A 61,242-nucleotide genomic window follows, 5' to 3' on the forward strand; every position below is an offset into this window, starting at 1 on the left:
ATAAAAAACAACTCTATTACTTGAAGTGCTTCACAATGCCACATTGCTTTACTCTGGTCCTCTGTTGTCTTGAGTGTTATGAAAAAGGAGCTTGTTGCAGTGAGGTTGGATTCCTGTGCAAGCACCACTTGTGGAGAAAAAGATACAGATCAGGCAAAACTCTCAAGTCAGACTATGAAGAACATGAGTGGCTGGTCCATGGAGCTCATTAGCCTGCCTGAGTGTTGTCAATAATAGAGGCAAACAGAGCAGGGGAGGGATATGGTGAAACTCAAGCCCAACACTGCGACACGGCAATTTTGTGATGTTGTAGTTTTGTGTTGGTGCATGGAATAAATTGAAATTATGTGTGTAAAGAATGAAAATAATTTTAATGAGAATGGTCCAAATGAATCTAGAGGCATAATTAAACTCATATACAATGTCAAAAACAAGTAATTAATGCTGTTCTGCACTAGTTCGTGACTCCTTTCCTATTGAAACATATGCAATCTCTCTCTGTGCTTTACCTCATAGAATCATTTTGATTCAAAAAGACCTTTATCATCATCATGTTCAACCATTAACTTAACACTGCTGTGTACACATTTAAATCATGTCCCTAAGCACCATATCTATGCGTTTTTTAAACACCTCCAGGGATGGTGACTCAACCACTTCCCTGGGTAGCCTGTTGCAATGCCTAACAACCCTTCCTGTGAAAAATTTTTTCCTAATATCCAATCTAAACCTTCCCTGGTGCAACTTGAGGCCATTTCCTCTTGTCCTATCACTTGTTACTTGGGAGAAGAGACCAACACATTCCATGCTACAACCTCCTTTCAGGTAGCTGTAGACAGCGATAAGGTCTCCCTTCAGCCTCCTTTTCTCCAGGCTAAATAGCCCCAGTTCCCTCAGCTGCTCCTCATCAGACTTGTACTCCAGACCCTTCACCAGCATCGTTGCCCTTCTCTGAACTCTCTCCAGCACCTCAATGTCTTTCTTGTAGTGAAGGGCCCAAAAATGAACATAGGATTTGAGGTGCGGCCTCACCAGCACCAAATACAGTGAACCAATCACTTCCCAAGTCCTGCTAGTCACACTATTTCTGATATGAGCCAGAATGTTTTTTGGCCACCTGAGCACGCTGCTGGCTCATATTCAGCTGGTTGTTGATAACACCCTGAGGCCCTTTTCTGCCAGCCAGCTTTCCAACCATTCTTCCTCAATATAGAATAATGGTGGAGCTGTTATTCTAGTAATGCCCTGTGGCGACCTTAAGTGATCAGGGTCCTGGCCTTTGCACAAACACTATCAGAAGATAATACTTTCCACCTATCAATCTACACAATAGTTCTTTTACTGAAACAGTAGACCATATAGCAGGAGATAAAGCAAGTACCAGAATCAGTTGTGAAGAAAACAATCCAATTTTCTGGGCTGTGACTTGCTGGGAGGCCTTCTTCAACAGCAAGAATGACAAAGCAACTCTCCTTGAGTCGCCATCAAGATTTTTCAACACAGGCAAACAAAATCATTGTTGAGAACAACCACCTGCTGGCCACAGGGTAGGCCAAACCTTGGCCTCTTTGTATTAAGCCTTTGAAAGTCTGATCTCACTTTTCCTGAATCAACTTTATTTTACCCTGTATGTACTGCAGCTCCTGACAGACTGGAGCACCATTTGCAAAATGTTGCCAGTACCCTTGGTCAGAGATCCAGCCAGATTTAAGGGGATGATCACTAGAAGTGGAGCTTCAGGAGGCCAAATGTCCCATTGGAGAAGGACATTCAGGAGTCATCTCCAGGAGCTGGGCTGCCCTGCACTGTGGTGCTGCTCAGCCACCCAGCACCATGCAGGGTGGTCTCCACAGAGGTGATGGCAGGTGCCACCACAGCTGTTTGCAGCACTGGGATGATGGAGGATTGCAATGCCTGTAAGCCTGTGGAAATCAGACATGCTTTTTATCAAAACAATGCAGACAACACAGCTGCACTGAAGACTCTTGGTCATTAACATCTATAGTTACTGTCATTATATGCTTGCACAGAAGTATATGCCATCTTCTGTAGTCCACGACTGAAAACTTAAGGGTTTATTTATCGATGAATTGAAAATGCTATAATCCTTCACTCCCTTTAGAAAAGAGACTGGACAGAGAGACTGGTTTTCTCTTGGAGCACCTGGAAACAGGAAACACTGGCTGTTGCGTGTCCTAGATGGCAAGTGATGTTCTACTATCACTTCCATACTTCCTATCAGTGTTAGCAGTGGAGGAAGGAAGACATTTGCTGGCATGGGAATTCTACAAAAAATCACCAGAATATTAAAGACAGTACAAGGAAGAGTTATGAAGACTGCCATTTTTTACTATTCTAGGGGGCTTATCAAGAAATATCACAGAAACCACTGAGTAAAGGCGGAATGTCCATACCTTCTCTTCACTGAGAGGGAGGGGACCAGGGTGGTTAGCACAAACCCAGCAGTGGCACCAGGCAGGGAAGCGATGAAAAAGTCTTGGCCCCAGGTTTGCTGTAGTTCTCTCATTTGATTTCCCTCCTCTACCATTTCCCTTCATCTGGCACCCTACTTGCTCTTCAGTTAGACATGGAATGGCTTGTTATTTCCAGGCTATAATGACAAAAAAATGTATTTCACTTAATCACACTTCTAAAAGCACCTCGTTGCTTTGCTGAACTGCATACGCTGAGGATGTCTTGCTGTTGTAGCTAATCCCCTGCACAGCACAAACAGCTCGGGCCAGCTGGTCAGTGCTCATAACTACCTAACATTTATTCTGTCTAATTCCCAAAGTGAAAGCAACTTCGCAGTTAGTGCAGGTCTCTACCAGTTCATTTATAGCAGAATAGCTCATCTAAGTGCTAATAGAAGAAGTCTTTGATTACCAATGTATTCATCGAAATTTAAACTCCAATAGAGGTAATTAATTCCTTGTCCACTACAGACAAAATGATATGGTACTAGAGATAGGAAATGCATGGAAGAATATTTTCATTAAAAACTGAATATATCCATTTACCAATTTTAATTAGAGTGGCATCATTTGCATTGCTATAGTTAAAGGCCTATTGGTATTTCTGGTATAAATAGGCTGCCCTTTATCGTAACTTCTCAGTATGCATTTGCACTGAGATAGAACATGACAGAATGTATTAGCTTGTTTTTAAAATGTTTTTTTTTTAAATGTTAATTTAAAACATTTTCAATATAAGTACAAACTTGAACCCAGCTCTGAAAGGAATTAAATGTCCTTACCCTAGAGTTGTGTTGTATTAGAAAATCCTTTTAGCATTAACCAAATGAGTTTCCTGTCCTGAAAATCATTTTCTGAATTTTCAGGTTTTTTTCCTACTCTCTGCATTAGGATAAGGCCAAGACCCTGCCCAAGTTATTAAGAACAACAAACACCAGCAGAAAAATAAGCTTTGCCTTAAACTAGCTTGGGAATGCCAGCATTACACACCCATCTTTTGACAAATTCAGGAAAATCTTACCTCCAGTCTTTTGCACTCTGTATGGGTCACTAAGATATTGGGGGCTCATTTTTCACAGCTTCTAGCACTGGTGTGTCCCTCCATTACCCTTGATGTCTTCCCTAACAATCCTCACAGGGTCTCACCTCTAGCTTTGTACAGAAATTTTGCCTGTGAACTTAGAAATTTTCCCAGTTCATTGGCATTTGCCACCAGCTGTAGTGCCAGCTCCTCTCTGCTTCATCACACTCCTCTGCCCACCCTTGCAGGTGGTTATGTCTGCTTTTGGGGGAAATACCTCTCTCGAAGTGACCTTCAAAGGGATAAAAAAAAATTCCTTCCCATCCCACCAGACTTGTGCCTCATCTTTTTTACTTGAGGGGTGAGCATGTTAAGAGGAAAGATGCCTGCTTTGCTTATAACTGTGATTGTGAAATGATCAACAATACCTTTGTAGCATCACATTAAGGCAAAGACAAGAGAGGAGTGTGCTCAAATATGAATGAATAAATAAATAGCTAGGTACACAGGTAAATAAATATTCTATGCACACATTCCAAGAATCTTTTTTTTTTTCCTTCTGACTGTTGCGTGGGTATCTGTAAAATACTAATTGTTACAGCTTTTAAAGCAAAGTCTCCTCTAGACACCTGACTATGAATGCTACTAAGGTTGTTTATAACTCTGTTTGTCTGAATGTGTACGTTAGTTAATAGAAATAGACTCATGTCATGAACTGTGCTGTGTGAAAGAGCTGGTTGTGGGTGATTTTTGGAGGTCAGTTAGAAAAAGGAAATTCATCAGGGGATATAAAGAGCAGGTTCCAATTTCGCTCACTCTGAACTCACACAAATATTCACTAAATATGTGCCAAAGACCCTTATGTAGCCTGTCAGCATGGAAAAACTGTCCAGATGTGTTTCTCCATGGGAAGTGCAAGGATTCCCTCAAGTAAGGACACCCCATGCCTGTCCCATCCCAACAGACGGGATGAATTAACTCTGAACGTGACACACGCCCTGACTCAACAGATGAGATCAGGTGTGAGTTAACTCCGGGTAATTCTGCGTGGCAACGCGAAGTGAATGACAGACAATCACTCCAGGGGTCCAATTATGAATTCACTAAAAGCACATGGTGGTATACAAATCACAGCAATCAGTGACTTGGCAAAAGCATGTTATAGTACCACAAAACTTATCAATACATTGACAGCAAAAACCCTTCTAAAAACAGTGGATTGGCAACAATTAGTAAACTGTAATGCAAAACTTAACAAGACTTTAGCAGCAGAACTTAAAATGATATTACTTTATATGTTTAAGCAAAAGGAAGAGAGAGAAGAGGACAACTAAGATACCAGAAAGAGAAAGAGACAGAGAGGGAGAGTAAGATATCACCACTCCACAGGTACATCGGTCTCGCGATGACCACCAGAGGGGGAGACATGCTGAAGATTTACACACCGCCAACCTGTATCGTACGTGAAGTTGTTTTATAACCCAGTTCGTTTACATGCAAGATAGGAGAAGGCGATTCGTCTCCTCCCTCTGCTCGCTCTTCATGTTAATTAGGAAGACTCTTCTGGAAATGGGTCTGGGGTCTTCAAACTAGGGGAAAATTCACAGTATTGACCAGAAGTGAGTTGTCTTGCCCGTCAGGGGTAGCTGTTGGTTCGTGGTTTCTTCTGGTAGTTGGTTGTCCAACAAATGGTTCACCTCTATCATCCCAATTAGGCCATGAGGCCTTTCACAGCAACACCGTTAATTGCCCTTATCTTCCAAGGCCTCCGCCTTCATGGCCATAAAACTTCCGGAAAGATAAGATGAGGTGTCATCTATCTCTTCCTCCCAACGTAACAAAAAACAGACATTTAAGGCATAACATGGTCCTTTGTTCTGCTAAGGATGTGGGGAGTGCTTCAAGGTTGTCACAATGCCCACCACCTGTGGCTGCTCCTCTTTGTCAGCAGGCAACCACTTTCTGTTGTTCTGCCAAACACCTCCCCACACAACACACCTGTGCTCCTCTGAGAGACTCTGCTCGCTATCTGCCCCTTTGCCTTCCCAGTTCTGAACCTCATCCTCAGGTGGGCATGGTGCTGAAAGGGAGACCCCCACCCACCCCAGCTTGCAGATAAGGAGGGCCCAAGCTCACCAGGCTCAGGTGCTGCTCATGATTTGTGGTTCCCCTCCTTCCTGCCTCCCGTGGACTGACTCAGGGACCAAGGTCCTCCCAAAATAGTATCTTAACCCACTGCTCACCAGTCCCCAAGAAATGTTGTACCTGTTGTTCACGAGGCAATTAAAGCCAGGCAAGAAACGCCTCTCTTTGTTGAAAAGATCCCTCCTATGTTGCCATGGATATGATGAGCTGTTTCTAAACTCCTTTTTTCCCTTCACAACATACAATCTCTACTATGATTTTTACATTTTGTTCTATTTTAAATATAATTTCTCAAATAAATTACCTTTCTGCTTGTCTCTTGTGACCACCAAACTGCCCTGCGATACAGTCACTCCTCAGTCACTTTCTACCCATTTTTCCAACCAAATCAGCACCGAAAAGGCAAGGAGAAGGAAAAGCTGATTTGGCTGAGTTATTTACTCGTTTCTTGTTTCTTTGAGGGATGTTTTATGCCACAACAACAGAGCTGAAATGAATGTGGTGAAAATAATCAATTTTTAACCATGTTCCCACACACAAGCTCAAGAGATCCAGAACTTGGTCAGTGCTAGAGAAAATTATCCACGTTAACTCTGCGACTTATTTATTCATCAGCTGTGCTTGTTTACATAATGTATAAAAGCAAAAAAAATTTTGGGAATAATAAAAAAAATTCAGGTAAGAAAATGAAGCCTGAACTGCTAGTATCTAATAAGAAGTCATTGTGTGGGGGGTTGTTCCTACTTTTTTGCTAACTGTGATGGCTATGTACCCACAGAACTCCTCCATAGACCTCTCCTTGGCCTAAAAATGCCATGCTAAGTACACCCTTTTCCCTCTGCTATTTGTTCTTGAGTGTCTCCTTTCTCTGACAACACCTCCTTTTGGGGCATGCAAAATGAAACATCTGTGGCTGGATCTGAAGGCCAAGTGCACCTGCATGAGTGTCAGAGTGGCCCAAGACAACAGCAAAGTCACTCACTTCTTCCTCTATTCTGCAACAGTGCTCCCTGAAATGTTCTGTTTTGCTCTCACCCGTGGACTTACTCCATTTACACTCTGGCTTTAAGATGCACTACAGCCATAGTGGTGAACACCTTTGTCCATGATGAAAGAACCAATCTACTCACTGTTTTTGAAGAAAGGAAGGTTAAGCCAGACTCCCTAGGCTGTTGCTACCTGATGGGGCAGGGAGAGAAGGTAAGCATGTTTTTGTGATAGCTCTGTCAGCAACAGAGAAGATGAAGAGAGGAAGAGAAGTGTATCTTATTTTGGAAATAATTTGTGCTTTTGTAGCCTGTCCACTGCTGTCTGTTCGCCCTGGAGCTTTGATACCACAAGGCAGCAGCCCAGCAAGGCAGCCTTGCTGCTTTCCATGCAGGAGGTGGCCTCCAGAGGACACCTTTGGGGAATGGGACCACTGGGCTGGTGGAGGTTGTTCAGCTCCACACCAACATCCAGGAGGTGGGAAGTCCAGTCTGAGCTGTCTGTATCCTCAGGGGACTTGAACCTCACAGTTGGTTTTGATGGGAAATATACCCAGTGTGTGTCTGAAACCTCATCTGGGACCGTCCTCCCGAGCAAAGCTGTGTTGACACAGCATGGATGCAGGCACTGCAGGGACAGGGGAGGAAGCAAGTAAGTGATGGTCTGTACCTCTAGTTCTGCCAGGCAGCCAGTCCCATCAGAAAGAGCCACCTCCAGTGCTTTTACACTTTCCACTTAAGTATCATCAGATCAAAATACACAAATAACACTGCAAAGAGAAGGACTGAGCCTGCTTAGTTCCTGGTTAACAAATCCCCCCAAAATAGCACGTGATTTAAGATATAAGTACTGTGATTTTGGTTCAGCTATCATGCAAAGCTAAGATAACTGTAAGTGGCATTTCTATAATGAAAATCTGAACAAAGTGCAGAGAATAGGGTTTTTTTAGTTAAAAATGCATCTCTAACTTAAAAGGAAGTAGCTGGTTACTGTGCTTTGTGCAGTGCTATTTGCAGGATCATTAAATCTCCCCTGAAACCTCGCTATTGGAAACTGGATTTAGCCAGAGCCCATTACTAGCCCAGACGGCTGTACAAAATTGCCTGCTTTATTTGTACAATGATGCCTAAAATGTTTTGACTTGGGTGCCTCAAATCAAGCATCTCTCTATTTACATACCTGAATTAGAGTACATTTGTTATTCATGGCTTGCTTACCTGCAATAGATAGATTGGGTTATTCATACGACCCATCCCACCCCATCTCAGAGGAATTTATTATAATTAAATAGTCCTCATTTCCTAGCAGCACACTGAACTTTCTATAATGTAACCCATTCCAGAGGTTTTGGCACTTCTACTGAGCTATCTCAGTCAGCACCTAAATATGTGAAAAGCAGTAGCATGAGGTGGGTTTAAAAAAATCTTTTATACATTTATCTAAATTTCATCAGTTGCTCTTCATGTTTTCTATAAAAATTCAATATTGGAATCACTTTGTGGGGTTAGCAGAGGGTCAAGTTATGAGTTTGCTGAGGATTTGCCTCACTCTGCATGTAAAGAGGAGAGTAAAGGAAAATGTAAAGTACTGGAAGTACTTAAAACATATTTCAGAGATGAAGGTAGTTGATTTCTTTTTCTAATTTTTTCCCTATTATAGTTAGTCATCACTTCGCACTTGGTCTGCTTAGGTCCTTTTGTAGGTAAAGACATTTTTGTCGTGCACCAAAGAATTAGGAAGTTTTGAGAAATGATTACATGCTTTTCTAAAGATGGGATTTTATCTCCTCCAGTTTCTGGGGTCCCTGCTCTCCTGCAGGTCCCCAAGAGCTCAGCTGAGCTATGGTGGTGGTCACCAGGACACCTTTTCTCCATGCCAGCTCTCACATTACACATGGCTAAACAACGCACACTGCCGGGGGGAACACACCTTGGGAGCCTTGGAGGACAGAGCAAAGGAAGCTTTGCAGCAATGGGTGCCCCTACAGTGATGTTTCTGGGATCTGCAAGTTCCCTTCTTTCTCCCAGGCTGGAAAAAAATGCTTCCCAAGGCTTCATATTACTTCCCTGACCCATGATGTCTTGCAGTGGGAAATGCATATGATGGTCATAGAGTCATTGCAACTTGCTATTGCTAAGGGTTTTGTGGCTCTGTTCCCAGACACTTCTCTCTCTCTCTGGGTCTTATTTCTACAAGTCCTGTTTTCCAGGACTGGGGACGACTTCCATTTCCTCACAGATGGACAATTCTGCCCAAATTACCTCCTCCCCATCAGTACTGATTTTGCAACATCCATACCCAAATCTGGTATTTCTGAGACAGTTAATGTAGGCAAGCTTAGTTTTACATGCAGTTACTAGTGTAGTGACCAAGGTGCTGCAGGTCTTGCAAAGCTGTGCTCCAAAAGAATCCCCAGCACTCCTCTCCACTTATCTGTGAATTTTGGCCATTTCTCCCCTAACTCCACCTCAACCACCTACAAAACCCAGCTGTACCCTGTGGCACCGTCTGTGACTTTTGTCAGCTGCCTGCACTGATATCTGTTTCGTCTGGTGATTTCCCATGTCATGCCCAGCAATGTCCACTGTGCTGTTCACTCAGCCCATCTTCTGATCAGGACAGAGCCGGGGTTCAGTGTCTGTCCACAACCCCAGGAGAGCAGAAGGGCGGTTTTGCCCCAGAGGAGGAACCAGCCTTCCTGCTGGGGCAGGACAGTGAAGCTTAGAGGGGGAAGGAGAAAAGAGGCCACATTTTCCAGAAAAACACAGTTGCTCCAAAAAAATGAGTGACACCTGCCCTTCGTTTTCCAAAGCTGCCAACAGCTGTGTGCACATCAGGAGCAATGCTGGGCTGTGACACAAAACCACACACTCAGGGCAGTCCTTTCTCTTCTTGATCAAGAAGGTGCTACTGTTAATGAGCTACTGAGTGTCCCATAGAGGTGTCGGTAGGAGAGGAGGTTTATTCTTCTCTGTTTGCAGCTGCACACCACTGAAACAAAAAGTGTGGGTCTATAAATATTGTGTAATTGAATCTTCCTCTGTGTGCTGTATCCTGCCAGTGGCACTGTCTTTTCTCTCAGCCACATATCTTTCAGCACTTGCTGCCATGATTCCACATTAATACCTCCGCCTGCTGCTGGAATGTGCACTCACATCAGCAGCTCCTTCCAGCAGTAGCACTATTAAAAATAATGAAATGTCAGGTTGTGCTACTGTACATCTTGATCCATTATGGAAATGTGCTGCAGGAGTCAGTCCTCCATTCAGCCTTTGGAGGGATAAGATTCAGATAAAGACATTTATGATCTTAAATAGCACCTTGGTCCCTGTCCATCGCTCACCTTTGTCCGAGCAGTGCTTTTCCTGAAGGATGTACGGGGCAACATTTAAGTGGAAGAGGCATTGAACAAATCTTGTTTTTCTGACAGCTTTTCTGTAAGAAGACAGAACCTCAGTTATTTTTATCCACCAGAAGTGTGTGAATTAAAATGAAGTGAAAGGACCTTGGAACCTCCAAAAGGAGCAGACTGGCACAGGATTTCAGGAGACTGGGATAAACAGATCTAATAATGTAGGAAATAAAAAAGTAGCAGATGCAGTACAGTAAGTTTCAAATACTGTTAGCTACGCTGTCAGAGAGACCCATAATATTCTGTCATTACTGATTTCTACTCGGGATAGAGGGAGGTGTTGGGGGGCAACAAGTAAACGGTGCAGAAGATGCAAGCAACATAGAGAGCTGTGTGGAAGATACTGGTAACTGGAATTGTTCATGCAACAAACGGTCTTGAATTCCCTCAAAACAGCTTAGCCTGATTGCACAGATAAATTCATTTCCATCTATATCATTCCTCTCACTGGGAATTCTCCACCTGCTTCCTCTAAGTAATCACAGGCCAAATGAGATGAGCCTAAAGGAATACAGACTAGACAAAGAAAACACTGCTTGGTAGTGATGGGTTGTGCAATATCTCTAGAATTACATGCAGAAATGTCCTACCCATCTCATTTGATATGAGCCTGTGCTGGTATTATGAAGGAAAGAAACCTGCTCCTTCCTCTGATCCCAAAGTGCCTCTTGTGACAATGACACATTGTATCGCTCACCTGCATGTTGTACGGAATACTCTCAGGTGTGTGCGCGCACACACACACACACACAAGTGGATAATATGACCTAGTAATGGCGTATAAAAGCATTTGGCATATAAATGGAATATACAGTGGCACATAAAGTTGTTTCTGAGCGTTCTGGGATTCCAGAGAGAACCGTCTTCAGATGCTTCTGTAGTTCTAGGACATGATGCCCTGCCCATGTGGGGTAGACCCATTGCCCATTTGCTCTTCCTGTGTGTGTACAAGAAAAGTGTCAGAGTAAGAATTGCCCTGCATATAGTCTCTCTGTTTTCCCAAGCCACAGCTGTGAGTAAAACAGAGTGATCAAATGAGGGCCATGAGAAGGAAGCAAAGCTGTCAAGCCATCAGTGATTTGACTGAGCAACCACCCTCAGCATCTGGGATGCACCTGGTAGCCCATGCAGATAATTGGGCAGCCATCAGCAACAAATACCGTGCAAAGCAAATGTGCCATGTATGCTTGAGAAACACATGACCCATAAAAAACACCATTCCTAACAGCAGTGTACCTAAGCTGGGCTCTGTCATGTCAGAAAGTTTACAAAGAGAGAGTGTCAACTCTGCTGGATGGAGCAGTGCCATCAAGAGGAACTGCAGACTCGAAGTACATAATTGGCTTCTTCCTTATCCAGTGGTGGTGAGATTATTTATCTGACTGGTCATCACTGTAAGCATGTGAAGGATTTCATTGCTTAATTGTTAGCAGCCGTTTTCCTAAAACACATTCTCAAAACCACTGCGTACCTCCTTGGCCCATAAATTTTTCTGTCTTGTTAGACCCTAATGCATCTTTGACTGTTGGTGATAAAAACCTGCCATTTAGTGAACCTCTTACTGGGCATTGGCACCTTTACTATGTTCTGGATAATGCTAAACGTTACTCAAGCATTTGTCGAAGGATAGAAATAGAACAGAGGATGGCTGAGCAGAGATGCTCTCTACACCACTTGCTCCAAGGGTATGATCCACTGCCCATTAGACTGGGCAAGTTTTCTTATCGGTTTCAAGAGGCTTTGGGTGTAACTAAAAATCATGTTATAAAAGTGTCCCAAAAAGACTTAAAATTAATCCAGTAGAGGCGATTATATGGAGTGTCAGACTGTAACAAAATTCTAGCTGAGTGTCATCTTCATTTCCTCTTTTAAGCCCATACTGAGATACATCCCTATTAAGGGATCGTGTAATTCCCACCTCTATCACCCGGTTCAACATCACCACTTAACCATTTGACATTGGCAATGGCAGTGTTTTCAAACAACGTCCCAAATCAGTGACCCATCCCCACTGCATTCAGGCTAAGAACCTGCAATATGCCCAGCTAACAGCTGAAGTTACAGTGGCAATACCAGAGCACACTGTGTCGTAAAATTTGCAGTCATCACAGGCACATCCCCTGCAGGTGGGATAGGTATCGTTAAAGAACTGCTGTGGGGTGTAGCCAAAATGAGTCAAAGTTTAGGGCAATTCTTCGGAAAAAAGAAAAAAGAAAGAAAAAAAAAAAGTTACAGAATGTCTCTATTCTGGAGGATTTGACGAACTATAGCTCTTACCTACAAATAACTTCAGGCATGGATTGCCTTGGGTGCTCAGTGTGAAACTGATTTTGTTTTTCACAACTTCAATGGATTTTTTTCCTTTCTGTGTAAGTTCTCTGTGTTCACATTTTGAATCATAACAGAACACAATTATTTGCTCGACGTCTCCACAAATGTTTTTTATTAAGATGAGAAGATACAGACTTTGGAGGTTTCAAGCCACTGTTTTGGCTATTCCTTATCTACTAAGATGAAAGTCATTTAGAAGCATTTCTTTGTGTTTTGTCAGAATAGCCCTAAATTACAGGGGGAAAAAAAAAGGCAGAAAAATTATCCAGTCACTGTACAATATGGACTAAATTGCATACTTCAGCACACTCCTGTTTTAGCAGAGAAATTCTGAGTGTGCTTCAGAATTACTGACTGCTCTACTAGAATCTCCTCGTACATACAAAGCCATGGAATAAATTTGGTATGGATTTTGAATGAATTTTTAATAAACCTAGAGTTTAAATATTGACTGTTTTCAGTTTAAGAGGAATCAATATTCCAGGAACAGATAATCATCCTAAGGTACAGAGTTTGTAAGAGACATCCTGTTCAATTCACTTTGTTGCCACAAAAAATGTGGGCTATGTTTCAGGTTGCATTTTCATTCATTGGTTATTTGTAGCAAAATTTAAAAATACAATGTTATGCTACTATAGTTAAAGCAATTCAAAAATTAAATTTAGGTGTCATTTAAATAAGAAGTATATAGTCCTCTGTCTACAATACTCTATGTTGTGTGTTTTCTCACATTTTAATCAACACTAGGGGCTTTTATCAAGTCCAGAAAAGGGTCCCCAAAAATTGCTGCAGCAACAATCGGTATGCCCTTGAAAATCCAAGCTAGAAGTGCATTTTTGTGGAGTTTTTAAGCCCCTTAAATGTATTTACACACTTTTTTACATCTTTTTTTCCAAATGCATATACCAGGAAAACATGTATAATGGTTCATCAACTTCCATCTCTTCTAGAAAGCCCTCTGCACCCCCTGTGGTGGCCATATCAACGGAGCCTGCACTGTCCAGTGCACGGATGGTCAGCATGAAGGAGGCACAAGCCCATATGCACACTTTATCACCATCCTGGGTCTAGCATACCCCAAACTTCATTTCCTAGAGGTTTACTGAGCATTGCAGATCTGCTCAAACCCATAGTTCTGCTGTATCTTGAGCCCAAATTTAACTTCTTTGTGAACACAGCTTCTGCAGTCAACATGCAGCATCTTCACACAGCAACTTTGGGTGGACAGAGCCCACTGCTCCGTGAAAGGACAACAGGGGTCTTCAGGTACCGGACAGTGTCTGGCAAGGAGATACTGCAGCACCGTTGTCCCACTGAAACTGGGGTGAGATGTGATGTGAGAGACACCTTGCAGAAACCACATCTCAGTAGGTGCAATTCAGGGGAGTTTAAACTCATATGCTGTAGAGCACAATACAACCAGGTTGGTTGTGATCAAGCAAAAAAAACTGTGCAAACATCAGCCTTAGTGGAGCATTGATGGGGATATATCATATTAAGACTTTTCTAGAGCATTAGCCAAAGCAGATCCCATACGAATGGTGAGCAGTAAATGAACTGCTTGCTCAAGAATGAGCTGCCGAGGCTGGGGGCATGCTACAAGATAAATGAGCCTGCAAAATAACTGAGAGAGAATGACGGAGTAAGGCTGACATTTGCTGAGCATTTACCAGTGCCACTGATAGAGATGGAAAGAGAATACCCAGAGTCTAGTAAAAGCATACACTAATACATAATTATTTTGACCACTGTACAAATAAACAAAACACGAACAGGCTTTGCCCCAGCATAGCAGATCCAGAAGGCGCTGTGCCCATCCCCTGCCACATGCATTAACGCTTTGCCAGTTAGATGTGAGTATGTTACAGCTGTGCCCTCTGGGCGCTGCTCCCAGCCAAACCTTTGCTCTGAGCTGACACCACAGTTGCTTTGGTTAAAGCAAGACAGTGCTGACAGCACTGGGCAGCACATCTCAGCTCCAAGGCATCCCAGGCTGCAGCACTGACATGTGGACAAGCAAGGACCACAGAACAACAGCAAACTAATGACCAATTGCTGAGGAATACAATCCTGCCAAGATTTGAATTTCAGCAGCTTTTATTAGGACAGCATTTTTTTAGAAGGGCAGCTCTGCTTTTCCCTGCAGAATTAGCATCTGTTTATACTTCAGGGCCCTAGAACTACTTATGACCAGGGACCACCCATGGAAAACATAAGCCTGAGAGTACTTCTGAGAAGCTCAAACATAAGAATACACAGTATTTACACTGATATTTTTGATGTCATCTGTCAGCTCCTAACTGCAGTGGTTGATGCGAATAAAATGGGGATGCTGTTTTGTTGATTTGCTTATGAGTAGTAATTGCAGAACAGTAGATTCCTGGGCACTGACCGCACAATGGATCACTTTTTCATAGACAGCAAAAAAGGATTATCTCCTTAGGAAGGTAAGGGAGTGGCATCCAGATATCAGGAAAGAGGCAGCTTTGAGAGAAGGACTGTAGTGAGTCCGGTGAGTGGCTTGCACAGCATCTCATCATAGCCAGCATAAGGTACTTCAGAGAGGGCTGCAAGAGTCCTTAATATGAGTTTTGAATCACTCTGCTGCTGAAGGAGAACCTATTTGAGTGCAGGCAGGAGTGGATCTGGAGTCTGCTGTTTTTGAGCACACAGCCATGGTATAGAGATGGGTAGGTGGGTGGGAGCAACCTGTAGCAAAAGGGCACCTCTGGAACCTATTTGAACAACATTTTTTCCCCCTTCCTAGATTAGCATCATCCTGCTGCACTGGGATTAGCCTGTCTGATCAGCACTGCCTTTATTTGCCAGAAAACTGCAAAGCACCTTGGATTTGCCCCTAGCTAGGATTTTACAGGATATGTCGAAAAGTCTCAAGAGGTCCTCAGTCTCTACTAGGTCATGACTACCAGAATTACTAAAAAGAACTGAGATCCATTTCACCTCACTGTACATATCTAAATGTTAACCATCTCCATCTAAACAATTCATCCTGGGCTCCTTTTAGACTCAGTGGAGAGAAATGGACACCTGCAAAAGGCAACTCGTTTCATTTTCACATAGATGGCTAAGATGAATGAGATGAGTTGCCTCCAGGAGGTGTCTATTTCCCTCCATTTACTGCATAGAGAGCCTTAGGTGACAAGCTTGCACTCAGATGATTAACTTACAATGTCAAAAGCTAAAGGCAGATGAATCCCTCGTGCAATGCATTAACATTTGAGCATCCAGCCCTGCAGACAGAAGGGAGGGGGCTACAGAACACACTTCTGACAGTCACTCTGGTGGCTTCTCCTAGCTCTGCAGAGACTTACCTGGTGACATATCCAATGACTTCCTAGGAAAGAAAGAGTAAAATGAATGCAAAGAAGACTGAAGATGAGAAATGCAATACATTAAAGAAAGGGAAGAAAAATGTGTGCAGATAACAGCCAGCCTACAATTCCCTGATGGATTTTTCCTGCCCAAAGCAGCATGGCTCACTATGATCATTGACATCTGAATGATCCAGAACTAAAGCAAGGGAGATTGTAGTAAGCCCATAACAAGATGGCATCACACTGTCTTCCTCTTGCATCTGAAGTTTTGCTGTGACAGAAGTCTGACTGACTGAGCAAATGCATGCACACATGCCTGAATGCATATGAAATCTTCCTGTGCAAAAGGCAAGTTCTTTTTCATGGTGAGACATATGTAACTATCTGAAAGGGAACAACTCAACATGCTCTCCACCACCACCTACAAATGTGCCCAGGACAAGACAGAGAAGGTCTGAGGAGCATTGCTGGGATACTCCAAAAGATGGTCCACTTATGGTGATACCTCCCTGCCATGCAAGATGAATACTTATTCCCATCACCATTTTGCGGGAATGAAGAGTCCTTTTATCACCATTCAATGATGGGCATATCTTAAAATCTTAACCCAACTCTCTTGAGCGCCAGCTTAGTGCCATAATTACTGACTAATCCTGCCTCTGTAGCCTGTCACAAGAACAGTTTTTGGCAGTCATTCCAGCTCCTTTCACAGTCACATGCAATTAATTTTATTATTAAAAAATCTAAAGAATAATGGGATTTAATTGACTTAATGTGAAGCTTTCTGGGCTGTCACTCCACCCAGCTTCTGATCAACTTGTATTCACTCAGCTGTGAGTGACTGATGTTTGTGCCTTTCATTAAGAGCCCATTGTCTCAGTTTAAATCCTTCCTTCCATGCTTAATATTTGCATAATGTTGCTTTTATCTTTGGAATCTGTATTTTCATTGTCAGGTACCCTGGATGGAGGGCTATCCATGTGAATGTGATTGCTGCAGCCACCTCCTGTTCCTGGAAGCCTGTTTTACCTGTAGCTGCAGTATGTTAGGGGAGGATGGATGATATACAGAGTCACTGCCTGGGACACACACCAGAACGGAGTTAGACAGCAAGTTGTTTTATTCAGTCATGCACATGTCTAAATAAATACTATATCTTACAGTTTTTATTTGTCCAACCATCATGATGATGGCCCCACTGATGATTATGCCCCTCTTATGCCTGACACTGTATGAACCCATAGCAGCCTTCCTAACTCCTCTAATCCCCAAACAATAGTAGGAGATGGCAGAAACTCTACAGAGAGTTCAAGACAGAAATTTTCTTCAGTACTGTTGACCATAAAAATGCTTAAGAATCTCATTCCTTTGTTGTTCAAAATTTGAGGAAAGTATTAACACATGATTCATAAAATTTGGAGATTTTTGCTCTTCTTGGTCTGTGCCGTCTCCCACTCTCATTTTTACCATGGAGCCCTCCAGCAGTCTTTGACACATTTCACTGGAAAGCAGCAGGACAGATTATCTCTTTCTTTTCTCTGTTCCTTCAGCAATGCAGGAGAGACAGGAACTGAGACTTAGGGGATTTTTAAACTAGCAACACACCACATTAAAACAAAAGTTTCTAAAGCTGTGAAAAATAATGTAATTTCTGATTACAGACAACTTCCTTAGACAAGGCAGAAGTTCTTTTACTTCCACTCTTCACTTCTTGCTTTTCTTGTATCTCATGCATCCATCCTTCTTTAGAAAAGCAGAAAGCTTTCAAGACTCTCCTGTGGCATTTTTATCCAAATTGTTTGATATGTGGGGAAGCTTCCATCCTATCAGTTTTGGCAGAGAACATAGCATCAAAGCTGTGTTTAACAAAGTAGGCATTGCTGGTAGAAACTATGTCATTGTTGGAGTGAAAAGATATTTCATTTTGAGTCATCAATAGCATCTAAACTCTCTGTATGATACTCCTATATGTTATGTACCACTCTTGCAGGGTATACAATGCAGAACAGAGTGACTTTAGTTCCTGTGTCTGCAGCCAGCATGGATGCAACGTTACAATCACAAAACAAGCTCGCACACCCACATGGGCTGCACTACAGACCCTCCTGGTCCAGGAGCTCATCTCCAGCATCGCTCAGCAAGGGGTGTTCAGGGACGGGCTGCGAGGAGAGGGCGAGCCCCAAGCAGGCTCGCCCGGTTTCCAGAGAGTCCCTGAAGCCGAGACCAGTGGGTACCAGCCCTCGAAGAGCTATGCCCGCGGACACACCTTTCCATCCGACTGCCCGCGTCGGGGAGGCCTGAGCTCCGCCCGGCAACGGGGTGACCCAGCACCGCAGCCGGGCTGCACGCAGGGCTGCAGGGTCCCGCCGCCTCCCGCCCCCGCAGGGGAAGGGCAGCCCCTCCAGCACGGCTCCAGCCTCCGCGCACCTGAGGAGCGGGAAGAGACAAGAATCGTGCCTGGGCACCGGCGGCAGCAGCCGCGCCACGGCGGCGGGACAGGGGCCGGGCTCGGGCTCCCCACGCCGCTACCCGGGGCCGGCGGTGCCCGGCGGCGGGCGGCGGTGCCCCCTGGCGGGCGCGGCGGGGCGGGGCGGGGGCGGCGCCGTCTCCCCGCCGGAGCGGAGCCGCCGCATCCTCCCCTCGGCCCGGCCCCGCCGTCTCCCCCCGCCCAGGGGGGCGGGAAAGGCAGCGGGCGCTGCCCGCAGCCGCGGCGCTCCCCGAAGTGGCTGTGCATGGCGTGTCCCCACCCGCTCCGCTGCCACCGATAAATCCCAGTGCCGGGGGGCAGCGCGGCACTTGGCGGCTGTCACGCTGTGGGGAGGCGGCGGGGCTCTGCCTGGCTTCCCCCGCCCGGGGGCAGCGACCCCCGTCCAGGGGGCAACAGGAGCCGTAGGCACTGGAGCCCAGGTGAGTGTCTGGGGCTGGTGGCCGGAGGGAGATGACCATGCGGAGGTCCCCGGGAGCCGCGGGAGGAAGCGAGGTGCCTCTGCTGTCACCGCCCGCTGCTGCCCCGAGGGGACGGGCGGCAGGGGGAAGCCCGCTCCCGGAGCGGCAGGAGGGCCAGCAGGCTGCCGCCGTTAGAGTTACTGCTTAGTTTTCCTCCGCGAGCTTAAGACGGTTCCCGTCGGCGCCCCGGAGGTGTCCCTGCGGGCTGCGGGGCTCCTGCCGGGGTGGCGGGGGTAGTGGTGCCGGTGGGAAGCCCGGAGCGAGGGTGGGCGGCGGGCATCCCTGCCCTGCGCGGCTTCCCCGCGGCAACCAGCGCTCCTGTGGTACCGGGCAGCAACGGGGCTCTCCCGGGCTCTCGGGGCATCCCCGCGCATTGTTCGAGATGCTGTGAGGTCGTCTCGGAAGTACCTCGCCCTTTCTTGCAGTGGGTAGAAAGGGCAGGTCTCTGCGCTCTGCTTTCCCACGCCCGGATGGGATTTGAGTGGCTGCATGATGCACAGGGCGTGAAAATAGTTCTCAGGACGGTACGAGGTAGATTATGCTTCTCACTTCAGGACTGGACCTCTGGGGGAATTAAACATAGCTGTTGGAGTATCCACGTACCTGTTAGTCCCTGTGACCCAAAATGTGCATCAGGCAGAATAGAAATCTTTCCTTGGTCACAGATGGGGGGTGGTCCTTGAACGTATGTAGAAAAAGATGGTGGGGCAGATAATGAAGCTAGTTCATTTTATTGTTTATCACCAATCTTATACTCAAAGTCCATGATTTGGATCCACACTCCCTCTAAATAATGAGCTATTAAAAGCATATGGCATTTCATCTGTGTTTAGATATTTTCTGGTGGCTTGGAATTTTACCAAAACACTCCTGAAATTTTCAGTTTTAGAAGAACAAAGCTAGAATTGGCATGTGATCATGCATTCAAAAAAAACCTGGAGCTCTAAATTAAAAAAAAAAAAAAATCTGCAACTCTGATGATACAGAACTGCACTACTTTCCCATAGAGAAACATGTTAAGTATGGCTTCCACCCAGCAAAGTGCTTGTCTAATTCAAGTGGAGGCTTAGGTACCATGAGCTTCAGTGGAATTACTCAGCAGCTGAAGGCAAGGCTGAAGGCAAACGTGCTTCTGTGCTTTCCCAAGCCAGGGTTTAAGTGCCACTCTCAGAAGCATTCAGTTGTGTGAACCATGTTCATCCAAAAGTTCAAGGCAGGCTGAATCAGGGAAATCATGGGCTGAACATCATCGCCAGCCTCCCAGCACAAGAACTAGGAAATCACCAATGCTATGGATTTTTCCTGTGATCTTTAGGAGATCTGTAAGTAGGGAGTGAGCTGTTCCTGGCTTTGTCTTGAAATACACATCGCAGCCTCATGAGAGCCAGCAACCTTCCATGATGGTAGGCTGGTTTCAGCCTATGCCTACCTTTGCATCTCAGTCGTCTCTCAATCTTTTGAGGCCCAGGAGGGCAGCTTTTACACGATCTACCTAATTAAAAGAAAAAACAAATAAACAAACAAACAAAAACCACACCAAAAAATGCAAACAAAAAACCAAACCAAAACAAAACCAACACCACAGACTCTCTTATTTGCTAAAATTATGATCTGCAATTAATTTACAAGCACCAGGAACACAGATGAATGTCAGGCACCAGATATACAGATAATTGTCAGGAACCAGAGCACTTTCCATCATAAAAATGAGAATGTTATATAATTAAGATGTCCAAAGAATAGCATTTATTTCTAAATAGCTTGGTTCTTCTGCAAGGTATTCTTTGAAAATTAGAGAAAATTATGCTTAACAGTTCCCTGTTTTTCCTCTGCTGACAAAGTCCTGTGCATGCTGAAATCATCTGTTTCCTCAGGCATCTTCCCCGCCTTTCAGGATGCAGACAAGCATTTGTACCTAAGAGCTCCAAAAAAAAGTTAAGACACACTTTTGCTTATAATGTTATTTAACAACTTCAGGAGCATCTAGGCAGAGGCACTGTTGGTTTAGCAGCTCTAAGCTTTAGCCTGTTGCTGTTGGTTATGTGACTTAAAGCTTTCTTGGGTTTCTTTTCTCCTGTAAAAACCACCAGCTTCACCAAGTGGCCACCTAAAGACACTGAATGTCAGCTTTAAACCTGATGTTCCACTGATCCAGGTATTTCTGCCAAAATCTAGGTGCCCCTTGCTGGCAATTGCGTGAGTATGTAAAAGAGGAACCTGACAGTAGCACCTCTTCTGATTGAGGGGTTTGGATTTATCAGAACCTCCCTACAGGGGTAATATGTTTAAAGCATAAGGATGTCTTCCAGGACACAAAGGGAGCAGTCTTGTATATCAAAAAGTGAGAAAAAGACCTCAAAGCAAACAGTGAGAAAAGCCATAAATCACCTCGAAGCTATTTGAAGAATCATTGGTCAAACACAGGGAAGACACCATGATAGAGAAAAAGGTCACCAGGCCAAACTCATCTCCATCTAATTACATTAAGTCTGTCAAACTAAATCCTGGCATAACTTGACCGAAAACATCATTCTGGTTCTTCATTCTGGTGTATTAAAATGGCTGGCACGTATTCTCCACACACTCAAGAATGTAAATATGGCTGATTATGAGCACCCCTCATAAAATCAACAACTTTGACCTGTGTAAAGTTAACCACGCACCCAAGGTTTTACTTCTGCAAACAGCTGGTGGATTGGCCCTTCTGAACCTTTTTACATAGCTAATTTGGTGTTCTTGACAGTCCTGGCAGTACCAGAAATGCTCTCTGTGAAGGACATTGTGGTGGGAAGTTCAGGAAATGCAGATGAGGTCAGAATTTGAATGTAGCCAATGTGGAGATGTGATCTGCAGAAGCAGGTTCAGGAGGACCAGGTATGAAGCATCATGCTGAGCTGGGAATAATCCACTGCACAAGTATAGGGCAGGAAGCAGCTTGCCTGGTAGCACTTCTGCAGGAAAAAAAAGTGGTGCTGAAAGGCAGGCATCTCACAGGGCTGCACAAGGAGGATCGCACCCTACAAAACACTCGGAGGGATTCAGTCCTGTAGCTTAGCATCAGTGAGGACTCAGCTGGAGCGCTCTACCGCTTGGGCCACGGCTACTCAGCATGTCAACTATTTGGTGAGGGCACAGGAAAAGACTTAAAAACATAGTCCAAGGGAGATTAATCAGGTTCTTTAACTTGAAGAGTACACTGAAGCAGGACATGCTAATAACCTTCAGATCTATAAAAGTCTGCTCCAAGAGAAAGGAGTTATCTGGTCTCCATGCAGCCAGAACAGTCTCGAGCTCTGGTGCAACCACAGCACTGGACTGCTGAGAAACTTCCCACGAGGAAAGTTTCTGAAGGCTCAGTCACATTCAAAGTAGTAGTTGTGCTCCCACCTTGGCAAGGAGACAACCCTGAAAGAGTCACAGAGTGTTGTAAGACATCCTGGGCTTGGCTAGGACTTGGCATGGGAGTTTTTGTAGCAAGGAGCTCCTACTACAAGGGGATATTTTTCCTTAGTCGTACAGGCAGCAAAGTCAGGTGGTGCAGAACTGTCTGGGGCTGTAAATTATTTAGGAAACCTGAGAAGCTCATTGATCAGCCGCAACATGTAACTTCTCAGCTCACAGGGAACTACCCTTTTTGTTACTGCTCCCTGCCATCCAGAATGGGAACAGGGAACCGAAACACCAAAATTAAGCCCACCATCTTCAAGATGAGGCTTAGTCTTACACATGGAGGTCACGAAGGCTGTGGCTGTTGCCAGGACTTTCTGAAATGTAGGTTCCACCTCTGTTGCCTTTGCTGGATGGATGCCTTTGCCCAGCTGGCAGCTTCTTGGGCTGCGCAGCATCTGCCTGCTCCTCCTGAACCCCCAGGGAAAGCTCCTCCTCAGCCCACTGCTGGGCCAGGGCACATGTCCACGCCCGTCTCTGCTTTGGACACAGCTCCCTGCTGCTGTGCTTTCCTTGTCCATCACCCATAAGTGCCCATTGCCAGGCACTTCCCTCACCAAAGGGCCCATGGGACTCAGGGCTCAGCCTTTCCCTGCCCAGCCTCACTCTTGTGGAAGACACAAAGGGACGTGTCTGCCGGGAGCAGACAGATCATTTATGTTTGTCGCAGAAGTTCATAGCAAAATCCCCTCTGAGGGTCACCCATGTCCTCCCAGGGGTCTGTCTGGGGTCTTAAACAAAGGAGTTTTTTTTTCTAAAACCTGAACTATCATTCAGTCTCTGCAGTACTCTCAAAGACACAGTGGTACAGTATCAGTGTGTCACCAAATATGATTGAAAAGCTAGGAAATGGAAGCATGTCACTAGTCCACAGCATTGCCACTTAGTTGCAAGCACTGGAAACTCTCCTCCTTCACATTTCTGGCCAAACACCAGAGCTTCCCACTGCACCGGGACCTCCAGCGTCACCCTTGCCTGCAAGACTTCCCAGGTTTGATGTCCTGGAGGGACATCGCGCTGACAGCTTCTAGTTACACTGCTAGTTGATTTGCTATTTTAGGTTCATTTAAGATCCAGAAGTCACAGAAGGCCAGGAAAGGTTCCCCCTTCCAAACCCACATCTCAAACAAAATGGCATCTCTTGGGTGGAGCCTTTCAGAGGAGGAGAGCGACCCGTGACCAGTTCTGCAGGTTGGAGAGTCCCAGCCCCTGCATGGGCCACCTGAGCCCTTGGCTCTTTCTTGTCCCTCCAGGCACCCTCTTTGAGCTTCTGTGTGTTTTTGCAGTTACCTGTGCTCTGACATCAACCCATCATTTTCCACTTTAAGTCCGGGGCCTAAATACACTGACCAGTTCCAGATCCACCCTTTTTAATCTGTTTGGAAAGGAGATTTTGTTTTCTATTTCTAGCGCAAACAGCAAAAGAAAAAAATATATTTGTAAAGCAAATAACCTATACATTTATTTACTTTCAGATTAACTTATTCCTCCCCACAAGCTAAATTAGATAGGTTTTCATATTAAGGTATTATTGGTTCTGATTTACTTTTATGAATATAGATATATATCAAGCAAGCCAGGCTATTTGTTCCTCAGAGAACAAGCACTACCTGCCCTGCTGTTTCTCTTTTCCTTTTTTTTTTTTTTAGTTTTGAAATACCCATTTGAATACCAATTTTAAACTAGCATAGGGGCATGCAAATAAGGGGCTACGTAATAAATTACTTGCCCTGGGTTGGTTCCTGTGTTTCTTCTGTCTCGAAGCATCTTTCCTGTAGGACAGGAATTTGAAGCCAAGCTCATAAACTGAAAAATTCCATTCAGAAAGAGATTTATGATCCTGTTTCATCAGGGATGCTTATGTGGAATTATTGCCTGCCTGAAAGCACTGACTCAGAGCTCACATGTAAATTGCCAGGATAATTCCACTATTCTGTGTTTCACAGAATTGAACATTTTGCGCCTTGCTTCAAGTGTTTTGTTGATGAAAATCTTTCCGTTTCCTCCTAGAGAGAGTTTTGTAGACAGCTGAGCTGTAACTATGTCTTCCTGACTTGCAAATATGCAATGACTGCCAGCCAAATAGGTAATATTTTATTTTTTAAATGGGCAGCTTCCCATCAACATGTTTGTGTTCTTGCAGTACTGCTTTCAAGTAATAGCATTTCTCACGTGTGAAGTTTTGCATGAGGGGAAATACTTGGACTTTACCAAAATTGTACCTCTGCTGTATCTTAATTTCACATTCCAAAAAATCCAAGGTTGCAAAACCAAAGGTGGCTGCCCAGCGAGACCTGGTCACAGGAGTGGGTGATGGTAATACACAGGCACAATTCACACGTTCACACAGTCAATAACTCAGTTTTGATCCATTTACCAAGACACTTCATTATAGCACTAGAATAATAAAACAAATTGCTTCTCAAGCTGCTGAAATACTTGAGGTTCAGCAGTTAGCAACCAATTTGGAAATTAAAAGTGAGGTCTGAAACAAACATCTTCTCAAACATCTTCTAGACATTTTCCAGCTGATTCCTCCAAACTTCTGAGGGGCAGAGCAGCATGTTTCTGCTCTGCCCAGAGGGAAGCAGTCCAGCTGGGTATGTCCATGCCCCCAACTCCGTCTGATGCATCCCACTGGGATAGCTGTGCTGTACAGCTGCTCAAATGGTTTTCCATGCAATTGCCTTTTCCCTGGGTTGTGAAAGTCAAGTATTCACCTTTCTTGTTTTGCCAAGACTAATGACTTTGTAGTTGTTATATTTCATAGGCTAGCACAGACTAGCCAAGCGGTCTCACAGAGCTGTAAATATTTGATAAATCTGCTTTGCACAGTGTGAGTGCAAATTCCACACTGTAACAGACATCCAAAAATCAAATTATGCTGGACATTATCTTCCTGAATTAAAAGCCCAGATCACCACTCTTTTTGTGCCATGGTCCGAAACAAAGATCTGAAAATCCTCAATAGTTTGACAAATTATGCATTAGGGGCTGGTATGAGTAGAGCACTCACCTGTGTTACAATTGCCCCTGCCTGCTGTATGTGTATGAGCCTTTCTCTGGGCTGCATTTCACGCAGCGTCTGCTTGCTGAGTCTTAGGAGGGCTTTCAGGGAAAACAGCGATCATCTTGTCCACATTCAAATCCCTCCCATGGGTCCTCAAAAAAAGGAGATGCCTTTTGCTGTTAGGAAACCTGTGGATGTTTTCCCATTGTGTCTGGTAACGCATGGACACAAAAGAAAAAGCCCCCTCTTACAAAAGAGAACAAACCAAACAAACAAAACAAACAAACAAACAAAAACAAAAAAAAAAAAGGGGGGGGGGGGAGAAATAGTAAGAATTCTTATTCTAGTACAAGAAATAGTAGTTATCCACAATTGTTACAATTTGTGCTTGGAGCCTCCTGTCAGAAGATCTCTTGTGGTTGGACTGTGCTGCCTGGCTGAGCCTCGGTGGGGTCTTGGGGGGTCCAAAAGGCTCCGTCTTCAGTTTGGGAGCAGGGACTGTGGTCCTAATTGCTCCTACTTGTGGAGAAGTTTGGAACCAGAAATTAGGGAAATTCCTACATGCCATTTTTCTTGTCATTATTATAGAAGTGAAACAAGCCCTACATTTAATGTGTTGGTTGTGATGGTCTCTGTTCTGGAGAGTTTGAGGCAAACACAGACTTTTTCTTTCTCTCTTTTTCCCTTTGTCTCTTTTCTTTTCTCACAGAAGTGTCTGCAAAGCAAGGAGAAACCTTCCCTTAGGAGCAGCAGTGCCAAATTGGCTCTGAAACCTTCTCATATTAGACAGCAATTGATACTTTTTAATGACTTAGTATAGTCCAATTGTGTCTTTGAAGAGGATACAGTATTTAGTGTCAAAATATCAGTTTTCTGTAATTGTTGTTTATAGGCTCTGGCTTATGATTTAACACATATATTAACCTGCTAAAAGGAAATGCATGCTCAAAAAAAGTAAAGCTTGCCTGATTTTTCAGGTATTTGATAACAGAAGAACTATTTACAAAAACTTCGTTACAAAAAAAAAAAAAAAGAGAGAGAGAAAAATACTTTTAGTAACTTTTAGTATCTCATACAAGGGGAAAAAACATATCATAGATAAAACCAGATCAGCCATATGCAAGATGTTTATTCACCGCTTGCTTTCAGGCAAGTTGGGTATGTGGGTGGGCAATAGATAGGTATACTGGGATTTACCGGTGGAGGTATTTGCAACTTTCTTAGCTAGCTGTCAAAAAACACCTCATAGGTGTTTGGATACTTATACCATTTCCGTTAACTGTTCCTGTTCATAAGTACTAGCAAAGAATCCTTCCCAAAGCTGCTGAAGAGCAACCAAAAGAACAAGTGCAGAAATGAGGTGAGAAAGTCCTGGTCAAGCCCAAGGGACAGCCAAGCTCAAGGAGGGAGCTGAGCTGAGGTTCATGTTAAGGTTCTGCTTTGCATTACCATCAGAGATAAAACCTAGAGTACAGGCAAGTCCAGATACCAGGTCCCGGGGAGAAGTAAGGACTTAGCCCAATCACAGCAGTATATTGGAAGAAAAAGTTCATGCCAGTTTTCCTGAGTCCCTGCTATCTATATAAATTCACTGTGTGTACTTTTGGGTTTTGTCCATATCCCTTACAAATTGTGGATGGCCACTGGAGACAACAGATATCTGGGAAGTGCTGAGAACACAAATGAATTATTAATACATAACCATATAGAGAAGAAAATATTACTTAAATGTCTCTTCCACATCTTAGTTAAACTTTTCTTAAGCCAAATTTCTTTATTTTCTGGTTGCTGAGGGAGATTTCTAAAGGGCTCATTATTAATGCTGTTATCCCAGCCCTCTTATAGTTTGGGGAATTCAGCAAGTGTAAATAGAGCTAATTGCAGGCTCTTTCCCAGCCTATTCAGATGTGAAGGAGTTTTAGTGTATCCTGTATGTGAGATCCAGGCTGTGTCCCACTGAAAATGATTCTATATCTTTCCCTCATGGACAGGGTGCTCTGGCCTTCATCACCATCTTCTGTCCACACTCAACATCACCCTGTGAGACTTGTGACTAGGGGACAAGTGTCTCATTACTCCCCACAGCCGTATCCACCCTGGCTGTCCCTTGCCAGTGCTTCTGCCTGGGCACCAGAGGAGGGCTGGGAAAGCCCAGGGATTGCAAGTGTTGCTCCTGAACAGCCAGAGCCAGATGGTGATGAGAAAACCTCCAGCTGCAAGGGAGCACAATAGCAAGGAGCAAGCAGACCTTACAGTCTTCAGAGCTTGAATTTCAAATATAAAATGTAAAAGTAGGCTAAAAATGCAGAGGCTAGCATTTATCTCTTTTCTTGGTTTAATTTTTACAGTGCAGCTTAATTTGGTCTTTTTTATTTGACAGTGTATAGCACATTCTAATCAAACATTTAATAAGACATTCCCATAAGGTTAAGAGCCACAGTAAGATAGTCCTTATTTACTGACAGATTTATACCTGAGAAGTTTGCAGGCATCGCACTGTGAGCTGTGTGATGATTTTAATGTGAGGGTGGCATTTTCATGGATAAAATTTCCATTATTTCATAACCAAGCTATTGTTTTCTAACCAGGCACACAATGGGCATTATTCAAGGGTGAGGAAAAGAGATATTATAGTTATTTCAAAAATCATTCTTTAGGTGCATGTAATATCTCTCTTCTCTGTGTGTTTAATTCATTATACTGTTGATACCTTAGTAGATTTTCAGGAAAATCTTTTTTTTCTCTGGAACTGGCTTATAAAATTATGTTTTTCAAGTGTTATGTTCAGCAGGCAAAGCATGGAAGTAATTCTATTTTGACTGTTTTAAGTGGAATGCTTTTACATTGTTGATTCAACAACAAATATCTTAATGGACCTTTTAACGTAACAACCTTCAAATAATTTCAGTCTCTGGTACAGCCGTACCAATGCTGATCTAATTCTGGGCCATATTAGATAGAATGGTTTAATCTGTTCCATGAGGCAAGAAAACCTGTGTATGTGGTTCAAGCTGTGTGCAGTATAAGGCTGAGCAATACTGCGTGATCTTGAAAATGGTTCTGAAAATCAATCAGTCTGAATTTTCACTTGTGCTAGGATGCTTTTTGGCAGATAGAAGGAAATAAAAACAGGGTCAAAAAGAGCTTGAAAAGTACAATGCATGTAATAGTAGACCTTGGACAGTGAAGCCAGATGATAAGAAGTCCTCAACAAGCAATGCCTGCTGATAAATGCTACATCCCAGCCATCTACCCATGCCCAGGATGATGAAGTTAAATTGCCAAAAACTCCTTGATGGTTCCTTGCATTCCTGCACTGAAGCATCAACACAGAGAGATCTAGATAGTAATTAGAGACCTAGATTCTAATTGCAAAGATCCAGACAGTAGTTGTTTCTTGTGGAACCAACATTGTCTCAGAAATGTCCCTGGACAACTAACTATTAGTGGATTTCAGAAATGGTGTCTCCTTACCTGAGTCTTTCAATCCCCCAAAATTTGTGTTCAGTTTCTATTACATGCCCGTCAGGTGTGCTACAAAATGACATTTCAAATTGCTGATTTTAACAGCTCATTTAGACATATATTTCCCTAAAAGCCATATCACAGTATCACAGTATGTTTGGGATTGGAAGAGACCTCAAAAGATCATCTAGTCCAATCCCCCTGCTGGAGCAGGAACGCCTAGGTGAGGTCACACAGGAACATGTCCAGGTGGGTTTTGAATGTCTCCAGAGAAGGAGACTCCACAACCCCCCTGGGCAGCCTGTTCCAGTGCTCTGGCACCCTCACTGAGAAGAAGTTTCTTCTTAAATTTAAGTGGAACCTCTTGTGTTCCAGCTTGATCCCATTACCCTTTGTCCTGTCATTGTTTGCCACCGAGAAGAGCCTGGCTCCATCCTCGTGGCACTCACCTTTTATATATTTATAAGCATTAATAAGGTCACCCCTCAATCTCCTCTTCTCCAAACTAAAGAGACCCAGCTCCCTCAGTCTTTCTTCATAAGGGAGGTGCTCCACTCCCTTAATATCCACAGCACTTTTGATCCTTCCTTATCAATTTAGGCAGATATGTTGGTGCAGTTGCCTATTTCAAGTCACCCTTCAGTGTTAACCTTCTTGTGCCAAAGTTTGTCCCCAGGTGCATTATCTTTTGCACTGAGTTCACAAGTGGGTGTAGATGTAGCCAGCACCTTTGGAAAGAACTGGATATCCTCTGATCATGTGGACACCTCTACACCTTCACCTATAGATTCTTTCCCCAAATCAGTGTCATCCAGGCAAAGATAAATGCTTCCCATGACCCCCAAAAAACTTGCATATTCCTGACATTTCATGTGCCAAACATAACCTAACAGAGGAGAAAGTATTGTCTTCTGGTACTGATGTGGATCAAATGTGAGCTCTGTTCTCCCGTTAACAAATCCCAGAACTCTGTTAATGTCCTCATTGTTCCTCAAGTAGGAAATATTCAGCATCAGATGTTTTTTTAAAAAGTGGCCCCTTCTCCAGTTACTAGAAATTATTGCTCTTGTGTATATTACTTCTGGGACTACACTAAGGAAAATGCCTAGGTTTGGTTGGGAGAGGAGTCCTGCTTGTGACCAGTCCGATAGCTCTTCTGCTCCTGAGGTTTCTTAGAACAATGAGTCTTTTCAGATGCCCAGATAGAGGGCAGAGATCTCAATCAGTTCTTGTTTTCTTCCCTCTTTCCAGAATTCAAACTTTGGTGGGATTTTCAACCACACCAGTAATCCTTGAGAGGGATTTTTCTCATTTTCCCCCTGTCCTGTAGTACCTGGTCACTGTTTGCAGCAGGGCCACTCATTCCTGTGAGGAACAGCCCTGAAAGCCCAGCCTTGGGTAAGAGGAGACACAGGCTGCGCTTCTGGACTAGTGGTGCTCTGGCTAACCCTGCTTCATGGAGGGGTCATGTCACACCATCGCCCGAGGTCCCTTCCAGTATGATATTTCCAATGTGATTTGGCTCCTGGATTTTTACAGTATCACGTAAGTGGCATCTTCCTGCTCTTCAAAGAGGCTGCCAAAACTCCCACTTCATCACAGAGAATAAAAAAAGTTGTTTAATATCCCTCCTTCTAGCTCTCAGCAGTTAAACTTATTTACTCTTTGCTGATGTTAAATAGTCTGACAAAGTTCTTGCACAGTAGCATGTTGTCTGAAAACTGTTCATCCATCTTCTCTCTTGTGCTTTGCAACATAGTCAAGGAAGGTGCACACCATTGTAAAGAAGCACACAAGAGCAGATTAAACATTGAGCCAGGGAAGACCACTATGAAGCTGCTGTAGTTGTGTAGATGTGCTGATGCCCTTCATTTCCAGCTGATGCTTTCTCTTGATGATTTCTCTCAAAGACAAGGGGATGCTGTCTCTTGATGCTCTCTCTCAAACAATCTGAGCACATGTTTTTCTTGTAGCTTCAGAGCTAATGGGCTAAGACACTCAAGGCGGGTAGGTAAATGCTTAGTCTAGGAGCCAGGACCAAATAGAAACCTCTAGAGAAGCAGTATGAAAGCTGGAGGGAGGGCACATTCACCCTGTCATGAGCATGAAAGGAGAGAAGAGAAATTTCCAACTAGCAAGCACAGCCAGCCTCCCTCCAAGCTCCCATTTTTAGCCCTATGCATGTCCCCACCACCTCATGCAGGACCATGAGGGCAGAATCCCTTGCTCCCTGCCCCAGCAGTGCGTGGCCAAACCAGCACTCACCACGAGACACCCTGCCCTCCGGATGCTTACTTTCTTCCAGCTGCATGCTCCCTAAAAATTAGTTATAAAAGGCTGTCTGCAATGTTCTGACAAGTTCTTCTGATTTAAGGACACCAAATTCAGTTACAGTAAGTTCTGGCATGGCTGTTTTTGCTGTTTTCCTCAATTCCCAAAAGAAATTAAGCAGGGGAGCTGGGATTCAGACATTTGAGATTAATGGGATTGCTCAGGCATTGAAGCAGTGACAAAATGGAAAGTTCTTCCTAGCAGAAAAAAAAAAAAGTAATTAGTTCCTTTCATATTTTCAGTTTGACACTAGTGTTAGCATCAATTATTCTCTGTTGGGAATATTACGTCTTAACAAGGTTCACTGTAATATCATCCCTTCTCAGTAGTAATCGGAAGAGAGAAGGCCTCTTCAAATCATTGTCTTGCTACCTTGAGATTTTTAACATTTAAGCCTCCCACTTATCAGCTAATACTTTGCATTGACTTCAGCACCTGAACAATTCCTGTAGTCTCAAGTGTCTGAAATCAACTCTTTTTTTTCTTTTTCCTCTTTTCTTTTTTCCTCCCCCTTTATTGGCAACAGACTGCAGAGAAAATCAACAACATTTCCAAGCTAAAAGGTATTGTTACAAGTGAAGTTAAAATCCTCAGTTTGCTGAAAACATGTCAAAATAATTTGGCAAAACTGTGAGCCTGGGTCACGGGGAGAGAGGGTAGCTCCACTGTGTTGGTTTCAGCTTAATCGGGAAACCGTGCCAGCCCCCGGTCTCAGCTTCTGCTCTGCAGGTCACAGCCATCCACTGCTGTTTCCAAAGGTGTAAAGCTGTCAAACTCCAAAATGCTCAGGTGCTAAATACCCACTATTTTTAAGAGTGGTGCTGCTGTCCTAGTGCATGCTTCTTGGGGAGTTTAAAAAAGCCTGGTGCAGTCTACGCCATTTGGTTTTCTCAGGCCGAGGAGATCCTTCCTCCATGCCACCACCACTCATGGCACGAGCTCACAGCCAGTTACCCTATGCACAAGTTACACCTTTGCTTAGTTTCTAAGCCTGGTGCCCCTCTTCCATGTCCCCGTCTCTAATCCAAAAATCCTGTCTCCAATTTAACATAATGTGTTTGAGACTGTTGAAACATGTTTAAGGAGATTTAGATGCACAGCTGTGTGACCAAATCCCCTAGATAAGTTAGATAATCAGCCTTTATGCACAGCTCCAAGTTATTTGGAATAGAGAACTGCTGAAAATAACCAGAAAAAAAAAAAGTAAGTGACCTCCTTTCCTGCGCCTCCAGATTGGGACATTCTGTTGGGTAAACATCTCTGAATAAAGCTGTTCTGAATTAAATAAACCACTGGCTTTGGTGGGTATAATATAAGGCTGGTAATAGAAGCTATTTAAAATCCCATCAAGTTGTTGAAGTCCTAATCCAGAACACACCGAGACTGTTGTGCGTTGCTGCTGGCACACCTGGCCATGATGTCTTATGGACCACCATACCCTGATGTGGCCCGTTTCTGCCCACCTAAACTTGTTGTTCAGATGTCCAGGGCAGATCACCAGCTCCTTAACTCAAGTGACACCTTGTAGCTGGTGGGATAAAATTAAATCACTTGTGACACAGAGATGAAGTGTAGTGAGAACATGACTGCCACAGCTGGACAACATCCAGCTTAAGCCTGTGAGGCCTCCAGAAGGATTATGAAGTTGGGCATTTTCGAAGGACTCACAAAAACTCTTAGGTTCAGCAGGGAAACTGTGCTGCCTCTGCAAAACAAAGGGCTCCTGCGGAGACGTTTGCGACTGGCTGCTATAGTATACAGCCAGCCCAGTTATCATAGGGACTTAGCTGAAAATGAAAAGGCATATTTGAAGCCAGTTGTGCTGAATACTTTAACTTGATTATTTGAAGCATTTTGAAGCATTTGTAAGAATTGTATTGTAACCCTCACTTTCATTGGTGTGGTTGTCTTTTGCAAATTGTTAAAAATTACAGGTCACCTTTGAGATGGAAGCATTTTACCATTTGTTGTAAAAGCTTTTAAAGAATAATTCATGTCTTATTTACTCTGTCACCAGATCATTTCATATGCAAATGCGCTGAGAATGTCAAACTGTGTTGATAATAGCAGAGTTTCCCTTCTACTTGTTTTTATTTCCGTGCAAATATAATTAAGGCAAGAAGTGTCTTAGGAGTGTCTGATCACATGCATTAAATGATCTCCTTTTTGCCTCCTAAGGCAAACACACCCCGAGCTGCAGGGCCTCTGGGAAAGAGCCATGGCTTCTGTTAGGGCAGCACCTCGTACACTTGGCTCACTGCTCAGCCTCCGAGCCCATACTTGTGCTGGCTTTGTGCAGGCAGTTGTTGAAGGTGATTCACTGGGAACTAAACACGTGTCTAATTTTCAGCAAGGAAACAGCCCCAGCAACTACTTCAGGAAGCATTGTTGTATTTCACATTAGACTTGTTCTTAAGACTCTCTGAATTTAGGCTTATATTGCAGCAAGACTCCAACAAACAAGGATTCCTGGGGAACTGGGGTTAGATGACTTGAGACTTTGGGAGTGATTCCTGCAAAATCTGGGGAAAAATGGAAACTTTTCCACTAGCTGCCAAGAGCCTGTGAAAGAAGGTTATGAAGTGATATCAAGAGGACGTTTGTCTGTGAACTGGAGCAAGCGTGACAACAAACCTTCCATGTTGCACTGGGGAGAGTACACAAAGGCACGTTGAAGACATCCAGGATACAGGGGAGGACACCTTTGGACAGAACTGTGTCTTAAGAGTAAATTTTGCAATGTGCTAATCTTTCTCTAAAGCGTCGCAAGGAACTAGCAGTACTCACTAGGGTTCTGACTGGGCCTGAGGTAACCAAGGGATAACATCATCCGCTGAAAGCTCCTGTGTGTCAGAAACGAGGCACTCTGTTAAAGGGTGACTTGATCCCAAGCAATCGTTTGAGTTACTCTCACCATACAGATGGAGTAATTTAGGCAGTGACCCATGTGTGCTGACGACCCCTGCAAAACAGACTGGTTTTGATTAAGTACCCAAGAGTGGTTTTGGATGCCTGATATAAGGTCTTTTCAGAGAAGGAGCCTACAGTGGCTTGGCCAAATCACTCCATCACTACATCATATAATATGATATACTTAATTTGAGTCGTATAATTTGACCCTGTGTAATCCATCAGAGTTCATCTATCTCAACTAATAATGACTTCGTACGTGAATACATGAAACTCTAATGCTGTCCCATTTTCAAGTTCCACTGTTCCCATAAATTAAATGTGTTTAGTAGAAGACTGGGAATATATAAATGGAAGTAATCAGCTCTTTGCCCTTTTAGACTGACAAAAAGATTATAGCAGACTACAACTAAAAAGTAGTCATAACTTGTGAGTCATAAAAGACCCTAGAGTGAACACAATTAGAAAAAGAGAATTAATGGTATATTGTCTATGTATGTTGGAACTGCAGCCAGACACTGAAGTGTCAATAACTTGCAGCAAGAGAGGCTGCTGTTGTTGCTTGGTTTTTTTTCAGACTACTCCAACATTCTGTGCAAAATAATTTCAACAGCTTCCCTCTCTGAGGAAATAAGCAGATGAAATCTACTGTTATAAACATATATTCAAGAGAAGGGTGGAGTAATGCTCTGTGCTACTCCCTGTCAGCCTATTGATGAATTGTCAGTGTCACTGGATGATGTACCTAGTCTCTGAAAAAAACATTATTTTCCTGTTGTTATTGTTTATATGGCTTTTTACACGAGTTTCACCATCTTAGCAGAACATCAGATACAGTTGTCTTACATGGGTTTCAGTGGAGATATGGACTGGAATAACCAGTCGATATAATAAAGCTGCACAGAGATGCAGGGATGAAGACATGACAAACCATAGTAAGATCAGTAGTACAGCAGCGTCATTAACCTCTTTTCTTTTTTTCTGCACTAAACTTTCCACAGACAAGAGCATTAGTAATTTTAACTCTGATTGAGAACCGCTATTATCCACTCACAGCATGTGGGAGCAAACAGGCACTTGGATAAATCACAAAAAAGAAAACCACTTAGCATGCTGCTTTCCTCAACAACACCTTTTTCTGAAGGTACAAGGCTGAGTGCTGTAGGGAAAGTGTGTGTGAAGAGAAAAGCAAGGCTACAGCAGCCCCCTGAAGCATGCTGAAGGTCAGCCCCTCTCACAGAAGAACAAGAGGTCACGTTTGACTTAGAAGGTATTCTGATATGCTTAAAAAATTAAAGTAATTAAATAATTCAGTGAATGAAAGCCATCAGTATTCTAATGCAGTGTTAATGGGGTCTTTCAGGAATCTGGAAGATTGGCTTCATGAGTGACATAACTGGAGCCATTAGCAAGCTCATCCAAGAGTAATCATCCATCAAAGGTGAGTGCCTGCACATCATTCCTGCAGAGGAGCATGAGGAGCAGCACAAACATTCTTGCTTGCAACTGCTGCAGTGGGGCACATAGGAATAATCTCTGAATTGCCTAATTTTTCTCCTCCAGGTGCTCACCCCAGGGATGTATTTGCCACTGTTCAGCAATGGATGCAGTGGGCAGTGACTCCACCAGTGTGACTACGTGGGAAGTCATGTTCTCCACAGACAGCGCTGCTCCAGCAGATTGCTGGCAAGTCAAGCTGTACTGAACCACGGAGTACCTCTCACATGGCCATTGAGAGGAAGAGTTGCTTAACAGTCTCCATGAAACCTCAGCACCGTTTTAGATTGGTATTTCCTACCGAGTGCTCCAGCAGTCCCAACATGACAAAAGACAACTAGGAGTAAAGGTTCCAGATGCTCCTCTAACATTGCTGGGACAGCCTCCAGAATAAATTTCCAGCTCCTACTAACTCCTACTGGATGTATCTTCTATGCCAAGGCCTCTGGAAAGGATCTGAACTGGAGGAGCTTTGTCACTTCATCTGTACTGTGTAGAATCCAGGAGTAAATTATTTTGATATGAAGTTCTAATACAGTTAATAGAGCATATAAAATTGTCTACTGTGTTTCATCATACTTAATTTGCTGCAGCAACCTGCAGCCATCCAAGCTGTTTCAGCCTCTCTTTTACAACCCTCTGATGCCTCGAGTTGTTCCAGTGTCACCAGCACTTCTGCATTGGCAGAATGGTGCAATGCCTCCTGAGCGTTCAGCTGCTTCTCACCACATTCCAGCACGGTCTGAAGTGGAGAGAGCCATGAGGAACCCCATGTCTGGCCACCCACACAAAGAATGGGCAGGCAAGAGGGCAATGCCAGCCTCCAGCTGCCTGTAGCTGGAACCTCTTTTGGTGCGCAAGCCTTGGGAGTGCTTGGGCTGCACAGCATGTTGGTGCACCTCTCCAGGGATTTCTCCTCCTGTCAGCTTTTGTGGTTTGTGAGGGATATGATTCACTACCCCATCAGCTTACTGTGCTACCTGTGCCCTGTGATGGTGCTCACTGGGAGAGCAGTGACTCATTGGTCCCCTCTATCTCACGGGTTGGGGGAACTTTATTTCTCGTGGGGACTGGGGCATCACAAGGTCCAGTCCATGCCTCCCAGCCTTTCTTTGGTCAGATGGGCTCACATGCTGCAGCCTGTGACATGTGGCTGTGGCAAAACAGGGGTGCCAGGATAAATAAAACAGACCTACCTTAAGCTTATTGAATGAAAGCCTCCATTATGTTAGCTGCCTGCCCAAACGGGGTGTGCTACTGATGCCGCTGTCATCAATTTAAAGTTGTTCATTTTTTTCTAAAATACTTTCCTAAGTAGACAAGGATTTCCTTTTTATATTAGGGTAGGTAGAGATGGCCGGTTCACGCATGTATTTTCTTGTCACGTATGCAACAGTTGCTGTAATCATAGAGTCATGCATCATGTAGGTTGGGCCTCCAGAGGTCATCTAGTCCAACCGCATTCACCAAGTGTAAAATTCAGGTGAGTCACCTGCAAGCTTGTCATACCCTTTGAGGGATCACATGAAATTATTTTTCAGAAAATGCGATGTGCGTTAGGAAAGAGAGCAGCTGAGACATTATCCAGTGCCACCAAGGATGCTGCATCTGGCGACAAGGGAGAAAGTGGGACAGCCACTACATAGCAATCAGCATCTGCCTCCAAACCTCCCATTTCCTTCTTCAGTGTGTTTGGGTGCTGCAGGGCCAGAATTAGCTCCAGGCAGAAGGTGGCTGTGTCTTAGACCCACTGGGGGATTCCTCAGTATGACAGGGCAGACTAAACGCCCTGAGCTCTGGGACAGATATGCTGATGGAGTGGTCCACTTGAGCAAGGCCATTAAAAAAAATGTGTTGGTTTCTCCCATTTCTACCCAGGTTGCTTACACAATCTCTTTCCTCTGATAAGATAGTGATTCCAGCACAGGCCCCCTGAGCCCCATCATGGGTAGAGCACTCCTATGAAGGCCAGCTGGGATTCCCATGGGTCTGGAGCATGAGCAGGGAGAAAGGGGGTTACCAGCAGAAATGTCTGGGCACAGATGCCCCAAATACAATCTCAGCTTCCCCTGTCTCTCCCACCCTCCACACAGGCTGTGTGCTCTCAGTCTAGCACAGCATGGCACCAAGCAGCTCTCTGAGCACCCACTACCATCTCTGATGTCCCATGTTGGCACCACAGTAAGAAGGTGATAAGTTGCAATAATGCTAGACATGGGAACGTTTTTGTCTAAGGGTACAGATGAGGGAAATAGTACTACATATAGCTAGGGATGTTATAACTAATGTATTGCAAGTTTAGCACTATTGGTGCCCATCAAGGTGGCAAAATTCTCCTATAAAGTATTTCCAAAGAACTTTTATGGTGCCCCAGCCCAGTGGTCACTATAGTGGTATGGAAAGCATACTGCTGCGTGCATTTATTTGCATTGTGGCTGCTCTCACTTGGGCCATGTTAAAAGGATTGTATCTCAACAGTAGGTAAATGAGAGCTCTGCTTGCTGAGACATGCCCCATAGCTACTCAGCTGGAAAGTAGGGATCCTACTCCTGCCTTTCAATCAATTCAAAGCATGCTGCTGGACTTCTGGTAGCTGTCTTTTCACTTAAGTTATTTGGTGACCATAACTAACATATGAAATACCCTAAAACATTTATTTTGCATAAGCTATTACTTAAAATCATTGTCATAAGAGCATGTCCTGTAGCTAACCTTAGATGACAGGCATAGTTCAAAACTATTTGTTGTGGACTTTGCAACCTAACCATGAAAGGGGATAGAGTGAATACAGAAGTGTGGAAAGAAAGGATGGCAACAGTAAATGGAGAGCAATTAGTGGAATGACCACAAACTGAGTGTAGGTGCATCATCTTTGCATTTTGCAGCCCTTGCAAGGGGGTTGCCTTTGGTTTTGGACAAAGGATTCAGCCCCCTGCTGCAGCGTGCAGTTGGCACTACAGCTTTCCTTGCACACATTGCATTTGCAGGCTGTGATTTTGGTCATACCACAGCAGTGTAAAATGCAGCAATGAGCATTGCAGCATGGACACAGTGCTGGGCTGACAAGACTATGGAGGCAGCAACTAGAAAATTCTACAGTGTCTCACATTCTGGAACAAGAAGAGCATTTTTGTTTCAGTAACATTCAATATTAGCCATTACAAGTGTATTTGCTCACTTCCAGGTTTGGTTATTGGTTGCCAGTACAGAAGTTGGTAGGTTCTTGATTCCTGCTGGTACTGGGAGGGGTGGCATGTAAAGTGTAAACTGAGAATGAGGTATTAGAGACCTTAAACTGGGAAAGGGATGAAGACTTCATCTGCTTTCTGGAGTCTGATCTTGAGTCAAAATCAGATTGTCAATGACTAGTCTACCAGTTTGGAGGGTGCTAAATATTGGCAGTGAGTTTATGGAGCCGGTACGCCCTGAAAACTAGACAGTTTTGCAAATTAGTTTTTCACATTTGTAGTAGGGGTCAGAATAATGCACTCCCATGGAACACCATGTAAGGAACTGAGTACACTCTGGAAGTTAATGGGTGTGAATACGTGAAACCAACACATCTGAGGATCTCTGGAAGTTCAACTAATCTCTGCTGAGAACTGACAGAGGAAAGATATTTTGTGTTCCAAAACTGTGTGCGTGTTCTCTTGTGTGCCATTGGTGTTCAGTAACAAAGTTGGCAAAAGTGTATACCAAAGTTTCACAGACTTCTCACTTGTAATGTCACAGCACAGCAGTACCCACAAGCAGCATTTTAAAGTTGTATTTCATAAACACAGTCCACTTTTACACAGAGCAGTGAAACGGATATATGATGGGGGGAAGGGGAAAGGGAGAAGGGAAAAAAAAAAAAGGCAATGCTAAAATGATCCTGGAAGGTGGCCCCTCTTGGATGCTGGCATTACAAATCTTCCACTGTGTGCTTCAGTACTGGGATTTGGTGGTGGATGTAGTGGTTCTGACATATTGACACAAAGCAGGTGCATAGGCTGAAAAAATAGTTTCATTTTTCCACTTCCTGGGTGATTGTCCAGCATTTCTGTGCTGCGTTGTCCAACGTGGTGGTGCTGTTACAGTGCAAAGGTCAACATCTAATTAAGAAGATTATTGCTACAGACAAGTCCAATTTCCCATCTTTCCATTCTCACCCTCTGCAGTTACTCATATTTCCCCTCCGGGTTGAAAATTCCCATGTTTCAGCCTCCATGTGACTTTTTGCTAGTCTGAGCAAGAATGTCAGCTCTTTCAGTTTTGCTAGCAGGGAAAAAGTTTTATTTCTCCTGCAGGGTGCAAGCACTTGCCCAGCTCAGAAGTGACTGAAGTCAGCAACTTCAAACTGTTGGGCTCTATCCTTTCTAGAGCAGCAGAGGAAGAAACAAGTCAAGCTGAAATAAGAGATCATTCAGCTCAAAGTGCTTTGTAGTTATGAGCAATATGTATTATCATACATGATCTTGTTAAAACTCTCATCAAAGAGGGTTTCTGCTTATTTCTGCTTGTTCCCTAAGGCATTGCTCTCAATCTATTTCTGAATTCTAAATTCCTCATCATGAGTAGTACCATGTCGTCCCCAAAATAAACTTGTGTAGTAGTGACACATAATCACAGCAGCTCCTTTTCTTTCCTCAAGTTCTGCTCTGTTACACTGGTATAAAGTTGCAGAGATTCCACTATGTGAACAAGGAATCTTGACCTTACACAAGCTTTGACAGAGAAAAATTTGCTCAGTCTGGTAGGTTTTCAGGACCATCCCATTCAGAAACTAACTTTCTCTCCAGTTAATATCACTCAGGTCAAAATGTGCTTACTTTGGAGATAAAGAAGTGTTGTCTAGTGAGCAATGTCCACATTTAATGAAGCAGGAGGGGTGTCATACCTGGCAGCCTGTCTGAAAAGGATTAGTGCTGTTGTCTGGGAGGACGCTGCCCATCATCTCTCACTGCAAGCTATGCTGGGCTGGCTATCAGCTGCAAAGCTGATGAGATCTGGAAAGGGAAATAGCAAGTTTTCCCACATGGGATGAAGAAGCCTCAAATGATGCATAAGCTTTGTTCAGTCCTTGCTGGGGTGAACAAGGGTCACACGATGTCAGCTCCTTTCCTTTTGTCATCCCAGTGGCATGTGGGTGAGCATAGTTGTGGCGTCCATGATTAGAGATCAAAAATCCTGAGACCTTCAATAAGTATTTAAGGAATGGCATACTGGTTATACAATGTCCTGGTAATTGTGTATGCACACACATGTACATAAACACATGCACATTTTTAGTCCCTGTATAAATTAGAGGCTGTGTGCTGTTTGTATTTTATAGGACTGATGTTTTTTAATTTCACAGTAAGTTCTACCCAAGTCTGTATTTATCCAAGCTTCCTGAAGTAGATGTCTGGCAAAGTGAAAGAAACAGACACTCTGCATCTTCTACCCCCTCATTTTCTCCTTCATTTTATGAGCCAGAATAAATCAAGGCTTTGCTTGTGCTGATGATAAAAGTACTCTCATTTATTCCAGAAATTAATATTGTTCCTAATGAGAAAAATGTATTTGAAATGCACATAGTCGTTGTGAAATGTATCATACCTTTAAAATTGGTCTCCTACCACTGAGACAAGCACCTAGGTAGAGCAGTGAGGGGAATTCTGGTCGATTTGTTTTCGTGCTTTTGGTTTGGTTGGTTGGTTGTTTTTTTCCCTTGCAAGCATAATATTAATATCTCTTATTTGTTATGAGTATTAGCTGTTGCAGCAAAACCCAACCAAGCACAGGACAAATGTTCACATAATCATTTTTCTGGTTAATAAAAGGATATGGTGTGCTAGTCATCATAGAATGTTATTAGTGTGAACCACAGTCTTCTGTATTTGGTGTAACCAATTTACTAAAAAGGAAAATACAAATATGGTATATATATATATAGTATACAGCTGAAAAACAGATGACTTCCAGTGGCATTTTTCTGAGAATTAGAGCCAAATACTGTCCTTTCTCTTTCTTCAACATCGTCCTGCTACTTTAATATACATTACTTCCAGCAAAGTTTGATTCATCGTATTTTATTACACTTGTTAAAAAGACAGCTCAATCTTTCTAGTGGATTGACTTTTGTAGTTACTCTATATTTATGTTGTATTTGTGGGTTAATTATATTGTGCTTATGGGTTTTGACAGCTAATTACCACTAATTCACATAATGACATGTCTGAAATGCTTGATATTCAATTGTTTTCATAATGATATATTTTGCTTATCTTGTATTTACATGGTAATTGCTCTAGACATGTAGTTACAGTGCCAGTTATGTGAATTTAAGCACAACTAAAAGTCTCCAAAAGCGGACAAATGTTTAGTTATCCTAGGCAATGGACAAAAATCAACATTTTAGCTTGGTTGTAGGTATAGTAAGGGTCTCAGAGAAAAAGTATGCCTTCATATGAAAGTTACAGCTAGAGCTAGTTATCATTAAGGCCATGAAGAATGTAACTGCAGTATCACAACAGTGGCTGCTTTGTATGGGCAACCAAAAAAATTGTCCATATGTGCTGTCAGCTCGGCGTCTGGCATTGATCTATCGGTTCCCATGGCTTCCACTAGCAACAGCAAAATTCCATAAATAAAAGCAGTAATTCTCTTTTTCATGTGACTTTTCAGGAGCTACAGACAGGGTTTAGCTTGAGATTTTTGTTCCCGTTGCAGCACAGGGCCCATGCCCCACGAGCATTTGCCTTAAGACTGCAATGGTATCATGAGTCCAGTTCAAATACAAACTCATGCCACCTTAAATGTACTGCAGCATCCTTGGACCCTCTTCCCACTTGGCAAACTGAGGGCGCACCAGGCCACCATGGGATTCAGAGCTCAGTCAGTCTAATAGCTCAGTGTCTCTTCATCAGTGGGATTTGCACCCAGTCCTTGTGCAAGAAGTGTTTTCCCACACTAAACAGGAGCCTGTCCTTGATCTTTAGGGTGTTGGACACCATGTGGGCTGTCAGTAATTCATTTCTCCTGTGCTTGCAGCGAGCACACTGGCCAGATGGAAATCCCACGCTCGCAGTCCCCAGCAGCAGCCTCATGCCACCAGCCCAGTGCATTTCACCAACACGAGACTTTTTCAACATGAGTAAGGACGCACAGTGCCTTCTGCTACAATAAAACTATTCCTTCGGTCATACAAAATTTTCCTTTCAAAGCAAGACTAGAGCCGTTGTATGAGTCATCTGCTTTATTTTATCAGCAAGAAATTGGGCACATATTCACGAAGACTTAATCTGAAATATTTTGCTCACAGTGGAAGGAAGCATTTCCATTGATTTCAAAGGGTCTCAGATCAAGCTTCAAGGTCCTTAATATACTATTTAGTCTGTCAAATTTGTTCATTTGGGGCCTTTATGAATTGCAGAGCAGTTGTGTACAGAAGCAAGTCATGTGGAGATTAAATAAACCCCATTGACATCAGTCTCCTGACACAGAATAGCAGCAAGAAACAAATATTGACTTGAAAAACAATGCATGTACAGTGACATTTAGCTTGCATAAAGTGATAGTCTCCATCTAAATACAAATAGCATCATTTCCCCAGAGCTGAAAAAATGATATTCGTCAGTAAATATTTGCGTGTCTTTGACGTGTCTCTAAGCAGCAAAATGAGAAATTGAGATGGAAAATGCATTTGCAGGTGAGAATTCAGTGCAAATTTTTCTCACAGTTTTTACTGATGCATTTAGGAGACCTTGAAAAACAGATGCTTCATTTTCTAGTTAGTGGTTTAAACGTAAAGTAACAAAACCATATCAGACCATGGTGTAATAGGTTCCTGCCAGTATTTTCCTGACCCTGCCACTCATGCTGTGGTATTCTGCAGCACTCCAAGCCTTAAAATACTCCCTAGAAAGAAAACCTGAAGTAGCTAATAAATTTAAGAGCCTCACACCCATATTCAGAAAGGATTTATGCACTCAGGAGCTAATGTTTGACTGTCCCTATACGAGAGTTAGGGATTTTATGGACCAGGGTTTCTTTACAGTGGGAGTTAAGTGACCTAAGCATCTTTAATAATGTAGCACCTATATAATGGGCTTTTTCCTCTGTATGAGGAATAACAGCACAGTTCATCCATATGAGGAATGAGCACACAGGCTCAGACTCTTCGGGTAGAAAAGAGAAGATTGAGGGACTGACTGATGACAACAGAGGTCTTTAAAACACAGGTGACACAGGAAAGGTGGCTGGACAACAACTTTCACCATAGCGCATGAGTCTTCTCTACAAGGTGCGGTCTTAGAAACACATTTAGGTTCCTTTTAGGCCATAAAACAATGAAGATAAGTAGGATTCCAGGTGTGTGCCTATGGATAAGACCAATTCATCGGCAGGTTACAACTCTGCTGAATTTCTAGTGCTGGCACAGCATTTGGGCATCAGGGACTGTGGGACAAGTCAATCCCGCTGTCTTTACACAGTCGTCCACTTGCAAACTGCATTTCCCACCCCCTGAGATGTTAATAAGTGAGGAACTGGACCGTGCTTCCTGCAGGGGCTGTGTGCAGTGTGTGGAGTGTTAGGCTTGCAAACTGCACCAGGATCTTCAACTCAAAGAGAGTAAAAATAAAGATTGCCAGCTAGGGAGAAAACCCAGTTGTTTCTTCAGCAGCTTTTTCTAATTATATGAGACATATTCCTCTTGTTCTTTGAAGGAATTCTTAAGCTGTTCCAGTGAGGTGCTTTAATAGTTGGCAAACTAAACAGGTTCTCATCTAGGCTCCCTTTCCCATGAACAGTTGAACCAGATTACCTTTCAAGGTCCCTGCCAACCCAGCCTGTGCTATGATTCTTTCTAATGAAGGACTCTCATAAAAATGCTTTTCTGACATAGGAATTTTCTCCAGAAAAATTGTTTTTATTAACCACAATTTTGCAAGTTTTGCATGACTCCCGCTCCAAAAGGACCATGGGAGGAGAGTCACAAGGAGGCAGTTTTGTTTCTAGTTACGAAACAAACACAACATTATATTCATTCAAAGGATACTAAACTTCCAAATAGCTCATATTATTTTAAAAGTTACCATTCCTGAAGCTCTATGGATAGTTCTTCCATTTTCCACACAACTGCAACATCTACAGAAGTTATGAATTTAAAAAAAAAGAAAAAAAAGTAAACAAATCAAAATGGGTTTTGAACAATGGATCTTTTTTTTCACAAGTACATTGGGAAACAAGGGTTTCTTAGAGAGATTAAACTGTTAGTGACCACGGGGACACTGATACCTTTTGCCCTAGGTCTATATTTTAAAGCAAGAGAATTTTTTTCAGAAGATAATGAAGCACACTCCTCTCCTCCCAAGTTCTCCAGCACCTTGTTGTGTCATTTTCAATTTCCTTCAAACACCATGATGCTGTTTATGCTATTCCCATCAGAGAAATATGGATCTCTGTGGCATCGGTCTTTCAGTGTCATGACAGCACAGCCTCTACAGTTAGAATTACCAGATTTTCTTTGTTTGTTTGTTTTGGTTTTGGTTGTTGGTTTGGTTTTGGGTGTTTTGTTTTGGTTTTGAAGGCAAATGTGACTGTAGTTTATTTTGCTTTGGAAAAAAGTTGCTGGGACTTGTAATGGGTGGATCTGCATCTGAGTTGCTGCCTGCATGACCGAGCTATGTGGCTGCAGGCAGTTGCCTGCTCAGGACCATTCACATGCCATCAGGAGAGCAAATGTTGCAGGGCTTCACTTTACAGTTAAACCTTACTAACCAGCTTCACAAGTACCTGTTCCTGGACCAACCATCTGTCAAACATCATCCCAAGCGTTATTCTTCTAAGGAGGGCTATACATGCTGGAAAGGAGTTGCTCCTCTACCTTCCCCGGTTACACGGAATGGTTGCAGAGCTTAGCTGCCAGTGTCTGATATGGTACCTCATTATCCAAGCTGTCCTCCCACCTGTAATTTATCTGATTGCAGGTCTTAGTCACACAGTCAATGAGTAAATAGTCTGAATGGAAGTTTGAGCAGTAGGAGGAAGGACTATGGAGACTCCCACGGATCCACCAATACTCGACATCTGTGCTGTTTTGTTTTGTGCCTGTGCGTGCGCATTGCTGAACCATTCGGCAAAACAAAGGAGAAGCACAGAGCAAAACAGCCAGGCCAAAATCAGCAACAGGTACTGCAGCAGCTCAAAACCTGGGGCAAATGTCTTCCCTTGGGACAGCCACCCATTCCACAACCAGAGATTTGGGTCCATCACCAGGTCTTTGAAGTTTATGCATTTTCCTGAAGAAGATTTTGTGTTTGTCATCTTAAAAAATGGATAGCAGGGATCAGTGCCATGATCAGCCTTATGAAACAATGTAGATTTAAAAAAACAAAAGCTTTAAAAATTTAGTAAAAAACACAGGAGAGGGAATGTTGATAGCATAGCATCTTGTCAAGGTGCATGCACAAAGACAGGTAAAACAGAAAATGCAGAGAAAAGGTCTTCTTTAGTGGTGAAAAACATTTAGAAATACAAAGTTCAGGTAAGACAGTCTTAACCATAAATTTTCTTAAAAAAAATTAATCAGAGAACCTCTGTGTGAGAGTAACTGCTAAGCATGAAGGTTGCAAGGGTCAGCAACCCATGCAGACCATATTTTTCTCCCCAGATGAGAGGTTAAGTACGCAGGTTACATGTCTTCTGGCTCTGGTTATTTACTAAATTAGGAAACCAGGCATTAGGAGCCCCTTCTTTGCACTGAGATGAGATCTGCTGATAAGCACAGCTCTGGAGTAGTCAAATGCTGCTGTGAGTCAATCAAACAAGCTCCTGTGCCTCTGTTAATGTAGATGTTCCATGTACCAGGGAAGAGCATGTCATCTAGCTTTAATCAGGTTAACTCACGTAACAAGGTTGTTCAGCTGCAGGGACTCGGAACTCCCCAGATGAGAATTTACCCTGATTCTTGGCTAGGTGAATTAACCCATTCAGCTCTCCTTGCTAATGTAGCATGAAGTTTCTGGTACTAAAGTTATCTCATTTCAACACTTAAACAAAAACAGTCTGCAAAACAAATGGACATCTTTCTTTTCTCTGCACTGCCAGACACAGATTTACAGTGGAAGAAGGTTTCTACCTCCATAACTCATTTCTGGAGAAAGAGGAGGCAATAACTTGGTGGGAAATGCAGCATTTACATGTTTTGACATTGCAGGGCGGTACAACTGATTACTATAAATTCCACCCCAGAAAACATTGCAAAATCCAGCTATCCGTGTCTCTTGGCTCCACGTCATGGGAAAATATAGCCTCCCATGTTCATAGATTAAGCATCTCAGGATTTAAGGTAGGGCATGAAAAGGGGAAAGTGAAGTGAACTACAAGGAACGAGCTGAATGTTAAATGAGTATTTTGTGTAGTATAAAACAAAATGGACTTTGAAAGAGTATAGTGCTAGGAGTCTGGAGTGTTATGAGAAGTAATGATGAGTTTTAGAGGTTTTTTTTTTTTAAATCCAATAGTCTATTTAAAGCAAATTATTATAAATTTAGACTATTATTTATTACAAATTATTACAACTACAGTAGGCATCTAAGCTAGTTGTTTACAAGAAATCTGGGTATTTTACTATCACAGAGAATTTTATTTATGTTTGGCTAAAGACAGGATGAAAGCTGTTTATATTAGATTGCGGCTCAGCAGCATCTTATGAGCTTTCACTGCCTAAGATTTACTATTTTTTTATTGAAAGTAGATAAAAATGAGTAATCATCTGTAAATGATAATTATACCACTGCTTGTGGGAGGAAGCATGGTTTGAAGATCATCACTAATTGTTGTTTCACATTTGCATGTGCCAAGATCTACACCAGAAAAGCTTACCTCTGAAGTGTGATCCTCGAAGGATTTCTGTAAAAATAGCTTTGCAAAACTGCCAGCTTGCCATCTTTCATTGATTCCAGGTCAGATTGATTCAAGCCAAGGTTTGCAGTGTTTAGCCAAAAGGGTGCATTTTCAAGTGAGCTAGTTACACCACAGGAAAACTCATCCTGGAGATTCTTAAATGAGCTTAAAATGGGTACACATCAATTTAGCTCAAGAAGGTGAAAATATATTGAAAATATATCAATAAGCCCAGCTCAAAGTATTCAACTAACAGTATGCGGTTTCTTATAACTGAAATTTCAGGTTAGAGTATAATTGTTTTCAAATATAATGATCTTGAGCATTGCCAACATGACAGGAGCATTCGTGAAGTGGATGGAAAGAGTCTGTAGGAAGCTGCATTCCTGTAGCAAACTGCATCGCTGTATAATTTTTGTTAGAGAAGAGTGCAGCCAGGAATTTCAGCAATGAAAAAAAATATAACCCATTTTGAGGGTGTAAAAGCTGGGAGCTGGGATGTACTGAGGGAGACAAGCCCTAGTCTTGGCTTCACCCTTGGTCTCTCTTGCCCTTCCAGAGAGAAGATTTTGAAGGGCTGCTGACAGCGCCATGGCTTTTGGGAAGGCAGCATCTCCTGCCCATCAGTTTTCTCCTGAGCTCCTAAATGGGAAGAAAATCTTCCAGGCTGGCAGTGTCCACTGGGAAGGGACATTAAGCTGCCCTGACAAGTATGGGGAGATCCACCTTCTGATGCTGAGAGAGCTAAAACATTATGGTCACATTGGCGGTGGTCCTAAGTTCTTCAGCAAAAGAGCTGGAGAGCAACAAAACAGCAGATCCAGAGACAGAAAGAACAGTGGTGAGGAATGCTCTGCAGCTTGTCATTTCAGAAACCCCACAGGCAGTATTCAGGTTTCAATGGATGTTACTCAGAGCCACTAGAGTAAGCACACATGCACAAAACTGGCCTGCACGAGCACTTGTTCTCTCTCTTGCACAGGCAAGAGGACGTGGTCACACCTCATCACTCCGAGAAGGTGGTGGGTGGCTACCAATACCATCGGGTCTGGTGTAGGCACTGACAGGGTGACACTGGTGTGCTGCATCCATCCATCTCCTGGGTTTCCATGTCAGCCAGCATGGGGAAAAGCACCTGTCCCCCTGGGACACCTGACTGTGGTGGCAGGTTTGACTCATGCTCTGGTGTGAACAACAGGTTCGGTTATTGTCCTGATTTCAGCTGTGAGAGAGCAATGTGTACCTCCTTTTATTCTTGTTATCCCTTCTCCCACTTCTCGGCCCTCCATCTCAACCACCTGCAAAACCCAGTTGTCCCTTGTGGCACCACCTGTGACTTTTGTCAGGCGTCTGCACTGGTATCTGTCATGTCCAGCGATTTCCTGTGTAATGCCCAGCAGTGTCCCCCGTGCTGTTCACTCAGCCCATCTTCTAGCCAGGACAGAGCCAGGGCTCCCTGCAGCCCTGATAATCTTCATTACACAAACACACTGGAGAACTGGCTGCAGGCCATTATATTCTTGATTACAACGTACTGTGCTCTGGTTATTTATGTCAGGGTGAGTACATGTATGAGTGTTAGTTGGATGCCCACAGATACAAATACACCATCAGCTGTGCTTCCACACACCTGGCTTAGTGCTGAGTTCCTCTGATGTCTCTTTCCATCATGCTGCTCAGTTCACCAGTGTGCACAGCGAAAATCTAACTTGAAGGTCAAATCCATAGCTCAGGTCATACAAACTTCATAGTAATTTCATTCTCGGCCTCATTCAGTCTGTGTCAGAAAACGTCACATCCCTAAATCTGAGGCCCCGTAATGCTGCTAGGAATTTCTCAAACACATGTTTTACTGAATTTCAGATCTCACACAAAAAGAGCAATTTCATTTATTGTCCTACCCCAGTTTATGCTAATGTAAGGCAACCTCAACCCACCTTCTGATAGTTTGCCTTCATTTTGCCTACAATAGAGCTGGCATCAAAACCTCATGCTGTAAGTGTGAATATGAGCTACCTGGTGACAATAAGATTTTATTTTGCTGACAATTGTGCTACAGATTGGTGTGATTATGACCATCTCCACTTTCTCAGCTTCTGGGTACCACTTTTCCCAATATGACATGTTACAAACAGCATTGGTGCCTATATAAATTGCAGTCAATTAAGACTGCTGCCAGAACATGACCTCTGCAGCTCTGAGATCCTCAGAAGCCCAAAGCAACACCAGCGTGCTAGAATATAATACTCAGAATACTCATGTATATAATATATATATATTATATATATATATATATTATCTATCTAGTACTCAAAATATTAAACTCAGCTCTGTCAGTGGCTACCAAGGAGTCATGAAGTTCAAGAAGATCAGCTGACTTAACAAGAGCAGGATGATCTGGAAAGTTACAAGAACTTGCAAAATAATTTTGAAGTGGAAGGATTGAATTGCAGTGCTTTGTATACAAACTTGAAATAGAAAATTTCTTTGAGATTACAAGGAAGAGTATTGGAAGTTTAGCATCTTTCCATAGGTTGAAATATTAACATTATTATAAATGTGCTAAGTCAAATTTTCCATAAGCTAACCACCAGTCTCACAAAGCACGCCACAGATCTTGCCTTTCCCAGCTACAGTCAGGGAAATATTGAAAGTGAAAAGCACTCAAACCAATTTAGGGTTTTAACAAAGTAAAATTGATTCATTGCTGTCAAGGGCACAAAGATGTTAGCATTTGAACAGTGCCATAATGGCTTAGAGGAAATGTAACAACGTGGCTATAAAGGAACTAACCTGCCCTGCACACACACATGTGCAATGCCAGTTCCCCTTGTTCTCTCCAAGTGATATTATTCCATTTCTTATGAAAAGGTGAAAAGTTCAGTGGCCGAGGAGGAGTCAGTCTGTCCACCAGAAATTCAGAGTATTCTGCTACACAGTGGTCCTCTGCTAAGAAGGTGGGAATGTTTTTGGCAGGAACAGACATGGACATTGCCATCTCACAGCTTAAAGCTGTCCACTTGCTTTTATGGAACAATTAATTATCTTCTTCCCTCTTTCTTCCTTCCAGACAGCACTCAATGCCATTACCGATAATCAGCAAATATCAAATGTGATTGATTCCCATTTTGAGGAACTCAGATGAGTTTCTCCCACCAAATCACTAAAATTAGTCTGTGTAAAATTCACTCTGTATGAAATGACTGACAGCCTAAAGGGATACAGCTGCAAAACATCAACATGGCAGTGCTTTTAGTGAGAGTACTTTAAATAACATGACTATGATATTAATGTCCCTTCCAAGAAATCACTTATAAAACCACAATCAATTACTATAGTGATAGTAACACTACATATAGCAATAGTAGGCAAGTTATGGAGATCATGGATACCAGCTATTATTGACTAGAGATAGTAAAATTCTCCTTGTTAACATACATGGCTTTTACACTGATCCTTTGAGTACTCTACATGTGCTTCTCATAAATGACCTAATATCCAGAATATAAATTTTCCAGTACTGTGTTTTCATAAGCCTAGATCTCAGAGTCCCTGTGCCCCTTGCCCAATGCCCCAGCACTGGTACCTGTCCTGGTCACACCAGCCCTGCTTTTCATGCAGCCTCAGCTGAAAAGCAGACCATGGAGGTGCCCTGGTCAGACCAGAAAATGAGTGTGAAAAATATGAAGCCACATCAGTTCCCCAAGATAATCCTAAACTAAGCAACGTGAACCCCTTACACCGGCGCTACCCCAGGAGGCTTCGCCTTCCTGAGTCACAGCCTGGGTTCTTTTTTTCCTGTTTTGGACTAGATGGTCCCTGACTCTGCTCAGGGGCTGCCAGGTACCACCAAAGACAGGCAGTACACAAAGAATTAAAATACAAGAACTACAAAATACATTATCACAACCACACCTGCCTTTTTAGAAATTAAGGATAAATAGCATTTAAGTCCTGCTCTGTATTAATAAGCAAAGTCAATCACTGACATCTTCTATTTAAAAACCCCATCTGTTAAAAACTGACATCTTCCGTTTAAAAAACCCATTAGAGACTTTCAATTTTAAAACCCCATCTATTTTCTGGGGCAAGACTTGTACCTTTAGACTTTTCAGCATGTAACTACACTCCCTTAATAATGTTGGTTTAATATGGTTCTTGTGTGTGGTGTTTATACTGTCTGAATTGCTGAGGGCTCATTTCCTATAAGAAGCACAGGAATTAAAACTGAATAATGCCACGGTGATGGGTTCATGTCAAAACCGACATGAAGCAGTGGGCCTGCTTGATCTGAGGTAGCTGCAGGCTCATGTTCTGCAGGGAAGATGCTTTGTTCATATTTTTCCCCATCTTCAATCATTGCAATGATTTTCCAAATAAAAAAAAAAAAGTTGGTCCTGCTGAGCAGTGAGCAGACTTAAACAGCCAAACGCCCTTGTGTGATCAACAGTACCCTTTGTCCTAGTGGAAACCTGGTGCTTGGGTCCAATGAAGTGTGTCAGAGTTTATTTAAAGAGAAGTTCATCAAAGAAAGGATTAATTTATTTTTCAGAGTATCTTTGTGGTCAGAGTGAGTAGAGGTCTAAAAGGATTTCCCCAGGGCTATGCCAGTGTGCAGGGGCATTTGGGCAGAGAACTACAGCAGTTCAGTTCCTACTGGATTAAAGATGCATATAGGCATTGCTCAGCAGAGAGTAAGGTGGGAACCATGCAGGATGAGGAGAAATGCTGAGGCCATGAGACTTCAGGGCTCCCAGAGAAATGAAGGATAAGCAGAAAAAAATGCTGCTTACGTCAAGAAGCAGCAAGAGCTCTCCTGTGCATGGACCAGATCAGAGGGGAGCTGTGGAGAATGTGTGAATCCTACAGTGTCTGTCAGTACCTTTGAGTGTGCTTGTGGACCAGGGGGCACTTGCCAAGTGATGGTGCTGATGAAAGCATATGGATTGGAATTGCTTATGGTCCATGCTCCAGGAGCGTGGAGAGGTGAAGAAAACCTCTTTGCTTTATCCTTTCATCAAAGTATCAGACATAATCGGGGTGCAAACTGTTGAAATCAAGATCTAGCTTGACAGAGAAGGCACCCATCAACAATTTGTGAAGAAGGTTTGAGCTGAAGTTTTGCCTTTAATCCCAAATGATCAAATTGGCATTTCCATTGCAGTAACAACCTGAAGACTGATGGATGAATTTCTATCTGGCTTGTCCAGTCTATTCTTAATAAGCAGTCCTGACATTTTCTCCAAGGCTATTCGTACTTTAAAGCAGTTTCTGAAGAGCAGAGTGCAGTTCAGGGCGGGGCTTCTACTGTCCCTTGGGTAGAATTTAAAACTCACATTTTGCTAACCCAGAGCCTACAATGATACAGATCTGCTTTCCTAGGGCAAATTGGGAAAGAACAGGTTTTTTTCTGAAGTTTCTATTTTTGATTGTTCCTCACTCAGCTCATTCAGAAGGCAGCACTCCAATTTCTGAATAAGAGCGTATGTACACAGAGCTAAGCAGCTGACTAGCTTTAAATTCATAATTCCTCATTCAAATTCTTAATTTCCTCATTAGCTTGCATGTGAAAACTCTCTCTCAGAGCCTAATCCAAGTCCCACTGGTGTCAGTGAGGATGAGTTTTACTTCTTAAATTTAGCCATCTCAAAATCAGGCATGTATTCTAAATGCAATTGTGGAGAAGCCACTTGTAGTCAAGGGAGAGAAAGAGATCAGCATTTCCAGAATGTGATTCACACCATCTGCCTCAAAGGCTTGTCTTGAGAGAGGACAAGTGTGTTCTGGGAGCTGCTATCTCATTCTCCTGCCTGTCGAGGGAGCCTGTACAACTAGCCTAGACAACTTTTTCCTCTTCCATAAGTGAAGCCAGGGGAAGGAACCTTCCTGTTCATTTTAATGGAAAAGGATTCACGCTTTCCATTTTCTACATACTTCGTGCCAAAATAAATTACAAGTGAGAAAGCAAAGCCCCAGAGAGTATCCCAAGTTGCATCCCACAGACTGCTAACTCTGGCTTCAGCCAGTATTTGGGATGTATGGAAAAGACACGTGAACTCCTGAAACAAAACTAAACCTCAGAAATCTCAGAGCAGAGGCAAAAGCTTTTTATGTGTCTCCTCCAAAGACACACACAGTGGGATATGTGAAATGTCAGGAATAATTAGACGAAACTATATAAGCTCCTAGCAACACTAATGTGCTGTGTAAAACCAAGCATTTGCTATAACGCTATAAACATTGTTTGAAAGCTGCATGTTAAAGGTAACCTGAATAATTTTTAAATAGCATTTCCAAGATACTAATACAGACATGGATATGAAAAAGCAGAATACAAAACTGTGAAATGCTGGCATGCCTTTGCTGAGGTAGCCTGGTTTGTTTCTTTTTTCCAAAGGGGATATATAGAAGTAATTGGTCCCTCTCATATAGCAATTAAAATCAAAAGGCAGATTTCCTCAGCTCTTCATCTGCTGCAGCCTATTTAACAAGCAGGAAAAGGACGAGTTCCCACTATCAATAATTCACAGAGATCACAGAAGTGTTTGTTGGAAGGGACCTCTGGAAGTCCCTTAGTCCAACCTCCCACTTTAGATGAAATCTCCAAAACTAAAGGAGAAACAACCAGTTCACATCAGCAGAAAATGTGGCCCAAAGTGCCCTTTAGAGAATAAAAAGAAATGAACTATGAATGCAGAAAAGAAGAGGAAAAAAAAAAAGGAAGGAGAAGAGAAGGAAACACAGACTAGAATTTTTATATGAGGTGTTAATTTTAGAAGCATAGGACTTTTTGCCAAAAGATGATATTTTTCTAGGTTCACTAACAGATGTGGTTTTATCTTCTAGGAAAACAATGAACAGGAGGAAACTTGGAAACTTTTTGCTACTCTGTTGAATATGGGATTATAAAAAACCAAACCAAAACAAAACAAAAACCTGCACGTGGACCATCTCTATCCCTCTTTCAAATGGATGAATTCTGAAGCTGGACCTCTTTGCTACCTGAAGCAGCAACTTCTTTCACTGTACATCCTGGAAAGAAAAATGAATTTCACAAATTGCACCACTGAAGCCAATGTGGCTGCCAAGCCAAAAACAGTAACTGAAAAGATGCTCATTACCCTGACCTTGGCCACAATCACTACCTTGACTATGCTGCTAAATTCTGCTGTAATTGCAGCAATCTCCACAACCAAGAAGCTCCATCAGCCAGCAAATTATTTAATATGTTCACTAGCTGTAACAGATCTCCTTGTTGCTGTTCTTGTCATGCCCTTGAGTATCACTTACATAATGATAGATAAATGGACTTTGGGATACTTCATCTGTGAGATCTGGCTTAGCGTCGACATGACCTGTTGCACATGTTCAATCCTTCATCTGTGTGTCATTGCTCTGGACAGGTACTGGGCAATCACAGACGCTATTGAATATGCCAGGAAAAGAACAGCAAAAAGGGCTGGGCTGATGATAGTCACTGTGTGGACTATCTCCATTTTCATATCCATGCCCCCTTTGTTTTGGAGGAACCACCACAGCGTCAATATTCCCAGTGAGTGTCGCATTCAGCATGATCACGTCATCTACACTATTTATTCCACATTCGGGGCATTTTACATCCCCTTGACCTTGATCCTCATCCTCTACTACAGAATTTACCATGCTGCAAAGAGCCTTTACCAAAAGCGGGGTTCAAGCCGCCACCTCAGCAACAGGAGCACCGACAGCCAAAACTCTTTTGCCAGCTGCAAGCTCACACAGACGTTCTGCGTCTCGGACTTCTCCACCTCCGACCCAACCACAGAGCTTGACAAAATCAATGCATCGATGAGGATCCCTCCTTTTGAGAATGACCTGGACCTGGCTGGTGACCGGCAGCAGATCTCCACAACACGGGAACGAAAGGCTGCTCGCATTCTGGGCCTGATTTTAGGTGCTTTCATTTTGTCCTGGTTGCCCTTTTTCATCAAGGAGCTGCTTGTGGGCCTCCATGTTTGCACTGTCTCTACAGAAGTAGCAGACTTCTTCACCTGGCTGGGATATGTCAACTCCCTTATCAACCCTTTGCTGTACACCAGCTTTAATGAAGACTTCAAGCTGGCCTTTAGAAAGCTCATCAGATGTCGAGAACATACTTAAAAGTGCTGGGAGATGATGATGACGACTTGACCCCTGGCCTTAAGAATGAGTAAAATAATTTGACTCTGTCTCCATTTCCCTTGATAAAGGGAATTTTTGTGTTTGGCTATTTGCTTGACTTATCTTTATCCTCTAATTCATTCTGCTGTTTTTTACCTCTAGTGTTATTCATGGTAAAGAGTTTAAAATAAATTTATTCTACAAAGGAACAGATTTTTTAGCAATGAAACAACAACAAAAAAGAAACTGTTAGATACTCATGTTTAAGACGTTTTGTGTAATCAATGATTCAAGAAGAAAACAACAATATCCGCTTTTATACTTTTTTTCATCTGAGAATCAAATGTCTAAATTACCATACACTGTAGTAACATAAAGTCTTATAAACTGAACCCCATGAATATATATTCAAAAATTAATATACACTTCATGGTCATGACAGCTAAACAGCAAAACTTTACTGTGGCATTCTGAGAAAACTCTAAAAGTCATTTAGAAGGAAAATAACCACCATTTCCAGCTTGGGCTAAGGCAGAATAAACCATTCCTTTCTTCAGGAATAAATTCACAAAACAGAAAGTGAAGTTCTGTTCATTCCATCTAAAAATGGATCTCATTATGTACACCAGAGTAATTAAGTGAGTCTTTTTGTGTAAGATTCCTGATTTATGTTCAAAGAATTGGACAGACACCTGTGCGGTTTGTTTGGCAATTGAGGGGACACAGGGAGCAAGTGCCACTCTTGGGAGACCAACTACACATCTGACTGGTCACATTTTTACTACCATTAGCCATATTTCTTCTGGGCTCAGGCCTTGTGCCTTGGTCGATTCTGGGATGGTATTATTCACTTTTGCCACACTTCACCTGGACCTTGCGGTGCACAACCCCCTGGATTGATTTATCCTACCCCACGAACTTAAACAACTGGATATCTTCTCAGCAGGCCAGCAACATACAGAACTTCAGAAACATCATCTAAAACCAAATTATTTGCTGTTTGAACAGCAGCAAAAACTATTAGGGAAAATATTTTTTTGAAAATAGCAATCTGCACATCTGCCTTACCTTCATCTTACAATTCTCAAAGGCATTCTTGTCATCTTAACCTGTGATCAGGTCATGTAGCAAGATTTCTTGTTCTGGCAGTCCTTCATGGAGTTAATTCCCTAGGCTTGAGAGACAGATAGAGAGTCCTTCATATCCTGTCTTCTGTGCTTATGAAAGTTAAAATGTCCTCGCTCAGATATTGTGGAAATCAGGCCGGGAAGGCGCAAAATCAAAGCTGAGAATCTGATATTGTCCATTAGCAACTCCTAAGCACTGTTTAAATATTGATTACTTACTTTGCACCATAATTTTATTCCCTGCCCATCTTCCTCGACAAGTTCTTTTTGAATTACATCAATATACCATATAGAAAATATCATATACATCAACCTGACATGCAATAACAGTGAACTATAGCATGGCAGTTCAAAATCCATCAAAACAAAAATTAGAGGCAGCAAAAATGCTGTAACAGCACTGGAAGCCACCTCTGAAAAATGTTTTGAAAACTTATCAGATGACAATCATTTGTCTTATCAAGAGTCAAGGAACTGTAAGTAACATGTGAGTAATAAACTCCAGATGGTCCTGAGAAACGACATCCTTATTTCTGAGAGAAAGCATGGGGTTGGAAAGATGCAGTGCCACAAGCTGAGTGTAAATCAAGTCTGAAGGTGACAAAAGCATAACTTACCACTTACCCACATGCAGCAGGATTCTGCTTTAAGGACTTCAAATTTTCCATGCCCCAGCTTAGGAGGTTTGTCTCCAGCTGCGCTTCTGAAGCTATTGTCATAACTGCCTCCTCCAGCTGCCTTTGGGTTCCCTACTAGCTAACATTAATATCTAAAAAGAAGGAAAAAATAATCTCAGCCACTGAAAATGTCTTCTAGTGAGGGGGCACAGAGATCCATTATGTTTTTTTTTTTTCTTTTTGCAGCTTGTTGGAGGTGGAAACTGTTGATTGAAGCTGGGGAAGAGTGGCCTGACCCTGCCTACCTATAAAATTTCCAAAGCAGCTCCCCAGAGTACATACACTATTAGGAAAAAAATAGCTAGGAATTAAAAGGAGTTTTGTAAGAACTGCTGCAGAATAATTTTATTTTTTCTTTCAGCAAGCTCAATAGAAATTATTAACAAAAAATAATGACTGTGCATAACTCCCCCAAACAAGGTGACTACTGCTGGGAAGACAGAAGAGGCAGGCAATTGTTGCAAGAGCAGGTTTTGGTGTCCCTTGGGCAGTTTGCTGCTCTGCTACAAGGGTACCCAGCTACAGTAATGATCAGAAAGGGAAAATTAAACATGCAAGACTGCCCCAGCAGACAGTTTGAGTCACCATGAGGCACTTGGCTAAGATGAGGCAGAAGCTGTGCCCCAGACAGCTTCTTTGAGGCTGTCTCTTGGGCCAGGTTCAGCCATGGGGTGGGCTGCTGGTGAAGAGCACTTCAGGAAAGAAACTCAACGAAATGAGATAGGCTGCCAGCCCTCACTGCTGCTCCTAAGGGCACATGAGCACACAAAATAATTCAGGTTGGAAGGGATCTCTGGAGGCCAACTAGTCCAGCCCCCACCAGCAACAACCCCCAAAGAGGAATCAGCCCCACACCTGGATGCTGCTGCTGGCATGCGGTGTGCAGTCATATTCTTCATCCGAAAGTAACAGCTCAGTTAACTCTGTCACCTAAACTGATGCTTGTTTAAAGCCAGAAGTATGGCTGAAGGATCAGAAATGGTAAACATGACCTCCACAGCAGCTGTTGTAGGTAGGAAGAAATGTTTCAGAGACAGATCTGAGAGCTGTATAATACAGGAGCTGCATCATCTTCGTTTCTGCTGATGTCCTTTAATATCTGATCTCCACTATTACCATTCAAACTACCAATCAGGTTGAAGACTGTATTAAATTTTAATATTTTGAATTAATTAACAGGAAAAAAACAGATGGATAGCTAATTTTTGTGCTTCCCTGTTAAATAAACACTCACCATACACTGCCAGATGACTACTGCTTTTCTAATTAATTCATTAGCTAAACACAGAGCTATGTTTTTCAACAAATCGCACTAGACTGATGAAGATGTCCTGTATGTTTTCCTCATGCTCAGACTCAAAGTCAGGAACAATTTAAAGGATTGTTTACTTGAAACAATTTTAACTTGATCAGAAATTACCTGTCATCTCATGGAAATAAAAACTTTTGCTAGTCTGGCACCATTGTTTGGCAACCTCATTTTTTTTTTCCTGTGTTAAGTATTTGCTGATTTTACAAAGGGTTTGGAGACATTTCCTAAACTTTGACTTCTTGTCCATGACAACTCCACATTCATACCTATCCTGGATCAGGCCCAACCACGTCTCGCTCTGCAATACAAGCTCTTCATGATGCATCCGAGACCTTCAGCCTAAATCCATCTTCCTTAGCCTCTCTAAAACATTTTTCCTCCTCAGGGTCCTATTTTCCCTAACATTCCCCTTGCATAGTGGTCTTCCTACCCTTCTTCCCATATTTCTTAAAAGGCTTTTCCTCCTCCCTCTCCCCCTCTACAGCAGGGTCCATACAGACCTGCGTATTCAGGCCCCCTCATCACTTCTATGCATTTTCACCAAGTGCTGTTTCCTCCCATCTTTACACCCCCAAATCACCATCCTGCCTTTGGGTTTCTGTCTCTCTCTGTCATCCCTAGGTTTATCATGGTCCTACTGGAGCAAGCCCCTGCTCTATTCCTCATCTCAGCACTGTTATCAGGATTCCCTTGACTGTGGGTGTTCAAGTCTGTCAGGTTTTACAGTGCCTTACATGCATCCAGCCCATATCCAGAAGTTTTTCACTCTGTGTAAGCAGCTTTGGAGAGAGGTTATACAACCCCAGCCCTGAAGACTTCACCCATCGACCAGCTGGCCTCCCCAAAGGACATACTCTTCAAACACTATTTTACCTGCTATTTTTATCTTGTCTTTTATCTTATCTTAGAATCATAGAATCATTTTGGTTGGAAGACACCCTCAAGATCATCGAGTCCAACCATTACCTAACTCTGGCACTAAACCATGTCCCTATGAACCTCATCTATGCATATTTTAAACACCTCCTCTCTTTTCAGCCCCAGTTATCAAAAAGTAATCAGTATTGCAGTGTTGAGAGGAAATACAAGCTTCTGATACAAGTGCCGAGATTGTCCTTGTGCTGCATATTGTAAATTGCAAATACCAGTAACAGACAGAGTGGTTTATGTTCATCTTTTGTACACCCAAATTACTTGTATCAAGAATTGGCTTTAATTGCTTTGTTGGTTAAGTGGACACCATAAATATTGTGATATATTTTATTGGTCTACCCAATATTTTACAAGTTGTATTTTGTAAAAGCCCCATACAACATATATTCTCTTGGTAATTTCTATTTGGTTTTCTCTTAAGGCCAAACAGAATAAAATTTTAAAAAATTATCTGATTTTGGATAAATGCCAGGTTCATCAGCTGAAAAATTATTCTAACATTCTCTATTTTATGCTATGTATGTAATATTGCCACCTCCCCCCTACAAGACCTCTCTCTGGGGATTTTTACTTTTTCATGAATCCCATGAAGGTGATCACATACATGTATGTGATTATATGATGAAATTACTCCTTCCCACTCAATCTAAACTAACCACTTGCTACATTCAAACTAATGTAAACTGGAAGTGATATCCTGCCATGTCTATCAGTGCTGGAGAAAAATTTATAAAATTTCTCATGGTTTAATGTGTCCCCATTCAAGTACACAATAACTCCACTGCAGATCGCTGCTCCATAAGGGATGAATTCTGGTAATTCCTGAATCAGCCCTTAAAGGTAAACTTTTAGTGTTGCTACTTTAATTAGACGATGTAACCATGAGCAAGCTGTGGGAAAAAAAACATATACTAGCAAATTATATGAACCTCTGTTCAAAGACCTACAGAAGAATTCTTTGTTTCAACTTTTTTGCTTCTTAATCACTTTTCTTTCCTCCTCACCTCTCCATTTCCTGGTCTGTGGCTCGCGTTCATCAATTTTTCCCTCATTTTCTTATCTCTCCTTCCTTGCCTTTGCAGCTTTCCTCTGCACTATGGTATCTAGTAACATCTGTAACACATATAATAGTAAGAAGCAAGGCTACCTTGTGCCACATTAATACACACCACTTAAGCACCACTCAGTTCTTGGTTTTGGGAAATCAGGTTGCAGGTGCTGTTCCATGACACTGCTCTGCACAGCCTCTGTGACTGTTTTATTACAGTTTTACTACAAATTAGATTTCTACCATGCACCAAGATTCTTCCAAATGAAAAATGTCTTCCCATGTGTCACAATTTTTTAAGATCTCTTTTAATAATTCCCCCTCTTCTCCTTTCCCACGGGGCTTCTAGCAGCAGAAATTAAAACCACGGCTCGTATGGTCCCCAGATGCAATAAGCAGTGCTGGAAATGCACCCCCCACACCACCCCGCTCCCCGGCCCCCCTTATTTCACCCTCTTCCAGTTGCTTGCACTGCAATCTTAAAATACATTAGCATATAGATCAGCTCTCTGAAGTTTTTGTGGATTAATTTCCTGCATGACAAATTTTCAACCTCATTTCGATCTGGAGCAAGATCCCATGTCATTGGGGTACTCAAATCTTCTACAGCACTATGTCTCCAATACCCATTTCATACACCACGTGACTGCAAATGGACATATTTCTATAAGGTGAGGCACAAAGCAGTGTCTCCTTGCAACTATGCTTTATAAAATACGTACGTTTTGTCAATTAAGAAACAAAACATAATTTCTGGGAAGAGGGAGGACAGAACTCCTATTCCTTTGTAAACTGTTGTTTCACAAGTAATTTGAAATGACTCA

At 42.8% G+C, this 61,242-nt stretch overlaps 1 protein-coding gene across 3 annotated transcripts; it reads left to right on the forward strand.

The window, feature by feature from the left end:
- Nucleotides 1–18,324: 18,324 nt before the first annotated feature.
- Nucleotides 18,325–58,585, forward strand: HTR1E (5-hydroxytryptamine receptor 1E). 3 transcript variants are annotated; one of them, XR_010471231.1, is made up of 4 exons: nt 18,325–18,612; nt 24,109–35,084; nt 35,178–35,255; nt 35,378–35,867. XR_010471231.1 is itself a non-coding variant. In XM_065056493.1 (3 exons), exon 3 carries the CDS (start codon nt 54,155–54,157, stop codon nt 55,319–55,321), a length of 1,167 nt encoding a protein of 388 aa, XP_064912565.1. In that variant the 5' UTR covers nt 18,342–18,612; nt 47,742–48,023; nt 54,029–54,154; the 3' UTR covers nt 55,322–58,585. The 3 variants fall into 3 exon arrangements, 2 of the variants coding, with proteins under 2 accessions (XP_064912565.1, XP_064912564.1); XM_065056493.1 differs by lacking the exons at nt 24,109–35,084; nt 35,178–35,255; nt 35,378–35,867 and adding exons at nt 47,742–48,023; nt 54,029–58,585 and having other exon boundaries at nt 18,342–18,612; XM_065056492.1 differs by lacking the exons at nt 24,109–35,084; nt 35,178–35,255; nt 35,378–35,867 and adding an exon at nt 54,029–58,585 and having other exon boundaries at nt 18,343–18,612.
- The last annotated feature ends 2,657 nt before the right edge of the window (nt 58,586–61,242 follow it).

Source organism: Columba livia, chromosome 3 (assembly GCF_036013475.1).
Source record: "Columba livia isolate bColLiv1 breed racing homer chromosome 3, bColLiv1.pat.W.v2, whole genome shotgun sequence".
Taxonomy (NCBI): Eukaryota; Metazoa; Chordata; class Aves; order Columbiformes; family Columbidae; genus Columba; species Columba livia.

What these genes read in the sequence shown, in the direction of transcription:
- HTR1E (XM_065056493.1), top strand. Translation starts at nt 54,155, where the DNA reads ATGAATTCTGAAGCTGGACCTCTTTGCTACCTGAAGCAGCAACTTCTT.